General features: G+C 39.1%; 1 pseudogene; it reads left to right on the top strand.

The window, feature by feature from the left end:
* Positions 1–41,967: 41,967 nt before the first annotated feature.
* LOC132675321 (putative vomeronasal receptor-like protein 4) lies at positions 41,968–43,011 on the top strand (annotated as a pseudogene).
* The last annotated feature ends 29,078 nt before the right edge of the window (positions 43,012–72,089 follow it).

Genomic DNA, 72,089 nt, shown 5'->3' with positions numbered 1-72,089 from the left:
TATTTTATGACTCTTAATGCCATTCATTACAGAAATGAATATTTGTCTATATTAGTAAAAGCATATTTTACATCCTTAAAACTAATGTTGAAATATAGAGTTGAGGGGCGCCTGGGTGGCGCAGTCGGTTAAGCGTCCGACTTCAGCCAGGTCACGATCTCGCGGTCCGTGAGTTCGAGCCCCGCGTCAGGCTCTGGGCTGATGGCTCGGAGCCTGGAGCCTGTTTCCGATTCTGTGTCTCCCTCTCTCTGCCCCTCCCCCGTTCATGCTCTGTCTCTCTCTGTCCCAAAAAAAATAAATAAAAAACGTTGAAAAAAAAAAAAAAAGAAAGAAATATAGAGTTGAAATCTTGAATCTCATGTTTTTTCCCCTGCTTTTGTGATTGTATTATTTTCACTCTTTAAAAATATTTGTAGTGTTTGTTTATTTTTGAGAGAGAGAACATGAGGGAGAAGGGGAGGGGTAGGGAGAGGGACACAGAGGATCCAAAGCAGGCTCTGTGCTGACAGCAGAGAGCCTGATGCAGGGCGCAAACTCATGAACCAAGAGCTCATAACGTGAGCCAAATTCGGAGACTTAACTGACTGAGCCACCCAGGCGCCCCTCCCCTGTTTTCATTATTATTTTTTATTTATTCTTTATTTTTATTATTTTACACTTTAGTGTCCAGTTAGGTAATATATAGTGTGTACAGTGTAGTCTTGTCTTCGGGAGTAGATTCCCGTGATTCATCACTTCAGGATAACCCCAGGGCTCATTCCAACATGTGCCCTCCTCAATGCCCACCATCCCTTTTTTCCACCCCCTTAACTCCCCACCCCCATCAACCTTCAGCTTGTTCTCTGTCTTTTAAGAGCGTCATATGGTTTGCCTCCCTCTAGGTATTTGTAACTATTTTTTCTTTCCCTTCCCCTATGGTCTTGTGTGAAGTTTTCAAATTCCACATATGAGTGAAAACATACGATATCTTTCTCTTGACCGACTTATTTCACTTAGCATCATACCTTCCAGTTGCTTCCACAGTGTTTCAAAGGCAAGATTCCATTTTTTTCATGGCCGAGTCGTATTATTCCATTGTAGATAGACCACCACCTCTTCTTTAGCCATTCATCGGTTGATGGACATTTGGGCTCTTTCCATAATTTGGCGATTGTTGATAGAACTGCTATCAACTATGGGGTACATGTGCCCCTAGAAATCAGCACTCCTGTATCCTTTGGATAAATGCCTAATAGTGCTGTTGCTGGGTTGTAGGGTAATTCTATTTTTAATTTTTTGAGGAACCTCCACCCTGTTTTCCAGAGCGGCTGCACCAGTTTGCATTGCCACCAACAGTGCAAGAGCGTTCCCGTTTCGCCACACGCTCGCCAACATCTGTTATTTCCGGAGTTGTGAATGTCACCACCACACTCTGACCGATTGAGGTGGTATCCCAGTGGGGTTTGATTTGTATTTCCTGGATGATGCGTGATGTTGAGCATCTTTGCATGTGTCCGTTGGCCATCTGGATGTCTCCTTTGGAAAAGTGTCTATTCACGTCCTCTTCACTTACTTGGTTTTCGGGTGTTGAGTTTGGCAAGTTCTTTGTAGACTTTTTTATACTAACGCTTTATGTGATATGCCATTTGCAAATACATATCTTTTCCCATTCCGTCGGTTACCATTAAGGTCTGTTGATTGTTGCCTTTGCTGTGTGGCAGCTTTGTATCTTGATGAGGTCCCAAAAGTTCACTTTTGCTTTTATTTCCCTTGCCTTTGGAGACATATCAAGTAAGTAATTGCTGCAGCCGACGTCAGAGAGGTGGTTGCCTGTTTTCTCCTCTAGGATTTCGATGGTTTCCTGTCTCACAGTTAGCTTTTTCATGCATTGGAGTTTATGTTTGTGTAAGGTGTAAGAAAGTGGTCCAGGTTCACTCTTGTGCATGTTGCTGTCCAGTTCTCCCAGCACCATTAGCTAAAGAGATTGTCTTTTGCATTGGCTACTCTTTCCTGCTTTGTTGGAGCTTAGTTGGCCACACATCTGTGGGCCCATTTCTGGGTTCTCTATTCTATTCCATTGGCCTCTGTGCTTGTTTGGAGCTAATACCGTGCGTTTGAGGAGTCCAGCTTTGTAGTACAGGCTAAAGTACGGGATTGTGATGCCTCCCCCACTCTAGTTTTCTTTTTCAACCTTAATTTGGTTGTTCTGGGTCTTTTGTGGTTCTCTCCACAGTTTAGGATTGCTCGTTCTAGTTCTGTGAAGAATACTGCTGTTATTTTGATGGGGATTGTATTGAATGTACAGATTGCTTTGGGTAGTATTGACATTTTAACAATGATTGTTCTTGCAACCCATGAGCATGGAATATTTTCCAGGTTCTTTGTGTGTTCTTCAGTTTTCTTTCATAAGTTGTCTATAGTTCTCAGCATACAGATCTTTTACCTCTTTGGTTAGGTTTAATGCTATGTATTTTATGGTTTGGTGCAGTGGTAAATGGGATCGATTCCTTGATATCTCTTTCTAATGCTTCATGATTGGTGCATAGACATGCAACGGATTTGGGTGCATTGATTTTTTATCCTGCAGCTTTGCTGAATGAATGTATCAATTCTTGCAGGTTTTTGGTGGAGGCTTTCAGGATGTCCACATAGAGTATTGTGTCATCTGCAAACTGAAAGTTTGATGTCTTTGCCAACTTGGATGCCTTTTATTTCATTTTGTTGTGTGATGTCTGATGCTAGGACTTCCAACATCATGTTAAACAACAGTGGTAAGAGTAGAAATCCCTTCATGTTCCTGATCTCAGGGGAAAAGCTCTCAGTGTTTCTCCATGGAGGAGGCTATTAGCTGTGGGCCTGCCATTCATATGTGGCTTTTACGGTTTGAAGGTCTATTCCCCCTATCCGACTTTCTTGAGTGTCGTATTAAGAAAGGGTGCTGTATTTTGTCAAATGCTTTTTCTGCATCTATTGACAGGATCATATGGTTCTTATCCTTTCTTCTCTTCATGGGATGTGTCATGTTGATTGATTTGTATATATTGAGCCAGCCCTGCCACCCAGGAATGAATCACACTTGATCCTGGCGAATCATTCTCTTAATATACCGTTGCATTATGTTTGCTAGTATCTTGTTGAGAAGAAGAAGGATTTACTCTGCTTTAAATGTCTGGTAGGATTCCCCTGGGAAGCCATCCTTCCCAGGACTCTTATTTGTTGGGAGATTTTTAATAACTGATTGAATGTCTTCACGGGTTATGGGTCTTTTCACGTTTTTTATTTCTTCCCGTTTGGCTTTTGGTAGTGTGTGGGTGTCTAGGAATTTGTCCATGTCTTCCAGGTCGTCCAGGTTGTTGGCATATACTTTTTCATAGTATCCTCGGATTCTTGTTGTATTTCTGTGGTGTTGTTTTTGATCTCTCATCTTTCATTTGTGATTTTATCTGTTTGGGCCTCTCCTTCTTTTTGAGAAGTGTGGCTAGGGTGTTATCAATTTTGTTTATTATTTAAAAAAAAACATCTCTTAGATTCATTGATGTGTGAAACCTTGTTTTTGGATTCTATAGGAATTATTTTTGCTCTACTCTTTATTGTTTCTCTTCTTCTGCTGACGTTGGGCTTTCTTTGCTGCTGTGTTTCTAGTTCGTTTAGGAGTGAAGTTACTTTCTATATTTGGGACCATCCTTGCTTCTGGAGATAGACCTGGATTGCAATGTATTTTCCTCTAAGGACTGCTTTTGCTGCATCCCAAAGGGTTTGGATTGCATGTTTTCATTTTCGTTTGCTTCCTTATGGTTTTTAATTTCTTCCTTAATCGCCTGGTGACCCATTCTTTCTTGAGTAGGAAGTTCTGTAACCCCCATGCATTTGGAGGCTTTCCAATTTTTGTTCTTGTGGTTGATTCCATGTGTCTGAGCGTTGTGATATGAAAATATGCATGGTATGATCTCAGTCGTTTTATATTTGTGGAGGGCTGTTTTGTGACCCAGGATGTGATCTATATTGGAGAATGTTCTATGTGCACTTAAGAAGAATGTGCATTCTACTCCTGTTGGATGAAAAGATCTCAATATATCGATGTTGATACCTATGTATATAAATGTATATATTAAGGCCAATATATATCTATGAATATCTGAATACATCTTGTCCAATGACACATTGGATCTGTGTGTCCTTACTAATTTTCTGTCTTGATGACCTGCCTATTACCATGAGTGGAGTCTTAAAGTCGTCTACAATCATGGTATTTGTATGTATACATTTATTCATGTTTGTGATTAATCGATTCATATATGTGGGCCTTTTACTTTGGGAACATAAACATTTGCAATTGTTAGCTCCTTTTGATGGATAGACCCATTCATTATGATATAATGCCCTTCTGATTCTGTTACTACAGTCTTTGGTTTAAAATCTAGTCTGTCTGATGGAAGTATGGCGACTCTAGCTTTCTTTTGACTTCTAGTAGCATGATAGGTGGTTCCCTATACCTTCACTTTGAATCTGGAAGTGTCCTGGCATCTAAAATCAGTGTCTTGTTGACAGCATATAGATGGATCTTGTTCTTTGGTTTTGTTTTGTGTTTTATCCATTCTGATTCCCTGTGTCTTTTGATTGGGGCATTGAGTCCATTCACATACAGAGTGATTAGTTAAAGATATGGATTTAGTGTCATTGTGTTATCTGAAGGTTTCATACTTTTGGTGAGGCCTCTGGTCCTTTGTAGTGTCTGTTGCTTTCCACTCACAGAGTCACTCCTTAGGATCTCCTGCAGGGCTGGTTTAGTGGTCATGAACTCCATTAGGTTTTGTTTGTCTGGGAAAGCCTTTCTCTCTCTTTCTATTCTAAATGACAGCCTTGCTGGGGAAACGATTCTTCGCTGCATATGTTCCCGTTCAACACATTGACTGTTCCCTACACCTCCCTTCTGCCCTGCCAAGTTTCATTGGATAAGTCTGCTGCTACCCTTATGTGTCTTCCCTTGTCGATTAAGACCTGTTTGTCCCTAGCTGCTTTCATAATTGTCTCTTTATCTTTGTATTTTTCCGGTTTCACTTTGACATGTCGTGGTGTTCACTTGTTTTTTTGTTTTTTTGTTTTTTGTTTTTTTTTTGATTTGGAAGGACATTCTCTGTGTTGCCAGGACTTGGATGCCTGTTTCCTTCCCCAGATGAGGGAAGTTCTCAGCTATCTTTGTATCTTTTCCTATAACTGGAACCTCACAATAGATGCTTTTGTGTCTGCCCACACATTCTAAGATGGGACAGATTAATTTTTGTATTTTGTGTTTATTTGAAACAAAATTTTTCTCATTTGATATTGAAATCCCCAAAGGATTAAAAGTTGGTTGTGAAAAAATTAGACTACTTTGGTAAAATTGGTCATAACCTTGGGGTAGAGGCCCCTGTTCCTTCTGTGACACCACAGCCTGATGCCAGAAAAGACATGGTTGTTGCCCCTTTGGTGAAAACATAAAGCAGGAAATGCAGAAAGCTGGACAGTGACACCACAGAGGGGAAAAGCGTTACTCACAACCCAACTCCAGAGAAACGTTTCCCAGGTCCCTGTTCCCAAAATACTCCAAAGTCCATGTGTTCCTGGGATGAAGAGCAAACACATGCAAGTCCAAGGGGAGGCGACCTCCATGGGGAACAGTTCTGAGAGACGTTGGAGGTTCCTGGAAGGAATTCAGGCAAATTCAACCCTATGGGGTAGTGCTGATCACCCTCAGATGGTTGTTTATGGTCTGGGGAGCAGCAGGTCCGTTGACAACATAAGGAAACCAAGCCCCAGGTGATCCACACTGAGAAGTCCTGACCTGAAGGGGAGCAGCTGTCCAGTACCAGGAGAGTTCATGGATCCCAGGTCATCTGGTATCAAGAGAGACCACAGAGCCCTGGTGGTCCCATACTGGGAGAACCTACAGAGCCCAGGGTCCTCCATTTCCCAGCCACCATGCCTGGTCCCAGGCACATGGCTCAGCATTGCTCCCCTGACTTCAGAGGGGCCTCATGGCAGGAGGGTGGGGTGCTCCAGGAGTTGGGATCTGAGTTCCAGAATGCTCAGATACAGGCCTGATGTTAGGACAATCGAAAGTCAAGGGTACTGGGATGCTCACCTAGCTTGTTTTACTAGTGAACCCAGGCTGTGCTATTAGCCTTAGTTTCCACATCTGTGACTGGAGGAGATAACTTGGCCTTCTTGATGGGTTGTCTGTTGGACTCTCTGAGAGATGAGGTGAAATCATTGCCTGGTGCCTACAAGACATAAAGAGCCACCTGGCAGGTTGACACATGATCCTCTAGGGCAGAGAACTCCTAGAAGACCCTGTTCAGATCTCCTCCTGATTCCCACCTCCTGGGAACATTCATCATTGTCTGAGGAGATGGAGATGATCCCGGATGTCAGCAGTTGCTACACGAAGGAAGGTCAGCCATGGGAGGAGAGCAGGACACATCCTGTGCCACCTTTTAGGGCCCAGGCTGTTGTACCCTCTGACCTCAGCCCAAATAAATTACCCTGCTGTGTGGACTTGACCTCCATCATTCAATTCTTCCCTCCCTCTCTCATTCACTCCCTCATTCACTCACTTCTTCCTCATTCAGCAGGTGATCTCTGGCTCCTGTCATGTGCCCAGCACACTGACTCCATCCATGAGCATGACCCCAAGGGGTCACCACATGAGGCATCTTCCTTGCAAAGTCTGCACCTTCCTGCGCTCTGCCTCCTTTGACGAGGCTCAAGTCTGCTGTGTGACCGTGTCCCCCTGACCAGCTCTGTCCCCAGGGCTTGAGGTCCTCAGGATATCTGTGCTCCCAGGCTGCCAGGAGAGGATGTGCCTGTGACTGTGGTGAATGACCAAATCCTCTGGCAGAGTGCAGGGTCACATTTGCGACTCTTCTGCAGGGGCAGGTGGACTCTGGGGGCATGAGGTGTCATCAGCAGGACTGCAGTGGATTGCCAGCTTCAGTTTCCCAAATCCAGGACCAAGACCCTAACAGCACCTGCCACACACCCCTGTGCTGTCAAAGTGACAGTCCCCATCCTGTGTCCCTGCTTGCAGCCTGCTCTCTTTGTATTTGATCATGTTCTGTCCCGACTTGGGGAGGTGGGGTCCTTCTTCTGTGTGATAAGATTATAAACAAGGAACAGGGAGGATCCTGCCCTTGTGCAGACTTGGCTTCTCAATGTTTCTCTTGTCTAGAAATAGAGTGGATGCAGAACTGAATAAAAGAGTGGCTACTGTCAGGAAGCAGAAAAGAGCCCTGAGTAAGGGTCCTGGCTCTGTATTTTTAGCATCAGAAGGCTTACCAACATGATGTATGTATGTATAGAAAGAATAAAAGGGTGATTATTAACCTATGTGTGTGAGAGAAAGGAGCTTTTTATGTTATGTGGTGTTAGGGTGTGGGTCAATATTAAAAAAAAAAAAATCCTGGCATCCAGCAGATGGCTGTTTATGGCAGGCATGAGACACATTGTCTGTTTATCTTACTTTGCCTATGGATAAGACAGAGAATGCTACCTCAGAGTTAAGAAGGCAGGTTTCTGTTGTTAGTTAGCTCTGCTCCAGGTTATTTCACCCTGTTGAGGCTGTCTTTATCCCTTTTTACCTGTTATACCTATTCTGGAGCTTCCATCTTCTGAAAGCAGCTTTCTGCCTTTGTACTATGCTGGGGGTGCTTTCGCCCTGTTTACGTAATCTTGGATTACGTAATCTGTGTCTTCATATTCCTGTGTCTTTGTTCTATGCTGGGGGTGCTTTCGCCCTGCTTACCTCTTCTGGATACTTTCATCCTGCGACTTCCTATTCCTCTGTCTTTTTGCATGCTCAGGGCGCTTTTGCCCTGCTTACCTAAACTTGGATGCTTTCATCCTTAGCCTTGTTAAACCATTGGTACAAGCTCAGGGATTCCTATACCTAATTCTAACAGTCCAGCCTTTTTTTTTTCTTAGTTTTCTCTAGTTTTTTGTTCACAGACCGTCATGACAAGTTCCTGGTCCTTCTTTTGTTTTTCGGTGGCTTGGCGGGTGACTTTGCAAAGATATAAAAAGAGACACGGTATAAGTATTCTGCTTCCCAGAGTTATCCAGAATTTGACATGTGTGCTGGCTGTAAGTGAGAAAAGATTAAGTCATGCCACATTGCCCCCGAATCAGGCCATTCATTTCTAATTTGGTCGTCTGTATATTGTAGCTGTTGGCTCAATGTCACAACCAAATTTCCTATAATGTTAGAGGCATAGAAAGAAAAAAAAACACTGTAAAGGTGTGTCTGGAAAGCATCCCAGGCTTGGGAGTGACTATAAGGAACGGCAGTTATGCAAATATGCTGGTAGTTAGGGTCGCAAGGCAGTTTAGAGTGGAGGAACAAGGCCTTTTTCCAATAAATTCCACTGCAGCTTCAAAAGCTTCAAGGCAGGCCAAAGCTTGCCTATCAATAGAATTTTGGTTTATTAATTCTTTGGTAGTATTGACCACAAATGTAACGAGGACATGGGCTGTTTGATGCAGGCCGATTCCAGTGACAGTGGCAGAGGGGATAATGCTTACTGCTGCTAAGGTGCCCATGATTAAACGGCCAACAAATCATTTTTGCCTTACAGCCGAATACCAGTGTTGAACAAGCTTGGAAAGTGAGCCTCGTCCTGATGGATGCATATAGGGCTCAGAGCTATTAACAGGAACCCAGACTGAGACACACTAAGAACAAATAAAGAGGAGAAATTTAATTGGTAGATGTTATATTTATTTACTCAGGACATAAATCCACCCATGGTGGTAGAAATGTTATACTTATTTTCTATTGGTTGGGTTTGTAAAGTGGAGGTCATAAAGAGAATGTAGGGAGAAGGAATGCAAATAGTGGCTCATGCAAGTTGGTGATTGTGCCAGGAGGCTCATGTTTTGTTAATGTGTTTATTTATATAAATTTCATCATGGCTAACATTATGAGTGAAGAAGGGAAGACCTAGGTCTCAAAGATTAACAACCAATGTCCTTTATATTTTCCTTTGTGAGTAGAAATATAGGGCCAGAGCAACCACTGTCTTTCCAAAAAAATATTATTCTTACTATATTGTTCGAAAGATATGGTCTTATTCGAATATTTTGTTTTAAGGTGTCCTCTAGGACCTCTGTCATTTAAAATCCAAGTGACCCAGTGAATATTATGCTCAGTCGAAAGACCAGATTGTCAAAGGAATATTATTCCAGCAGAGATATGAGATATGATACTTGAGGCTACAGCAAACTAGAAAATTAGGAGTGTGAGATAAGTTTGTTTTTGAGGTATATCAAAGCTTGTGGCTGAGAAAAATTTTAAATTGTCTGGCCTTGGAGAGGTTTTGGGCTATACATGTAAATGTCAGTTGATACTTCATTTGAGACAAGCATATAAGTTGCTAAGTTTAGTAACACACCTAAGGAGGTTCTGAAGTAAGCCACCATTGTGGTCTGGGCATATAAATCCAATACCCTTGTTCAGCTTGGAAGGGTGGGTTAAGATTGGCTCCTCCCATGATCTCCATGTCATTACTGCTAATAGGTATATCCCTGTCTAGGAGTATTAAGCTTGTCACATATAGGTGTTTTATGTAGATGAGCATAATCTAAATACTGAGCTTGGCCTGGACAAATGAGGGCAAGGAGAAGAATCAGGGTTACCTGTATTGAATTTCTGTCAGTGATTGAGATGATGGTCATCAGATGCAATTCAGAAGTATATCCAATACCATTTTGTTTTAAGAGGATGCTGACTTGGTTAGACAGACACTTAAGGATTCCCAGTGTTATATCAGGGACAAAGACTTGCATTTGCAAAGTAGCTTCAGGGTGAAGAGTCAATGAAGAGGGTTCTTCCAAAAAGGGGGGCATGGTTGCCCATTGAGACTCATTCTCTGGAAGTCCTGGTCATTTGGAAGATATCATGTTGGTCTCCACCATGCCATGGTACAGATTTACCAACTGAGAGGGAACCCACAGAAGTCCAAGAAAAACATATTCCTAAAAGAACACAAGTATATCCTCAACCCAGGTGGAAGTTTAGTGGGCCCAGTCTGTGTGGGCCCCCCTCCAGGGGTTTTGTATAGCACCATAGGATGAGAAGCTTTCTCTGATTTTGAAGGAAGTGGCATAGCTGTGGTTAGTCCTTGAGGATTAAGATTTTAAAAGTTAAGAATAATCACACCACAAAAAGGAGCTGAGGTTGTTATGCAGACAGCCAAGGTATCCCCCCCTTTTTGACATATATTTGAGCTTATTGTGTTCATTTTACAATTGCTTCGCCTTATAGATTAAAAGGAATGCATAATTCTAACCAAGCCTTAAGTAAACAACTCGAAAGGGCATGCTATTCTGTTTTTAAACCCTATTTGTTAAGATTCTGCTTATTTATTTATTTATTTATATCTTTAACAAAAATATGTTTTTATTTTCATACTATTTTTACATATCTCTTACTCTTTTATACACAGAATGACTTTCTTTATTTACCTTAGTCTAATTACATTTAGCGGAATTTTAAAGCTTAGAGACCTTAGTCTCTAGTCAAAACTTGGTAGTAACATTTGTGAACTCTGCTATATCAGAAATTTTGAAGGTGGCAGACTTATGAAACACAAATTATGTTTTTAATAGATTTAAGTAAACTTAGTTTTTTGTTTTTTTTTTCGTGTTTTTTTTTTTTGCCATAGAAACCCATAGCACAAATCTATATTTACTAAGCAATGCTTCAGCATTCTATTTATTGTGGAAGAGACCTCAATGTCCAATGGATTTAACTTAATTTATCATTTAAATAAAAACTAAAGTGTAAGGATACCAAAGTCCCGGAAGGGCATCTAAACAATTACCCATGAAAAGTAGAGATGGACAAAGTTAACGATTGCTTTAAGTTATCCTTTTGCTAACAAATTGGAACACAGATAACATGAGCTAATTTGACCTTCAGTAAACCTTAGTACAATGAGTGAATATTTATTATTCAATTCTGATCATTTAAAAGAAATGAGCCCTGGGTGTTGTCTGCAAATCAATTTGTCAATCAATTATATTAAAATAAATAAAATGCATGTCTATCCTAATTTTATTTCATTTGTGTCCTCTTAAAATTTTACCATTGTCACTTTTTTCCTGTGGAACCAGTGAGGAAATCTGAAGTGAGTGGTGAAAGTCTAAGGGGGATATTTTTTGCTCTTTGACAATGTGTAGGTAGTAGGTAATGTTGCTTGAGACACTGAAGAGCCAGACATGCAGACCTCACCCCAGGTGGTGCAGAAATTATAGGAGGTGGAAGGGAAGGCAGAAAAAGGGAGGTGCCACCAAGTACCCTGGAGGCAGACAAAGGCACAGAGGGTAGAGAAAGAGTTCTCATGGTCCCAAAGCCTGTCAGCTCAGATAGATGAGCAGGTACAGATTTTTGTTTTGTTTTATTTGGTTTTGCACTAGTGGATTAGGCAGTCCATGTAAGGCCAGAGAAGACAGGGACATTCGCCAAAGCAAAAGGAGTTTCAGCGGCTGCTAGTGAATATTCCTTAAAGTCTCCATCCGGAGGTACACTAATCAGAGACAATTGGCTCTATTCATTATAGTCATTGCCCCAGGAAATGAATGAGAGAGAAGCTCACACATAAAGTTAGATATTGGGAGAAACGGGGAGAGACAGTTAGAGTCCCCTTCAATAGGGATGGCCTGTGTAGAATACGACACACTATTTTAGTGCATTGTTGTTTGACAATTATTCAAAGCTGGGCTAGCTGCCTTAGTTGGGAATAGTGTCCTGGGCCAGAAAATTGTTGAAAAGACACCAGGATAGCAGCATCAAAGTTATGCATGACATGAGTCACACAAGCATATAAAACTCTTGAGCATACACAGAATGGACGGCTGGGGTCAAAATCATTTTCATAAGAGAGCCCCCATCACAGGCAGACATGGAATAAGTGCCACAAATAGGTTTTAAACTGATGATTTTAGAAGGGCTGTGGAGACCATTCAACTGAACTGATTTCTGCAATTCTTTTACTATTTGGGAGAGCAGGACTTCATGGACATATTGCCCACTTTGCGTGACAGTGTGAAATGGCTGGAAGTCACCGGCCTTATGGGCATCCTTAATGTACTTTTGCATTGGGGTGAGGACTTTATCAGAGCTAGTCGGTGAGGTTTCTGGACGCTCAATATCTTCTAACCCTTTTGAGTCGGGGGAGGAGTATCTTTTGGCTGTAAAGGCACCAAAGGCACAGGCTGACTATAAAAGCTTAGTTTATTTCCCCTCTCTTTTGGGTAATTCTACATGTTCATATACATCGTCTGAACTCAAGGGGTGAAGGGCAGCATGGACAAGGGACTGAGTGAGGACTACCTCAGGGTTGGGGGCATTAGCCTCCTCAGAATGTTGAGCTTTTAATGTTTTCTGTACTCATTCCCAGATATCCAGATCATAAGTTCTTTGTTTGGGGAACCAAGTGCATTGTTGCTTGTTAATCATTTATAACTTAAGGAGTGCTTTCTGATTGAGTATATTGGTGAACCTATCCCAATGATTGTAAAATATGAATGTTATTATTTCTGCTCTGGGGATAGGAAGTCTCCCATAAAAATTCTCCTAAAAGTCCCATGACAGCAAATCCTAATGTAGTTTCACTTTTCTCTGACCTCATCAGGGAAAGATTGAGGTCTGATGCATTTTTTTGTAGAGATCTTTAGTCATTCTGCAGAGTTCTGCTGTTCTTGAGTTGTGTCAGCTTCTGGCTATGTTCACTTCTAATCACGTTGACTTCTAGTCACATCAGCGTCACCATCTGTCACAGACTTTGAGTCTGGAGTTCTCTCTTGTCCTAAATTTTCCCTCCTCATTTTTCTTTCTTTCTTTTTTTACTTTCTTTATATTATGAATATATATAGAGAGAGAATGAGTGGGGGTGGGGCAGAGAGAGAGGCAGATAGAGAACCCTACGTGGGCTCTGTGCTGACAGCAGAGAACCCAATGCGAGGCTCAAACCTATAAACCACGAGATCATGATCTGAGTTGAAGTCAAATGCCCAATGCAATGAGCGCCCCAGGCAACCCTAAATTTTCTCTCAGTAAATAATCAACATTACTTTAGGATACAATTACTTCTTTTTTTCCTCAAGAAAAAGTACATCTTCTTTTCTTTTACTGAAAGCAAAGGTTGGGCCCTGGTGATAAAATGACCATTCAACACTTCAGGACATTTTGTTGCTGTGGCCAAGACTGTTTACATTAATAACTCCTTTTTTCTGGAAAACTCAATGGAAGCCACAGGCACAAAATCAGTGATTTGCAGAGACAACAGTGGGGAAGGAAAGCAGGAACAAAAAATCAAGCTAATTCTGACTCAGCAACAAGCCGCCTGCTCCCTCTGCCCACTGTGCCTGCACCATAACCCCAGATAACGTGTTTGCTCTTCAAGGTGTCAGGAGAAAGGGACTGGGTTTTCATTTAGTAGTTAATTCTGGGGACCTCAGTCCAAGGACACCTTGTGCCTTGTGCCAGCAGTGCACGGTTGAGTGTGAGGAAGAGACAGGCTTAAAGCTAAGGTCCTAAATTTGTGATGCTCCTCCATGATCCTTCTCCTCATGCATGCTTGACCGTGGTGGGATTATGGTTCTGAAAACTCAGAAATGTTAGAGCCCTGAGGAAGCCATGGGTTCCCTGGAACCCTGGTCATGGCCAAATATCTTTCATCCTGAGGATGGAGTCTCCATGATGGTGGACAGGTCGAGAGCTGTCACCACACCCCATCTCCAAATCCTATTTCCTGAGATTTCCTTTGGCCCCTTCACTGACTGCACTGAGGGCAAGGAGTCCAGGTCCTGGTGCTGATGCTGACTGTGCTGTAAATTCCACAAGGACCGTTCTAGGTGTGTTAGGGGGTGCTGTAGGTGGAGGAGTGATGAGGGGCAAAGGACAAACCTGGTTCTAGGCGTGTGAGCCTCTTATTTTGGCTCAGTGCTGCCACAACCCCTTTCTTCTGGAAGAGGACACCAGGAGCCAGAGGCTACAGTGCAGATCTTAGTATGTGAGCAGGCTGCCCCACCCTAGAAACCCCTCACTTACAGCTGCCCAGTTGCCTGGTCTCAGCCCCACTTAGGCTGCAGAGCCATAAGGCATCCAAGACGTTTCTTAAATGATCACTTGGTTGAAGAGATATAGGAGCAGATATGGGGACAGGGAGGGAAAATTCAACTTGTATAAAAAAAGGCAGTGGAGTAGTTAAAATAGGTACCTGTTGATTTCAGAAGTTGAGAAGCCAGTTAACCTACCATTCCACCCACTTTTATCCCAATCTCATTTTATGCTCAGTGGCTTACGTTGGAGGAAGCTGAATGCCTGCGGCATGGGGACATGCCTGCTCCTGGGCTGTCTTGTCTGGAGACAGAGACTTCTCCAACCTCATGCTGTGTCTTCAGTATTCTCACAGCCATCCTGGCTGGAAGAACTTCCCTTACAGCTTCCAAATCCACCTGCAAAGCAAAGAGGTTGTGTCCTGTATGGTCACCATGTGCTCCTGCAGAATTTTGGGCAGATGTAATTCCTGCATCCCCCAAGGCCAGCCACACAGAGGTTCAGGGTGCCCTGGGGGTGACCTATCTGCCCCTGAACCAGTGGCCTAAGTGAGCCATTATGCAGAGCAGTCCATACAGAAGGCTGAAGTCGCTCAGGATGCAGAAGCTGATGGTTTGGCACAGACCCCAAAGTGGGACACGATGATACCAGTGACCACCACACCCCACCTGTTGCCCTAAGGAGCATGGGCTGGTAGGTGCCCATGGGCAGTGCCTACTTGATGTCTGTGTGAGGAACCCGGAGTCTGAAATGTGCCCCATATATGTGGTCCTGGGCCTTTCAGAGCTGTGGCTTTACTCCCCACCCCCTACCATGCTGTCCTGAGGCTCCATCTGCCCTGAGTCTTGTATCCATTTAGATTTAATGCATGGTTTACCCAACAACAAATCAATCCCACTCTGGGTTCAGGGTAGTTCTCTATCCTGTTCACAAGGACAATGCGTGAAGGCATTTAATAAAGATTGTGAGGTTAGTGGAGCCCTTGGATGAAGAGCTGCTGTTCAGATATTACTCCATATTGCATAGAACTAGATTCTATTAGACTGTATATTTCAATTATAGCTCAGGGGCTGGATGTAGAGTACTGAGTGATGGATTAGTTTGTGAAGGGAGACCTACCCTGAGCGTTTACTAGGGAATGTGAATGTCCCAAGCACATGGATGTGGTGAGGAGCACTCCAGGGGAAATAGATAGTGACAGAGTGGGTGACTGCAGGATTGGGGGACCCTGTTGGGTAGGGTCAAACAAGTAACATGTGTCTTGGAATCCACATGGCCACGGTTCAGGGCCAGGGTGGAATACATGGGATTTTCTCAGCTTTCACTCAGGCTACCACAGGGAGAACAGCTGCACAGGCAGAGAGAAAGCCAGGGACATGAGTGTGTGCAGGAAGGTTGTCTATGAAGACACATTGGTTGTGGGCATGAGCAGGCAGAATGGGGCCATTTGATGAATTGGAGTTGGGATGACCATCACCACGAATTTGTATAGCAACTCCCCACAGTGCTTTCTTCATTTTCACAGCAGAAAACAGGGGTCTACAAAGGCTTATACAAGTTGAGGTGCAGCCATGCTCTGCTTCAACTTAACTGTATTGTGATATTCTCACAACCCTGTTTCTGGTGAGTCTACCTGGAGCAGCCCTGCACCTGTGCCTGGATCAGCCCCTCCATCCCTCCACCCTGCAGTATAAACTTCCCACTGCTGCTACACTCAGGAGTACAGCATGAACAAGCTGAAGTACTCTTCAGTTTTCCCGTGTGGAATTGAAGTGTCTGACTTTGAAAAGTGTTTAAGGACCTCACTTCAACATTGGTGAGCATATGCCACGTCATAACAGCTTTTTGGTATCATTTGAATAAATCCCTAGTAGTGTAATTGATGGGTCATAGGGTAGTTCTGTTTTTAATTTTCTAAGGAAACTGTATACTGTTTACCAGAGTACTGCATCAGTTTCCCTTCCCACCAACAGTGCAAAACGATTACCCTTTCTCTCCCACCTTGACGACATCTGTTGTTTCCTGAGTTGTTAATTTAAGAATTTTGTTCAGGTGTGACATGATATCTCATTGTGGTTTCGATTTGTATTTCCTTGATGATGAATGATGTTGAGCTTCTTTTCATGTGAGCATTAGCTCTCTGGATGTCTTCTTTGGAAAAATGTTTATCTGTGTCTTCTACCCATTTGTTCAATGGATTGTTGTGTTTTTATTGGTTTTTTTGTTTGTTTTTAATTTAGGTGGGTGTCTGATAAGTTCTTTGTAGATTTTTGGATACAAACTCTTTATCAGATATGTTATTTGCAAAGATCTTGTCCCATTTCTTCAGTTTACTTTTAGTTGCTGATTGTTTCCTTTGTTGTGCAGAAGCTTTTAATCTTGATGAAGTCCCAATAGTTCATTTTTCCTTTTATTTTCTTTGCTTCACTGACATGTCTAGTAAGAAGTTGCTGTAGCAGAGGTCAAAGACATTGCTGCATGTGTTCTCCTCTAGGATTTTGGTGGTTTCCTGTCTCAAAATTTGTTTTTTCATCCATTTTGAATTTATTTTTGTGCATGGTGTAAGAAAGTGATCCAGTTTCATTTTTCTGCATTTCACTGTACAGTTTTCTCAAAAACATTTGTTGAAGAGATTTTTTTAATCTTTATTTATTTTTGAGAGAGAGAGACAGAGCACGAGTCGGGGAGGGACTCATAGACATAAAGACAGAATCTGAAGCAGGCTCAGGGCTCTGATCTGTCAGCACAGAGCCCGATATGGGGCTGGAACTCATGAAAGGTGAGTTCATGACCTGAGCCAGTGTCAGATTCATAAATGATTGAGTCACCAAGGCACCCAAGACTGTTTTTTTTTCTTCCATTAGATAATATTTCCTGCTTTCTTGAAGATGAGCTTACTATATAGTTGAGGGTCCATATCTGAGTATTGTATTCAGTTTCAGTAATCAGTCTGTGTGTATTTTTGTTCGAGTACCATACTGTTTTCATGACTTCAGCTTTGGAATATAGCTTGAAATCCAGAATTGTGATGCCTCCAGTGTTCTTTTTCTTTTTCAGGATTGCTTTGGGTATTCAGGGTCTTTTGTGGTTCCATACAAACTAGGATTGTGTGATCTAGCTCTGCATAGAATGCTGGTGGTATTTTGTTAAGGATAGCATGAATGTGTAGGTTGATTTGCATAGTCGTTTTCAGATTGATGTGGGTGGTAGTGTTCAGAATATATACCTCTTTAGTTAGGTGTATTCCTAAGAATAATATGTTTTCTGGTGTAATTGTAAATGGGATTGATTCCTAGATTTATTTTTCTGTTGTTTTGTTACATTGTATAGAATTGCAACAAATTTCTGCGCATTGATTTTATATCTTGCAACTTTGCTGAATTTATGGATTTGTTCTAGAATTTTTTTGGTGGAGATCTTTTGTGTTTTGAACATAGAGTAGCATGTCATTCACACATAATGGAATTTTGACTTCTTCCTTGCCAATTTATATGACCCTTATTTCTTCTTGTTGTCTGATTGCTGAGGTTAAGACTTCTACTACTTATTAATTAGTAATGGTGAGAGTGGGCATCCTTATCTTGTTCCTGAACATAGGGGAAAAGCTCTGGGTTTTTCCTCAATGAAAGTGAAATTAGCTGAAGGTCTAATTAGCTAGACTAGGGATTAGTCTAGCTTTTTGATGTTGAGGGATTTTTCATCTACCCCTACTTTGTTGTTGTTGTTGTTGTTGTTGTTGTTTTTAATCAGGAATGGATGCTGTACTTTGTCAAATGCTTTTCTGCATCTGTTGACAGGATAATATCATTTTATTCTTTCTTTTATTACTGTGGTTCTATCACTTTCATTGATTTGCAAATATTGAACCAGCCCTGCAGTCCAAGAATAAATCCCTGATCATGGTGAGTAATTCTTTTAATGTACTCTTGAATTCAATTTTCTAGTATCTTGTTGAGAATATTTCCATACATAATTATCAGGGATATTGGCCTTTAATTCTTCTTTTTAATGGGGCCTTTGTCTGCCTTTGTAATCAAGATCATATTGGATTTATAGAATGAGTTTCAAAGTTTTCTTTCTGTTTCTATTTTTTAAGAAAACCTCTTTTTTTAAATATGAAATTTATTGTTAAGTTGGTTTCCATACAACAGCCAGTGCTTATCCCAAAAGGTGCCCTCCTCAATACCCATCAATTACGATTCTATTTTATGGAATAGTTAGAGAAGGATAGGATTCTTTAAATATATGGCAGAGTTCCCCTGGGAATTGATCGGGCCCAGGACTCTTGTTTGTTGAGAAGTTTTTGATACTGATTCAATTTCCTTGCTCGTTGTGGGTTTATTTTAATTTTTGATTCCTTACTGTTTCAGTTTGGAAGTTGGTAAGTGTCTAGGAATGTGTTCCTCTTCCACATTGCCCAGTTTTTTTGCATATTCTTTTTCAGGGCATACCCTTATAATTATAACAACTTTGTTATAATTAACTTTAAACTTTATCCTTGTCATACTTGCATGTATGTTTCTGCATCATACACCATCTGTTACTTCAGTGGTGACTTTTTCCCTGTAAACAACCAAATATGCTGCATATGCATGACTTGTACTCTAAGACATTCTGTAAATATCAAAATTACAGAGAAAATTAAAAGATCAATGATTGCCCCATTTACAAGAAGAAACAGTGTTGAATATTTGGAATACAGGGGACTTTTAGGACAATGGGGACACTGTGTATGATTCCAAAATGGTGCATAAAAACAACTATCCATTTCTCCAAATCCACACAATGTGCAACACCAGAAGGGAACAATAAGGCAAACTCTGGAATTTGGGTGATTATGATGTGCCAAAGCATGTTCATCAATTGTAACAGATTGTACTACTCCAGTAGGGGATGGGTATATGGAGGAGGCCATGCATGTGTGGAAACAGAGTATATCTGTAGCTTTATCTCAAATTTTCTGCAAAAAAATAATTTGGAAATTTGAAATGTTTACAAAGCATAAAATTTACTACATAATCAAAGTGAAGAAAAGTCTACTTGCACCATTTGCCACTTGATCATAAACAATGCCACCAAAGACAGTCCCAGAATTTTCTGGTTGCAAAATTTAAAATAAAAAAATACACCATCTAGAAAGATAAACTAAGAAAAAAAATAGAACTATTAATGAATTCAAGAGCAGATTCTTTAAAAAGATTTTCAAAAATGATGACTCAATTGGAAAATAGATAAAACTCAGAAATTGTGCTAGACTTCCCAAAAAAAGAGAAGACAAATAAATGAAACCATAAATGAATGAGGAGAAATAAGAACCAACAACATATAACAAATGGGAGAATTATAAGACAATATTATTAAAAATTATATGCAAACAAATTGAACAATATGGAATAAACTGATAAATTATGAGAAACATACAATCTTCCAAACTGAATCAGGAAAAATAAAACATTTGAACAGACCAATGATTTGTAATAAAATTGAATCATTAAACAAAACAAAACAAAAAATCTCCCGAAAAGCAAACTCCAGGGATTTCATTAGCTATAACGTCCATCACGTTTGCAAGTCTTGTGATCCTAATAAATACAGAGCAAGGACCTTTACTCGGGTTCTTTTCTCCTCCTGGACATTAGATACTCTTGTATTCAATTGTGGGTCCGCTCTCTTGATTGACAAAAAACAATCTCCAGAATCCAAATCTGTGAAAGAGTAAGACCTCCCTATTCCTTGTTTACAATCCTGTCACACAGAAGGTGGCCCCCGACCCCTCAAGTCAGGACAGATGATAATCAAATGCGAACAGAGCAGGCTACAAGCAGCACAGTGACACATATGGGGACTGTCACTTTGAACGCACAACGGTGTGTGTCAGGTGCTGTTGGAATCTTTGTCTTGGATGTGCGAAACTGAAGCCAACAATGTGCTGCATTCTCGCTGATGACTCCTCATGGCCCCGAAGTCTAACTAACTAAGCAGAAGAATAGCATCTGTGACCCTGAGGTCGGCCAGATGGCTAAGTCCTTCCCCACAGTAGCAACCTCTCCTGGCAGCTTGGGAGCACGGACACCCAAGGACCTCGAGCCCTGGGAACACAGTTGGTCTGGGGCACATGGTCACCCTGCAGACCTGAGCCTTGTCAGAGGGGAAACAGCACAGGAATGTACAGACTCTGCAAAGGAAGATGCCACATGTGGGGACCCCGTTGGGTCACTGATGGAGTCACCTTGCAGGGCACATGACAAGGACCAGAGGTCACCAGCTGAATTAGGAGAGGGGGGAGTGAATGAGGGAGTGAATGGGAGAGGCAGTGAGGAAGTGAATGAGGGAGGGTCAGGTCCACACAGCAGGAGACTTTGTGTGGGGTGAGGTCAGAGTATGTAATCCCTGGGCCCTGGAAATTGGCACAGGATGTGTCCTGCTCTCCTCCCATGGCTGACCCTCCTTCACATGGGAATTGCTGACATCCTGGATCATCTCCATCTCCTCAGGCAATGATGAATGTTCCCAGAATCTGGGTACTAGGCAGAGGCCTGAACAGGGTTTTCAGGAGCCTGTTCCCTGTATAATCCAGTGACAGCCTGCCATGTGGCTCTTTTGTCCTCCAGGCACCAGGCAATGATATCAGCTCATCTCTCAGAGATTCCAACAAGCAACCCATCAAGAAGGCCAAGTTATGTCCTCTGGTCACAAATGGGAAAACTGAGGCTAATAGCACAGCCTGGGGTCTCTAGTAAGACAAGCTAGGTGAGGCTTCCCACTCACCTTTGGAATGTCCTAACTTCACTTTGGATTTGTCCTAAACTCAGGCCTGCACCTCATCATTCTGGAACTCAGGTCCCTCTTCCTTGGGCACCCCATCCTCCTGCCATAAGGTCCCTCTGAACACAGGGGTGTAGCGCTAACCCATCTGCCTGGGACCTGACATGGTGGTTGGGGAAGGGAGGACCCTGGGCTCTGTAGGCTATCCGTGTACTGGACCACCTGGGCTCTGTGGTCTCTCCCAGCAACAGACCAGCTGGGCTCCATGGACTCTCCTGGTACTGGACAGCTGCTCTCCTGAGGTTAGGACTTCTCATTGTGGATCTCCTGGGACTTGGTTTCCTTATTTTGTCACCTGGACTGCTGTCCCCAGACCATAAACCTGACCATCTGAGGGTGACCAGCACGGCCCCCTTAGGGTTTCACTTTCCTGAAGTCCTTCCAGGAACATCCCACATCTCTGACAACTGCTCCCCATGGAGTTCGCCTCTCCTTGGACTTCCGTGTATTTGCTCTTCATCCCAGGAACACCATGACTTTGGAGCATTTTGGGAACAGAGGCCTGCGAAACCTGTCTCTGGACTTGGGCTGTGAGGAATGATTTTCCCCTCTGTGGTGTCACTGCCCAGCTTTCTGCATTCCTCTTTTTCTGTTTTTCCCACAAGAGGAACAGCCATGTTCTGTCTGGCATCAGGCTCTGGTGTCACAGAAGGAACATGGGTCTGTACCCCAAGGTTATGACCATTTATAGCAAAGGAGTCTCATTTTTGCACATCCAATTTTTAATCCATTGTGGATTTCAATATCAAATGAGAAAAAATCTATTTCAAATATACACAAAATACAAAAATTAATCTGTTCCATCTTAGAATGTGTGGGCAGAGACAAAGACATCTATTGCAAGGTTCCAGGTATAGGAAACATCCAGAGTAGGTAAGGAAAAGAGAGAGAATGGAGATAAGTGGTTCCCAAAGGCTGTATGGGGGGGGGGGCAATGGGGAATGAGGGCTCTGGGTACACGGTGTCCCTTTGGGACTGAGATATTCTGCAACAATATTGTGTGCTGTGGTAGCAGAGGTTGTGAGTGTACTCAATGCCCAGGAATTCTACAATTTCAATCATGTAAACAACTTTTTAAATTAATAATAAAGACAATACAAAACACAAAATGATAAAATAATAGTTGAAATATAGCAGAAGGAAATCACAAATGGGGAGTGGAAGAAGCATTCTGCTGGGGTGTTGGGCAGGGGCAAGGCAAGAACAGGACCAAGGGCAGGGGCAGGGGTAATGACACAAACAGGGGCAGGAGCAAGGTCAGGGGCAGGGACTGTGGGAGGGCTGGGGACAGGAGCAGGAACAGGGACAGGGGCAGAACAATGGCAGGGGTAGGAACAAGATGAGGGGCAGAGGCAGTGGCAGGGACAGGAGCTGGAATAGGAGCAGGAACAGTGGAAGCAGCAGAGACAGGAGCAGGAAGAGTGTCAGGAGCAAAAACACTGTCAGGAGCAGAGGCAGGATCAGGAACAGTGTCAGGAGCAGGAGCTGGAATAGGAGCAGGAATGGGGTCAGGAGCAGAGGCAGGAGCAGAGGCAAAATATGGAGCAGGAGCTGGTTCATTCTGCACAGTTGCTGGCTGTCCCTGCACAGGTGCCATGTTATCTTCTGGCTCCTGGACTCCTGCATAAGCACCTCCAAAGAGTGCCTCTCCCGACAGAACTGCTGATGCCAGAGATGGCATTGCCTCAAGCTCTGGAGACACAGTGGCTTCTGCTCCTGCAGCTCAGAATAAAACAGAGTGACATTTGGAGAAAGTCTAAGTCCCCAGCTGAGAGATGAGAAAGATCACCCCCATGCCTGCCTCTCCAGGTCCCTTTGCAGGCACAGAACACACCCCTGAGCCTCCCAGAGAAGCTACAGCCAGGAACCTGCACCAGGACCTCTTTCCTCCTGCAATCCACAGCTGGGTACTCTGAGGTCAGTTTTTGCTCCTATCCCCCACCACTACCTGGGGGCTCTTCCCTGGGTGACCAATCTCTGACTGGCCCCATACACCACCATCACCCACCCTCAGCTTTCTCACCCTCTGGCTCTGCCTACGTGGGCTCTAGCTCCTGGACCAGCATCTGGTGGACCATTGTCCTCTGCAGTGGTCTAGACTGTGACCACTCCAGGCAATCTCCAGGCCCTGTTTCTGGAGACTTCCCATTGGTCACTTTCTCCCTGTGTCCAGGGTGGCCCTCCTGGGTGGACACATGGGCACCTCAACAGGGTAGACTGAGCATGGGTCTGCCAGCCACTTCCTCATCTCATCTGTAATCTTCTGTAAAGTCTTTGAAGAGCAACTGGCCCAGAGGTATCACAGACCTGCTTGAACATCTTCAGGGTCCTTCTGTCTTCTCCCACTGCTGCTCCCAGATTGAACACTGACCTCTGCACAGCCCTGCACCCGGAATGCAGTGACATACAACTTCATGGCTCAGGATAAACTTTGGGGACAAGAGAAGGCCCTAGAACACCATGTCCCTCTCAGCCAGCCTTGACCTGGGTTGTGAGCATGACGGCCCACTGGGCATCTGACCCCTCTTCAGACTGCACCTGCTCTGGTGGGCCCTTCACACTTGATCCTTCCTTCCACACATACACACACACATGGGGAGGGGAAGTGGGGCCACACAGATCAGTAAGAGAGGTAACAGGTTTGACTGGTCAGATCTGGGGCTCCCTATCTTACCTTTGGGTCTTTCCAAGCTAGAATCCAGAGGCGCCCAGTGTGAGACATGACACAGTGTCACCAGGATCGGGAAACAGTGTCACTGTTGGCTTTCCTGAGCCAATAGCCTCGTGTCCTGGGCACACAGCAGGAGAGCATGTTGCTTATGTGCAGGTTTCCAAACAAATAAGCCCAGCAGGACGCTGTCTCCGGAATGTGGGTGCCTAGTTACCGGGTTCTGAATTCTGTTGTGCTCTGCTCTCAAGGAAGTGAGGTCACTGCCTGGGGTCCCCTTGCTGGGCTTCCTCCTCATACAAGAGCCACTCCCTCAGGCTGAAAAAGGGCTCCACTCCACCCCATGGCCTGTCCATATAGGGAAACCAACACACCTCCCTCAAAGCCCCCAGGAGGCCTGGGTGCAGCCAGTAAGCCAGCTTTAAAGATACAGTGCTGGCTTGAGGCCAGGCTCCTTCCCCCAAGCAGAAGTGTGACCCTGCACAAATTCCGTCCTTCTCAGGGCCTCCCCAGTCTCGCCATCTCGACTGTGGGGTCATTCTGGCATCTACTTCTAGGGACACCACCAGGGGATCTGCCTATAGAGATGCCCCATGCCTGCTATCATGAGGCTCATGCACACACTTAGCCATGGAAAGGTGAGAAAGAGGTGAACACAGCATGGAACACACTCAAAAGGACCTGGGTCTGCTCTGGGGTCCAGATACAGCCATCCTTTCCTGCCTGGTTCCCAGGCCCGGTTGGAAAGTTGAAATGAACTCGTTCAGGTCTTGTCCCCACCTGACACACACTTACAGGGTCTCTCCCTCGATATTTGGGCTCAAGTCCCAGTGCCTCCTCTGGGCCAATGTTATGGGCAGTCCCTATAGTGTCTCCCAGCATTCCTGAATCCTGGTCACACATTCCTGTCATGCCCTCTCCTCCTGGGTGGGTGGCCCATGTGACTTTGTTCTAAGGGATAGAAGAGAATGGTGGGGTGTCATTTCCAAGTTGCTTTATGCGGGTCTGTGGTTTTTCCTGGTTTCCTCTCTCCTGGGTCCATGTTTTGTCTCTGCCTCAGACTGTCTCTGCCTCTCCACATGAACAGAGCTTGTGGGATTCAGGTTCCATGTGAGAATTCTCAGAATCCTCCCTGATGCCCTGTCTCCCACTCCTGTCCTGGTGTTTAGGTTACTTATGAGGTATACTGCTGCATTCAGCACTGCCTTGGAAACACTTCCTAAGGAGGAGCTGAGACTCCAGCAAGGAGGCTCATGATCTTGGTCCCCACACTGACATCCACTGCTCTGCCACAATCTGCAAACCAAGGTCCTCAGTCCTCCAAGTCCCGGGTTGTCCTCTGCTCATGACTTTTAGGGAGTAGAAAGCATTTTCATAGGATGGGATATATGCACTATATTCTCTAGATCCATCCTGTTATTGCAAATGGCAGTCTCCTTCTTTTTTAAACAATATAATGCTAAGAAAAATAACCCAGAAAAGGCAAATTCCATTTTATTTCACTCATATGCAGAATTTAAGAAACCAAATTAATAAAAGGAGGAAAGGAGAAACAGTCCAACAAACAGATTTCAACTCTCAGAAACAAACTGTTGGGACACCAGAGAAGAGGTGGGTGGGAGATTGGATAAAATGGGTTTTGGGGATTAAGACTATATATATTTTGAACACTTTGGAATCTGAAATATTTTGTAATTAGTGTTGAAAATGTAAAAATGAAATGTATGTTTCCTTCACTTCTAATTGCTTAGAGGAAAAAAATACTCTAGAAACAGCAAGTAAAGGATGATGGAAGTTTAATGTCAGAGAGCGGATATTTACAAACACGGCGACTGAAAGTGTATACTTATACTTATTTTCAAATGAGAATACCTTCTTATAATCTACCTAAGACTACTTCTTTTTCAGTGTAACTTAAATCCCAAAATCATTCACCATCATGTGACTTGAACCTGTGAGTTTGTGAGAAGCCCAATTGAAATGTTTTAAATTGTGTTCAGTGAAAATTTCCTTTTAGATAGTAACCTAATACCATTTAAACAAACAAACAAACAAACAAACAAACAATAAGATAAGATAAGATAAGATAATGACAAATGACACAAACATATGGGAATTTATAGGATCCTCATGAATGGAAGAATTAATATTGATAAAATATATATATGACCAGAGTAACCTAGAGATACAATGGACTCCGTATCAAAATGCTAATAGCGTTTTTTTCACAAAAGTAGAATAAAGAATACTAATATTTGAATGGAACTACAAACAAATCCAAATAAAAAGCAATTTCAAAAAAAAAAAAGAGCAAAGCTGACGGCATCACAATCTCAGATTTCAAGGTACACTACAGTGATAAAAAACACAAAACATCATGGTATTGGCACAGTTACATAGATCAATGAAACTGAATAGAGACCCACACTTGTATGATCAATATATTTACACCATTTGAAAATTGAACAGATACATGCAAAAGAAAGGACCTTCGTTATTTCTTAATTATATATAAAATAACATCAAAATGTACTTAAGACCTAAATGTGAGACCTGGAAACCATTTATATATATATATATATATATATATATATATATATATTTTTTTTTTTTTTTAATTTTTATTTAAATTCCATTTAGTTTACATGTAGTGAAATATAGTTTCATACATACCATATAGTGACTCAAAATTTCCATACATCACACAGTGATCATTACGAGTTCACTTCTTAATCCCCATCACCTATTTACTCCATTCCCCACTGACCTCCCTCTTGGTAACCATCAGTTTGTTGTCAATACTTAAGTGTCTGTGTTTGGATTTGCCTCTCTTTTTCGTCATTTTCCTAATTGGTTTTCTTTCTTGAATTCCACGTATGAGTGAAATCACACGGTGTTTGTCTTTTTTTCTCACTGGCTTCTTTTGCTTAGCCTCATACCCTCTAGCTCAGTCATATGACCTTTCTAATAGCAAGAATCCATTGTTGTTGTTGTTGTTGTTGTTGTTGTTTGTTTTCTTTTTATGGAGTAGTAATATTCCATTGTATATGATACCTATATATGCATTTCTTTGTCCTTGCAGTGGTCAATAGACATTTAAGCTGTTTGCAAATTTGGCTATTATAGGTAATGCAGCTATAAACATCTGGGTGCCCATATTCCTCTGAAATACTATTTTTGTGTTCCTTGGGTAAATACCTAGTAATGCAATCGCTGAGTCACAGGGTACTTATATTTTTAAAGTTTTTGAAGAAACTCCATACTGTTTCCCAGAGTGGAGGCACCAGTTTGCATTCCCACCAACAGTGTAAGAGGGTTCTTCCTTCTCTACATCCACACTAACACATGTCATTTCCTGTGTTGTTGATTTTAGCCTTTCTGACAGGGGTGAGGTGATATCTCATTGTAGTTTGAATTTGCATTTCCCTGATGATCATCATATTGAGAATTATCTAAAGGGTCTCTTGGCCATCCGTATGTCTTCTTTGAAAAAATATCTTTCCACAACTTCTGCCCATTTTTAATTATATTAATCAATTTTTGAGTATTGAGTTTTATAAGTTCTTTATATATTTTGGATATTAGCACTTACCAGATATGTCATTTGAAACTATCTTCTCCCATTCTGTAAGTCGCCTTTTAGTTTATTTGATCATTTCCTTCACAGTGCAGAAGCTTTTCCTTTTGATGAAGTCCCCAAAATTTATTTTTTACTTTTGATTCCCTTGCTTCAAGACACATATCAACAAAGAAGTTGCTGCAGCTAAACTCAAAGACGTTATTGCCTGTGTTATTTTCTAGGATTTTTATGGTTTCAGGTCTCACATTTACATTTTTAATCAATTTGATTTTAATTTTGTGTATGGTGTAATAAAGTGGTAGAGTTTCATTCTATCAGAGGTCGCTAGCCACTTTCCCAGCAGTATTTTTGTGAAGAGACTGTCTTCTGCAAAGGATATTCTTTCCTTTGTTGTCAAGGATTATTTGACTTATGTGCGGGTTCATTTCTGGGTTTTCTATTCTGTTCTACTGGTCTGTGTGTCAATTTTCATGCCAGTAGTGTACTGTTTGATTATTCCAGCTTTATTTATTATTTATTTATTTATTTATTTTAAATTTACTTTTTTCATTCAAGTTAGTTAACATACAGTGGAGTATTGACATCAGGAGTAGAACTCAGTGATTCATCATTTGCATATAACACCCAGAGATCAACCTATCAAGTGTCCTTCTTAATGCCTACAACTATTTAGCCCATCCCACTATCCCACTATCCACCTCCTGTTGGTTCTCTGTATTTAATAGTCTTTTATGGTTTCCTTGTTCTCTGTTTTTATCGTATTTTTCCTTCCCTTCCACATTTCATCTGTTGTGCTTCTTAAATTCCACATATGAGTGAAATCATATGATACCTGTTTGTCTCTGGCTGACGTATTTGGCTTAGCTTAATACATTCTATTTCCATACACATTCTTCATATAGCAAGATTTCATTCCTTTTCCTTGCCAAGGAATATATGCCACATTTTCTTTATCCATTCATCAGTTGATGGGCATGTAGGCTCTTTCTCTAATTTGTCTGTGTCTAATACTACTACTATAAATATTATGGGCGCATGTGGCCCTCAAATCAGCATGTTTGCATCCTTTGTATAAATACCTAGTAGTGCAATTGCTAGCTCATAGCATAGTTCTATTTTTAATTACTTCCAAAACCTCTGTACTGTTTTCCAGAGTGGCTGCACCAAGAAGAACTAACAATTGTAAATATTTATAATCCCAGCATAGGAGCGCCCAAATATATATCAATTAATCACAACCACAAAGAAATTTACTGAAAACAATGTTGTAATAGTAGGTGACTTTAATACCCCACTTACAACATTGGGTCACTCCACCTATGTAATAGAACTTGAAGACTGGTATTGTGATAATTCCAGCTTTGCTTTGCTTTTTCAAGGTTGCTTTGGCTATTCAGTGTCTTTGGTGTTTTCGTATTAATTTTAGGATTGTTTAATCTCTCTGTGTCAAAAATGGTGTTTGTATTTTGAGAGGGATTGCATTAAATGTGTAGACTGTTTTGGATAGTATAGCCTTTTTAACAATATATGCTCTTTCATCCACAAACATGGGATATTTTCCCATTTCTCTGTGTCATCTTCCATTACTTTAATCAGAGTTTTATAGTTTTCAGAGTACAGGTCTTTCACCTCTGTCCTTTTTAAATTTTGGTTTATTTTAAAATATCTGGTGCAATTGCAAATGGAATTGATTGCTTATTTTCTCTTCCGGCTGCTTCATTACCATTGTATAGAAATGTAATGGATTTCTGTACATTGCTTTTGTGTTCTGCAAGGTTAATGAATTTGTGTGTCTGTTCTAGCAGTGTTTTGGAGAGTCTTTTAGGTTTAGTACAGATATTATCCTGTTATTTGCAAAAAGAGTACCTGGTATTTTTCCATGCAATTTGGATTTTTTAAATTTTTATTTAATTTTAGTTTTTATTTTTTCTGATTGCTGTGGGTATATCTTCCCGTACTACGTTAGGTAACAGTTGTGAGAACTCACATCCCTACTTCTTCGTGAACATAGAGGAAAAGCTCTCAGTTTTTTTCCCATTGAGGATAATATTAGCTGTGGGTTTCTCATAGATGACTTTTATTATGTTGAGGTATGATCCCTCTACAGATGCTTTAATGAGGGCTTTTAAAATAAATGGATGCTTGTCAACTATTTTTTGTGTGTCTATTGAATTGATTAGATTGTTTTTATCATTTTTCTTATTGATATGATGTATCATGTTGATTGATTTGTAATTTTGAACCACCCTTGCAGCCCAGGAGTAAATCTCACTTGATCATCGTGAATCAGTTTTTAAATGTATTGTTGGATTGCTACTATTTCCTTGAGAATTTTGCATCTCTGCTTATCAAGGATATTGGTCTGTAGTTCTCTTTCTTAGTGGAGTATTGATCTGGTTTTGATATCTGTGTAATGCTGGACTCATAGAGTGAATTTGCAAATGTTCCTTCCTTTTCTATATTTTAGGAAAATTTTAGAAGCATGGGTATTAATTCTTGCCAAAATGTGTGATAGAATGTTTCTGTGAAGACATCTGGCCCTAGATTTGTGTTTTCGGGAGATTTTTCATTACTTACTCACTTTCTCTGCTGGGCATCGGTCTGTTAACGTTTTCTACTACCTCTTTCAGTTTTTGTAGTTTATATGTTTCTAGGAATTTATCCATTTCTCCAGTTGTCCAATTTGTTGGCATATCATTTTTCTTTATATTATCATAAAATTGGTGGCAGTTTTGTGGTTTTGGCTGTTATTCATTCTCTCTCATTGGTGGTTTTATTTATTTTGGTCATTTCTGTTTTCTTTTGATGTTATGACTAGAAGTTTATCAGTATTATTATTTTTTCCACAAAACTAGCTCCAGGTTTCATCGATCTGTTCTCTTTTTTGTTTGATTGTTTTTTCGTTTCTATATTGTTTATTTCTGCTCACCTCTATATAATGTCCTTCCTTTGGCTGGTTTCATTTGCTGTTTGCTTTCTAGCTCTTTTAGGTGTAAAGTGGGGTTGTTTATTTGAGCTGTTTCTAGCTTCTTGAGGTAGATCTGTATTGCTATATGCTTCTCTCTTATGCCCACTCTTCTTGGATACCAAAGGTTTGTACCATTGTATTTTCCTTTTAATTTGCTTCCATGCATTTCTAAAATCCCTACTTTGATTTCCTGGTTCACTCATTATTGTTTAGTGGCATGTTTTTTGACCTCCATGTACTTGTGCACTTTAGAATTATTTTCTAGTGATTGACTTCTAGTTACTTAGTGTAGTTGTCAGAAAATATGCGTAGTACGATTTCCATCTTTTGTATATGTTGAGGCATGTTTTGTTACTAGTATGTAATGTATTCTGAAGAATGTTCCCTGTGTGCACTTTATAAGAATGTGTAGCACGCTTACATGAGCATGCTCATTTAAGATGAAATGTTTTGAATGTATCTGTTATCCAGTGTATCATTCAAATCCATTGTTTCCTTGTTTATTTTCTGTTCAGATGATCTTTCCATTGAAGTAAGTGGGGTTTTAAAATTCCTAAACTTATTTTAGTACAATGCATTAGTTACTTTATGTTTGCTATTAATAATTTTATATATTTGTGTGTTACCATGTTGGCTGCATAACCATTTACAATTACTATGTCTTCTTCTTGCATTGACACTTGTATTATTTTGTACTGCCATTCTTCATGACTTGTTTTAATGTCTTTGTTTTAATGTCTAGTTTCTCTATGTAAACTTTTATACTCTAGCTTTCTTTTGACATTCATTTACATGATTCACCCTTCTCTATCCCCTCACTTTCAATATGCAGGTGACTTTAGGTCGAAAATGCATGTCTTCTAGGCCTCTTTCAGGTGGATCTGGTATCCTTATCCATTCTGAAACACTTTACCTTTTGACTGGAGCATTAAACCCATTTCATTCAAGTAAATTATTGATAGTTATTTGTTGATAGTTTATATTTGTTGATAGATATTTATTGATAGTTATTGTTTCTGGAGTTTTTCTCTGATACTTTCTTGTCATTGTCACTTCGATCTCTTTTGTTGTCTCAAACAGTCCCTTCTATTATGTCTTTCAGGACTGGTGTAGTGGTCAGAAACTCATTCAGTTTTCATTTGTCTGGGAAACTCTTTATCTCTCCTTCTACTCTGAATGATACCCATTCTGTATAGTGTATACTTGGCAGCCGATTTTTCCCAATGAGCACTTTGAATATATCATACCACTCAGTTCTGACTTGTCAAGATTTTGTTGAGAAATCTACAGCTAGCCTATAGGCTTTACCTTTTAAGTCAATGACTTCTTTTGTTTTCCTGCTTTTAAGATGTTGTTTTTCTCAGTGTAATTTGTAAATCTATTGACCACATATCTTGACTTGGGACTGCTGTTGTTGATTAAGTTTGGGGCTATCTGTGCCTCCTGCGTCTGGTATCTGTTTACCTTTCCAAATTAGAAATTTTTTCAGCTATCATTTCTTAAGGTAAATTTTCCACTTCTTTCCACTTCTCTTCAGTCACTCCCATAATACATGTTACTATGTTGGATGGAGTCAATGAGGTCCCAAGTCTATTTCCATTTTGCATAATTCTTTTCCCTTTTTGTTCAGTTGATTACCTTCCAGTACTGTCTTCTATGTCATTAATTCATTCGTATGTTTCTTCCATCCTACTTTTACGCCTTTAAGCATGTTTCTCATTAAGTTAAGTTTCAAAACTTAAATTTTAGGGATTCTCTCAGAAGGGACTTCTGCTGCATCTTGGGGGAGTGTCTGGCCATGCTTTTGCTGGCCTTTGCAAAACAAACAAATGAATGAACAAAGCAAACAAAACAATTGCATGACTAAACCCCTGTTCAGTTTCACGCATAACAGAGCAGAAAGCAGGCACCCCTGCTTGTAGCCCTCAGCTGGAGCAAGTCCCCTCTCTTATGCCTTGAAGTAGCACAGCACTTTGGCATGATCTATGTTTCTTGTGACCCAAGGTATCCTCAGACCACACTGTCACTCCTGGGATTCCATCGTGCTTCACCACTTGAGCCCCTTAACCATGCACTTCCCCCACTGTGACAAACTGCTGAAAGATTAAGATTTTGCACTATGTTACTTACACTACTTTGCTGTAGCTTCTGTAAGCAGGCTCCCTCCTGGTGGCTGAACTCAGAGGAATATGTCCCCAGGGGAACTCTCTGCAACTCTTACCTTCCAAATGGTGGTCCCTTTTCTACATGAAGTCTTGAGTATTTGTTCATTTCAGACTCTGATTGATTTCTTTGTCATTCAAAATTATTTGATAACTATCTAGCTGTGTTCAAAGCATGAGACAAGCTTAGGGTCTCCCTACTTCTAAACCATTGTAACTCCTGCCCCCATCGCCATACATAGTTATATTTTCTGTGTGTGTGATGAGAATTGTTAAAGGGTAACTCTAGCAACGTTCAAGTATGCAATACAATATTATTAATTGTATCATATATCCTTATGACATTATTTTATAACTGGGCATTAGTACCTTTTTCCCCCATTACCCCTTTTGATCATTTTCATACCCCCACCTCTGGCAACCACCAGTATATTCTCTGTATTTATGAGGTCTATTTTTTTTAAGATTCCATATATAAATATTTCATGAGGTATTTGTATTTCTCTGTCTGATTTATTTCACATAGAATATTGCGCATAAGACCCATCTATCCATGCTGTTCTAAAGGGCAAGATTGCTTTTTGACTGAATAGTAGTCCCTTCATATTTGCACTACATTTTCTTTGTTCATGTATCTACTTGATGGACACAAGTTGTTTTCATATTTTGGCTACAGTAAATAATGCTGCAATGCACATGAAAATGTGTGTATATTTATTAGTGTTTATACTCTTTCTCAGTATATACTCAGAAGTGAAATTGCTGGATATGTCTTAGTTCTATTTTTAATTTTTTTAAAGAAGCCTTTATACTGTTTCCCATAGTGGCTGCATGAATTTACTTTCCCACCAATAGTACTCAAGTGTTCCCTTTTCTTTTTTCTATAAACACACCAACTCTTTTTTATTTCTTGGTTTTTGATAATAGCCATTCTAATTGGTGTAAGGTAATTGCTCCTCATTTTCATTTTCATTTCTTGGATAATTCCTGGTCAAAGCTGCAGTCCTTTGGAAGTAAGGGGCTGGAGAAAACAGTCGCATCTGAGACAAAACTTGGGGGAAAGGTACTGCCTGGGGCCTGCTCACAGAGAGTGAAAACATGGGGAGTGGAGGAAAGCTGAAGACAGAGGACAGGTGCATGTTTGCTGATCCAGGAGAACAGGCTGGATAGCTGGATGGAGCCATTTTCACTGCTCCCGCACATGCATATAAGCACCCATGAGCTCTGCAAAAATCCACCCCAGTAGGCTAGCAGCACCATCTAGTGGAGAATGGAGCCCTTACACTAATCCCCACCCAACTGGGCCAACTTCATTCCCAAGAACTCAAGTCTTACTACCAGCTTAGTGTATGGACTCTACAGCGCTACATAGACTGACTTCTAGGGGAGGACCAAGTAATTTCAATCATACTTCAACCTGTTAGCAGGTCCATCAATTCAATTTTCTTTTTTTCTTTTTTTTCTCTCTTTTACACTTCTTTTCTTTTTCTTGAATACTGAAAGAGAAAAAATCATTTTTATTTTCCATTTTTATTAAAAATAGTTTTCTTTAATTTTTATTACTATATATTTATTTTTACTTTTGAGTAAATTTTTTCAAATTATTTTTTACTTCCACCATTTTATTTTAGTCTACTTCAGTGTATTCACCTTTTCAAATTTTCAAACAATTTCCTTTTTATTTCTTTCTTTTTCTATTTTTTAATTTTTCGTTTGTTATCTTTTTCTTGAATTCAGAGAGAGAAAAATTTCATTTTTACTTTCAATTTGTATTAAAATTTTTTCTTTAATTTTTTACTATATTTTTTGCCTTTATGTATTTTTTTTTCAAATTCTTTTGACTTCCATCATTTTATTTTGGTCTACTACAGTGTATCCACGTTTTATAATTTTCAAACTATTTCCTTTTTCCTTGTTTCTTCTTTCAATCTTTTTAAAATCGTTTTTCTCTTTTTCTTTTCTTTTCTTTTCCTTGAATACAGGAAAGGAAAAGATTCAAATTTATGTTTCATTTTTATTAATTTTCTTTATTTTTTTTTCTTTACATTTGTGTAGATTTTTTTCAAATTCTATTTTACTACCATCATCTCATTTTAGTCTACTTCAGTGTATTCATTTTTTCCAATTCTCAAATGATTTCCCTTTTTTTGTCTCCCCCTCTCTTTTTCCTGTAATCTGTCAAACCGCTTTCAACACCCACACCAAACACACAGAATTTAGCATCATTTATTCAATTTTTGTGTGTGTATGTGTGTTTAATTTTTAAATTTTAATATTTTTAAATTTTATTTTTTTTAATCTTAACTTTCTACCTCATTCATTCCTTTTCTTCTTTCAAAATGACAAAACGAAGGAATTCACCCCAAAAGGAAGAGCATGAAGAAACGACAGCCAGGGATTTACCCAACACAGATACAAGCAAGATTTCTGAACCAGAACTTAGAGTCACGACAATAAGAATACTATCTGGAGTCGAAAATAGATGAGAATTCCTTTCTGCAGAGATAAAAGAAGTAAAAAATAGAATGAAATTAAAAATGCTATAAATGAGCTGACCTCATGAAGGATGCAGAGGCGGCAAGGATTGATGAGGCAGAACAGAGAATCAGTGATATATAGGAGAAACTTATAGAGAATAACAAAGCGGAAAAAAAAAAGAGAGAGATTAAGGCAAAAGAGCAGGATATAAGAATTACAGAAATCAGTGACTCATTAAAAAGGAACAATGTCAGAATCATAGGGGTCCCAAAAGAGCGAGAGAGATGTAGGTGTAGAAGGGTTAGTGAGCAAATCCTAGCAGAAAACTTTCCTAATCTGTGGAAAGACACAGGCATAAAAATTCAGGAAGCACAGAGGACCTCCATTAAGTTCAACAAAAACCGACCATCAACAAGGCATATCACAGTCAAATTCGCAAAATACTCAGGCAAGGAGAGAATCGTGAAAGCAGCAAGAGGAAAAAAAAGTCCCTAACCTACAAAGGAAGAAATATCAGGTTTTCAACAGACCTATCAACAGAAACTTGGCAGGCCAGAAAAGAGTGGCAAGATATATTCAGTGTGCTGAATCAGAAAAAAAAATGCAGCCAAGAATTCTTTATCCAGCTAGGCTGTCATCCAAAATAGAAGGACAGATAAAAAGTTTCCCAGACACACAAAAATGGAAGGAGTTTGTGACCACTAAACCAGCCCTGCAAGAAATTTTAAGGAGGTCTCTCTGAGGGCAGAAAAGATGAAAAATATATGGTATTTTTGGTATATATACCAAAAACACCAAAGATTAGAAAGTACCAGAGAACACCAGCAGAAACTCCAACTCTACAAGCATCATAATGGCAATGAATTCATATCTTTCAGTACTCACTCTAAAGGTCAATGGACTCCATGCTCCAATCAAAAGACATAGGGTAGGGGCACCTGGGTGGCTCAGTTGGTTGAGTGTCCAACTTCAGCTCAGGTCATGATCTCACGGTCTGCGAGTTTGAGCCCCATGTTGGGCTCTGTGCTGACAGCTTGGACCCTGCTTCGGATTCTGTGTCTCCCTCCCTCCTTACCCCTTGCCCATTCATGCTTTGTCTCTCTAAGTCTCAAAGATAAAAAAAAAAAAACATTAAAACAATAAAAAAAGACATAGGGTAACAGAATGGCTAAGAAATCAAGATCCATATATATGCTGTTTACAAGATACCCACTTTAGACCTAAAGACATCTTCAGATTGAAAGTAATGGATGGGGAATCATCTATCATGCTAATGGTCAACAAAAGAAAGCTGGAGTAGCCATACTTATGTCAGACAATCTAGAATTTGAGATAAAGACTGTATCATGAGATGTGGAAGGGCATTGTATCATAACCAAGGGGTCATCCACCAAGAAGACCTAACAATTGTAAACATTTATGTGCCAAATGTGACAGCACCCAAGTATATAAGTCAATTAATCACTAACATAAAGAAACTCACCAATAGTAATACCATAATAGTAGAAGATGTCAACACCCTACTCATAACAATGGACAGGTCACCTAATCCGAAAATCAACAAGGAAACAATGGCTTTGAGTGACATGCTGAGCCAGATGGACTTAACAGATATATTCAGAACATTTCCTCCTAAATCAGCAGAATATACATTCTTCTCCAGTGCACATGGAATTGTCTCCAGGATAGACCATATACTGGACAACAAATCAGCCCTAAGTGAGAATAAAAATTGAGATCATACCATGCATGTTTTCAGACCACTACGTTAGGAAACTCGAAACCAACCACAAGAAAAAAAATTTGGAAAAGTAACAAATACTTGGAGACTGAAGAACATCCTACTAAAGAATGAATGGGATAACCAAGCAGTTAAAGAGGAAATTAAAAAGTATATGGAAATCAATAAAAATGATAACACCACAACCCCAAACCTCTGGGACGCAGCAAAGGCGGTCATAAATGGAAAGTATATAGCAATCCAGGCCTTCCTACAAAAGGAGGAAAGTTTGAGATACACAACCTAACCTTACACCTTAAGGCGCTGGAAAAAGAACAGCAAATAGAACCCAAAACCAGCAGAAGATAGGAAATAACAAAGACTAGTGCAGAAATTAATGCTATTGAAACCAAAAACAAAACAAAAACAAAAACAAAAACAAAACAGTAGAATAGATCAATGTGACCAGATGCTGGTTCTTTGAAAGAATTAACAAAATTGATAAACCACTAGCCAGTTTGACCAAAAAGAAAAAGAAAAGGACACAATAAAAAAATAAAGAATGAAAGAGGACAGATCACAACCAACACAGTAGAAATAAAAACAATAATAAGAGAATATTATGAGCAATTACATGCCAATAAAATGGACAATCTGTAAGAAATGGACAACTTCCTAGAAACATATACACTCCCAAACCTGAAACAGGAAGGAATAGAAAATTTGAACAGACCCATAACTAGTAAGGAAATAGAATTAGTAATCAAAAATCTGCCAAAAACCAAGAGTCCACGTTCAGATGGCTTCCCAGGGTAAGTCTACCAATAATTTAAGGAAGAATTACATCTATTCTCTCGAACATGTTCCAGAAAATAGAAATGGAAGGAAAACTTCCAAACTCTTACTATTAAGTAAGCATTACCTTGATTCCAAAACTGGACAGAGACCCAACTAAAAAGGAGAACTATAGACCAATTTCCATGATGAACATGGATGCAAAAATCCTCAACAGGATATCAGCCAACTGGATCCAACAATACATTTAAAAAATATTCACCATGACCAAGTGGGATTTATACCTGGGATGCAGGGTTGGTTCAATATCCCCAAAACAATTAATGTGATTCATCACATCGGAAAAAGAAAAGACAAGAACCATATGATCCTCTCAATAGATGCAGAGAATGCATTTGACAAAATACAGCATCCTTTCTTGATAAAAACCCTCAAGAAAGTAGGGATAGAAGGATCATACCTCCAGATCATAAAAGCCATATATGAACGACCCAACACTAATATCATGGTCAATGGGGAAAAACTGAGAGCTTTCCCCCTAAGGTCAGTAATGAGACAGAGATGTTCACTCTCACCACTGTTATTCAACATAGTATTAGAAGTCTTAGCCTCTGCAATCAGAAAACACAAAGAAATAAAAGGCATCCAAATCAGCCAGGAGGTCAAACTTTCACTCTTTGCAGATGACATGCTACTCTATATGGAAAACCCAAAATATTCTACCAAAAAATTGCTAGACTTGATTCATAAATTCAGCAAAGTTGCAGGATATAAAATCAACACACATAAATCAGTTGCATTTCTATACACCAACAATGAAGCGACAGAAATAGAATTCAGTGAATCAATCCCATTTGCAGTTGCACCAAAAACCATAAAATACCTAGGAATAAATCCAACCAAAGGGGTGGAAAACCTATACAATGAAACTATAGAAATCTTATGGAAGAAATTGAAGAAGACACAAAAAAATAGAAAAAGATTCCATACTCCTGGGTAGGAATAACAAATATTGTAAAAATGTCAATACTACCCAAAACAATCTACATGTTCAATGCAATCCCTATCAAAGTAACATCAGCATTTTTCACAGATCTAGAATAAATAATCCTAAAATTTATGTGGGACCAGAAAAGACCCCATATAGCCAAAGCGTTCTTGAAAAAGAAAATGAAAGCAGCGGGCATCACAATTACTTACTTCAAGCTATACTGCAAAGCTGTAATCATCAAAACAATATGGTACTGGCACAAGAACAGACACTCAGATCAATGGAACAGAATAGAGAACCCAGAAAAGGACCCACAAGTGTATGGCCAACTAATCTTTGACAAAGCAGGAAAGTATATCCAATGGAATAAAAGTCTCTTCAGCAAGTGGTGTTAGGAAAACTGGACAGCGACATGCAGAAGAATGAAACTGGACCACTTTCTTACATCATACACAAAAATTAACTCAGAATGGATGAAAGACCTCATACATTGAGGTATGTATGTATGTACATACAATGTATGACAGGAAGCCATCAAAATCCTCGAGGAGAAAGCAGGCAGAAACCTCTTTGATCTTGCCTGCAGCAACTTCTTACTGAACATGTCTCTGGAGGCAAGGGATACAAAAGCAAAAATGAACTACTGGGACCTCACCAAAATAAAAAGCTTCTGCCCAGGGAAGGAAACAATCAGCAAAACTAAAAGGCAACCGACAGAATGGAAGAAGATATTTGCAAATGACATATCAGATAAAGAGTTAGTATCCAAAATCTCTAAAGAACTTATCAAACTCAACACCAAAAAAAAAAAAAAAAAAAGACAGAAACAAAAACCAAAACCAATAATCCAGTGAAGAAATGGTCGAAAGTCATGAATAGACACTTCTCCAAAGAAGACATCCAGATAAATTCTCCACATCACTCATCATCAGGAAAATATAAATCAAAACCACAATGAGATCCCACCTGACACCTGTCAGAATGGCTAACATTAACAACTTAGGCACCAACATATGTTGGCAAGGATGCGGAGGAAAAAGATCTCTTTTGGATTGTTGGTGGGAATGCAAGCTGGTGCAGCCACTCTGGGAAACAGTATGGAGGTTCCTCAAGAAACTAAAAATAGATCTACCCTACAACCCAGCAATTACATTACTAGGTATTTATCCAAGGGATACAGGTGTGGTGTGCTGCTTCGAAGGGACACATGCACCCCCACGTTTATAGCAGCCCTATCAACAATAGCCAATGTATGGAAAGAGCCCAAAAGTCCATCGATGGATAAATGGATAAAGAAGTGTTTTATATATACTATACAATGGAGTATTACTCAGTGATCAAAAAGAATGAAATCTTGTCATTTGCAACTATGTGGATGGAACTGGAGGGTATTACGCTAAGTGGAATTAGTCAGAGAAAGACAAAAATTATATGACTTCACTCATATGAGGACTTTAAGAGACATAACATATGAACATAAGGGAAGGGAAACAAAAATAATATAAAAACAGGGAAGGGGACAAAGCAGAAGAGACTCACAAATATGGAGAACAAATTGAGTGTTACTTGAGTGGTTGTGGGAGGGGGAATGGGTCAAATGGGTAAGGGGCACTAAGGAATGTACTCATGAAATCATTGTTGCACTATATGCTAACCAATTAGGATGTAAATTTTAAAAAATAAAAAAAAATAAATTAAAAATTAAAATAAAATAAAATAAAAAATATTTCATTCATATACTTATTAAGTAATTATACATGTATATTAGTGGCCATCACCCAAATGTGGCTTTACTGACACTGCAATATAATGCCTACAATTTGGATATCATTGTGCCTTTAAGGCAGTATAGCCTAATAGATAAGTTCTAGTCTCTAGGGCCTAATAGGACAGCATAACCCAAGTGCTCTGTGGTACAGATATATATTTGTGGCAACAGTTAGTTTTTTGTTTCTGACTTTTTGATAAATTTCTCACATAATAATTATTTGGTAACATAGTTACAGCCATTTAATCAAATGTATAATTACTGCATTATAAAATCCCATATACCAGGTGATTATAGAGCAATTTTTTACCCCAGCAATTTTATAGAGCAAGTGATATTCTGAATTTCAGCCAAGAATATTCACTCTCAAAATTTCTTCACTGAAAACAAAGGTGAGTACTCTCTCATTTCAATAGAAGAATAAATGAAATATGTATACAGCTAAATATTCTTATCACGTTAATTGAGTAAAATAATTATGCCTACATATAGGGCAAATACCATGATAAGATAATTGCAAAAGCGTTCAATGACATTTTACAAAGTATTCTGATATTGGAAATATCCTGAAGAGACATGAGGATGAGCATATATATATGATAATATATATCTCCAATATATTAATATATCCTATATATATATCCTATATATATATATATATATATATATATATATGTACACACACATACACACACACACACACATGAGGATGAGCATATATTCATATGTGTGTGTGTATATCCAATATGTCCAATTATACAAATCAATTTTACAAATGATTATTTATTTATTTTGAGAGAGTGAGTATGTGAGAGGTGGCAAGGGGAGAGAGAGGGGAGAGAGAATCCCAAGTAGGCTCTGAGCTGTCAGTGCAGAGGCTTACATCAGTCACTACCCTGAGATCATGACCACACCCAAAATCAGGAGTCAGACCCAAACTGACTGAGCCACTCAGGTGCCCCTATTGGAGATTGTTTAATGGCACAAGAGGGTATCCTTTTATTAAATGAATTTCCCTGCAAAGGTGTCCATAAAAATATTTTAAAACAATTTTGTGGACATCATAAAGTGGATATTAGTTGTTTGTCCTCTTGTCCTCTTGAAAATTGAGAGTTGAACTTCAGCAATTCCCTACTGATATAAAAAGAGATTATAAAATGAATCACCATGATGAAAATAGAGGGGAGTGTGCCAGGTTCAATGCCAATAAAATTTGTTCATAGGATTTGTAATACAATTGTTATTTCCATCCTCTCATATGTTTGTATGCAAATCTTCATATCCCTGATATGAATCATTAGGTTGTATGACAATGAGAATTAAGGTTTATGTTGAAAGATTATTAATAATTATCTAATTTTAAGGGGAGATTGTGCTGAATTAACAGGATAGACCAAACGCGATCATGATGGTCTCTAAGTTTGGAAGCAGGAAGAAGAAAAAATGTCACAGTATGTGATGGAAGACTTGCCTGGGCATAATTTTCCCCCCAATTGTTTCTTTCGTAATTTTTTTTCCCATTAGGGTAAAATGTGCAACAGTTGAACTATACAAACATCTATGCAAACTTTAATGGCTATTAGGATTCTTGATGCTGAATATGAGACAGGAAAATGCAGAACAGGAAAGCAAACTTTTAAACAAAGATATGAATATACTGTATGGGGAGTATGGGGAATGGGAACATCATCCTGGCATTAATATGGATATGACATCTCTCTTTCTCTGTGTCTTTCTCCTTCCTCTCTTTCCTTCTCTCCTTCCCAGTTTAGATGACACATATAGACAGACAGATAGATAGGTAGATATAGAAAGATAACATATAGATACGTATGTAAATAATATACACACAGTCAAATGGTGCACAAATAATATTGAGACTCTATTTCTAAGACTTTATACAACATAGACTTAATGATTAATTGAGTAAAACAAAAAATGATCTGTGGTGATGATTTTGACAAAGGAATAAATGACATTGATAACGTGAGGTCTAATTTTTCAGATAGACAAAATATGTTTTTTCTTTGTCACTGTGATGATGATATCGTTCATTATATTTGTATGAAGATAGGCCAGTTCTTACAAGTTCGTATTGGAATTTTTGCCAACACCTTCCTGCTTCTCTTCCACATCTTCATGCTACTTCTGGATCACAGACCTAAGCCAACTGTCCTGATCATCTATCACTTGGCCTTTGTCCACATAATGAAACTGTTCACTGCACTGTTTTTTAATGTCTACAGGCCTGTTTGAAGTACTGAACATTCTAAATGATTTCAAATGCATGGCTTTATTCTGCATGATAAGGGTGACATGGGGTCTCTCCTTGAGCACCACCTGCCTCCTCAGCATGTTCAAGGCCATCATGATCATTCCTAGGACCTCCTGGTTGGCCAGCTTTAAACATACGTGCAAAAAGGACATCTTCCATTCTTTTATCATCTTATGGTTTCTCAGTTTGTCTCTCATTAGTGCCTGCATCTTGTATACTGCTGCTCCTTCTAATGTGACCCAGAGCAATCTACTGTGTGTCAGTAAACACTGCTCACTTTCCCGCCTAAACTCCATCATGAGGGGACTGTTTTTCACGTTTTCAATATCCAGGGATGTTTTCTTTGTTGGAGGCACGCTGCTCTCAAGTGTGTACATTGTGATTCTCTTGTCCAGGCTTCAAAGGCAGTGCCAGCACTTTCCCAGCATCAACCTCTCCTCAAGAGTCTCCCCAGAGAGAAGGGCCACCCAAACCATCCTGCTGTTGGCAAGTTTTGTTTTTTTTTTTTTTTTGTGGTCATGTACTAGGTGGGCGTCATTATCTCCTTCTCCTCCACTCTCTTATGGGCATATGATACAGTCATTCTGGATTTCCAGAAGCTTGTGCCCAATGTCTATGCCACTGTCAGTGCGTTGGTGCTAATAAGTTCTGATAAAAGGATAGAAAATGTGTTTCGACTGTGTGGGAAAATTACAATCAAGTTATAGGCACATATTGTGGAAGTCATTATCTAGAACTGATCATTTTGATTTCATTCAAATTATAGAGTGTTTATTTATATATAACATTTAAATGTAATTTTAATTTGTATGTCATTGAAAGGTTTACTGTGTATAAATAATAAATATTTTTGAAACCTCTGGTAACAATTACCCACAAGCTTTTTTTGAGTTTAGTATCAAGTAAGATTCAATATTGCCATGTGTTGAACATTCCTTTATCTTTCATTTTATTTCTCAAACACTCTTGAGTAAAATTTTCTCTATAGAAGTAAAATACACTCTAAAGCATGACTATTGTAATCTATTACAATGCAGTGAAATACACTCTAAAAAATGACTATTGTACTTTATTACAATGCATTACCTATTGATAATACAACATTTGAAAATTCTGTTTACTCTTTTTACTTCAAGATATTTAGCTGTGCCTCTAATTTTAACTGAGCAACACTTTTCTCAGCACTATTTATATTTATTTCTATGAGTTCCGGCTTCTATTAGGGCTGCAGAGAGTGTACTCTCACCTCTGTATGTTTTCTAATTTATCATTCTCTTCTTTTAAAGGTTGTAAACTTTGTTTCATGTTACAACATATATATTTTTAAATTCTTTTATTTACACAGTTTGAGTAATATTTCTGGTGAGTATTTTATTTATCTGCTTTTGTTACAATTAATTTCTTATTTGTAAATTCATGCCTAGTTTTGAAATTAGAAATTTATAATCATCATTTTTTTAGTTTTGTTTTTTAATTTGTATACAGTAGTGAAACATTTAAATGATTCTTATTTCTTCCCATTCTGATCTTCATATAATATAGTGACAATTCTATTCTCTATAAATGTTCTCTCTTGAATGGATTTGGCTTCAACATTTTTGTTCATTATTCTAGTTTATTATTTCTTTCATCAACTCAGACTAATACAATATTTAACTAAATTATTGTGTACTAAATTGAGTTATTTAATTTTCAAGATTTAATTGTATTAGGCCTCTTCTTCACAATATCTCTTACAAGTGTATAGTTTATTTGTCTTTCGACATTATTTTTATTTCCTATTTTTCCTGTCTTTACTTAAATATTTTATATGTTGTAGATGAAATTTATTGTCAAATTGGTTTCCATACAACACCCCGTGCTCATCCCAACTGGTGCCCTCCTCAATAACTATCAAATAATTTAAACATATTGCTGATATATTTATTTTGTGACATGTAATTTCTTCTACCCTATACCCAAAACTAATTTAATTGTGTTTCACCATTAATAATTTCATTGTGAACTTTGGGACATATCACAGTGCAGGTATCTCTAGTCTCTTTGTACCAATCACCCTGAGGACGAATTGGAGTACCACACAGGTTTGAGCTCCTTGTAGTCAGTCAAGATCTGGATGGCGAGACGGTCTCTGATTTTGATTGCTTCTTTAGATCCTTAACTTGAATTACTTAGCTTTCTGGGATGTTCTTATATTTTATTATTATCCTTGCTGTACATTATAAGGATTCTTTTACTTTTGTATTTTATATATTTTTTCTATTTAAATTAAAGTTAGTTAACTTGTAGTGTAGTATTGTTGTAAAGAGTACAACCCAGTGATGCATCCCTTTCAATAATGACCAGGGCTTATCTGAACAAGTGCCTTCTTAATCCCCGTCACACAATTACCCCATCCCTACAACAAACACCACTCCAGCGACCCTCAGTTTATTCTCTGTATTTAAGAGTCTCTTATGGTTTTCCTCTCTCCATTTTTATCTCATTTTTCCCTCCCTTCCCATATATTCATCTATTGTGTTTCTTAAATTCCGCATATGAGTGAAATCATATATTGGTTTTACTCTGACTGACTCATTTCCCTTAGCATAATACTCTAGTTCCATCCACATGTTTGCAAATGGCAAGATTTCATTCTTTTTGATTGTTGAATAATATTCCACTATGTAATATATTTATCCATTCGTCAGTCAATGGACCTTTTGACTCATTACATACTCTGGCTACTGTTAATAGTGCTGCTATAATCATTGTGGTGCATGTGTCCCTTTGAATTAGCAATTTTGTATCCTTTGGGTATATACCTATTGGTGCAATTGCTGGGTCATACAGTAGGTCTATTTTTAATTTTTTGAGGAACCTCCATGCTGTTTTCAGAGTGACTGCATCAGTTTGTATCTCCACCAAAAGTGTAAAAGCGTTCTCCTAATTCCACATCCTCACCAAAATCTGTTGTTTCCTATCTTGTTTTTTTAGCCATTCTAACAGGTGTGAGGTGGTATCTCATTGTGATTTTGATTTGTATTTCTCTGATAATGAGTGAGGTTGAGCATCTTTTCTGTGTCCGTTGGTCCTCTGGGTGTGTTCTTTGGAAATTGTGCATTAATGCCTTCTGCTCATTTCTTCACTGGATTATTTGTATTTTGGTTGTTGTGTTTAATAAGTACCTATTTTGGATACTGACCCTTTATCTGATATCTAATCTACAAATCTCTTCTACCATTCCATGGCTGTCCTTTAGTTATGTTGTTTGTTTCCTTTGATTTGCAGATTTTTTATCTTGATAGGGTCCTAATAGTCCATTTTTCCTTTAGTTTCCCTTTCTCCCGGAGGTATGTCTAGTAAGAATTTGCTGTTGCAGAGTTCAAAGAGGCTACTGTCTGTTTCCTATTCTGGGGGTTTTGACGGATTCCTGCCTCATATTTAGGGATTTCATATATTTTGAATTTAGTTTTGTTTATAGTATAAGAAAGTGATCCAGCTTCATTTTTCTGCATTTCACTATCCAGATTTCTCAGCGCCATTTGCGAAAGAGACTGTCTTTTCTTCCACTAGATATTCTTTCTTGTCTTGTCAAGGATTAGTTGGTCACACATTGTGGGTCCATTTCTGGATTCTGTGTTCTGTTCCACTGAACTATGTGTCTGTTTTTGTGCCAATACCATACTGTCTTGATGATTAGAGTTTTTAATACAGCTTGATGTCCACAATGTGATGCCTCCATAGTTTCTCCTTTTCAACATTACTTTGGCTACTTAGGGATGTTTCTCTTTCCATAAAAATTTCAGAATTGTTTCTTCAAGCTCTGTGATGAATGCGGGTGTTATTTTAATAAGGATTCCATTGAATGTATAGATTGTTTTCGGTAGTATAAGCATTTTAACAATATTTGTTCCTCCAATCTACTAGCATGGAATGTTTATGCTTTTTTATGTCTTCTTTTTTTAAGTTTTTAAGTGTTTATTAATTTTTGAGAGACAGAGAGAGACAAAGTGTGAATTGGGGGGGGGGGAGGACACAAAATCTGAAGCTGGCTCCAGGTCCCGAGCTGTCAGCATAGAGCTCAACACAGGGCTCTAAATCACACTCTCAGAGATGATCACCTGAGCCAAAGTCAAATGCTTAACTGACTCAGCCACCCAGGCGCCCCACTTTGGGTGTTCAATTTCTTTCATAAGCTTTCTATATTTTTCACCATATAGGCCTTTGACCTCTTTGGTTAGGTTTATTTTTTGGTATTTTACATCATTTGGTGTAATTGTAAATGGGATTGATTCCTTGGTTCCTATTCCTGCTGTTTCACTATTGGTGTAAAGAAATGCAACCAGTTTCAGTATGTTGATTTTATACCTTGCAGCTTTCTGAATACATGAATCAGTTCTAGCAGTTTTTGGTGTCTTTGGGGTTTTAGCATAGAACATCATGTCATCCGTGAAGAGTGAAAATTTGACTTTTCCCTTGCCAATTTGTATGTCTTTTATTTCTTTCTGTTGTGTGATTGCTGAGGCTAGGATTTCCAGTAATATACTGAACAGCAGCTGTGAGAATGGACATCTGTGTCGTGTTCCTGACATTAGGGGGGAAACTCTCAGCTTTTGCCATTGAGGATGATATTCGGTGTGGGTCTTTCCTATATGGCCTTTATAATGTTGGGGATTGTTCCTTCTATCCTTATTTTCTTGAGGGTTTTTTATCAAGAAAGAGTGCTGTATTTTGTCAAATGCATATTCTGTATCTATTTAGGGTATCATGATTCTTATCTTTACTTTTATTAATGTGGTATATCACGTTGACTTATTTGCAAATATTTATATCATCCCTGCAGCCCAGGTATAAATCCCACTGGATCTCTTTGCATAGTACTTTTAATGTAATGTTGAATTCTATTTGCTAGTACTTGTTGAGATTTTTGCATCCAGATTAATCGGGGATATTGGCCGATAAGTCTCCTTTGTTTGTTTGTTTGTTTGTTTGTTTGGTGTGTGTGTGTGTGTGTGTGTGTGTGTGTTTGAGTGTGTATCTGTGTGTGGCATCTTTGTCTGGTTTTGGATCCAAGGTAATGATGGTGTCCTGGAATCAGTTTGCCAGCCTTCCTTCCATTTATATTTTCGGGGAAAACTTTGAGAAAAGTAGGTATTAACTCTTTAAATGTCTGGTAGAAATTTCCTGGGAAGCCAACTTGTCCAGGATCTTATAATTGTTTATATTTCTTTGACATACATTGTGGTCTTCCCTCTTTTATTTGTGATTTTTTCGATTTCAGTATTCTTTATTTTCTTCTTGATAAGTCTGACTAGGGATGTTATCAGTTTTTTTTTTTCTTTGAAAGAACCTACATTTACTTTTAGTTATCTATTGTACTGTTTTGTTTGTTGGTTTCAAATATTGTTTATATCTGCTCTAATGTTTATCATTCCCCTTCTTCTGCTGGCTTTTGGCTTTATTTGCTGCACATTTTCTAGTTTCTTTAGGTGTAACGTGAGATGTGTATTTTGGGACCTATCGTGCTTCTTGAGATAGACTTTTATGTATATGCCTGTTAAGATGATCGTTGCTGAATCACATAGAGTTTGAACAGTCGTGTTTTCAAGTTCATTTGCTTTCATGTATATGTTTTTAAATTATTTGCTGATTTCCTGGTTAACCTATGCATTCTTTTTTTATATATTAAATACAACTTACTGTCAGATTGGTTTCCATGCAACACCTAGTTTTCATACCAACAGGTGCCCTCCTCACTGCCCATCACCCACTTTCCCATCTCCCCCACCTCCCATCAACCCTCATTTTTTTCTCAGCATTTAAGTCTCTGACGGTTTGCCTCCCTCCCTCTGTTATTTCGCCCTTTCCCCTCCCCCATGTTTTTCTGTTAAGTTTCTGAAGATCCACATATGCGTGAAAACATTATTAACTGCCTTTATCTGACTTATTTCACTTAGCATGATACCCTCCAGTTCATTCATGCATTCACGTTGCTACAAATGGCTGGATTCATTCTGTCCCATTGCCAAGTATATACGTCATATATATATATATATATATATATATATATATATATATATATATTTCACTCAGTTTAACACTCTCCAGCTCCATCCACGTTGCTACAAAAGGCCATATTTAATTCTTTCTCATTGCCAAGTAGTATTCCATTGTATATATAAACCCCAATTTCTTTACGCATTCATCAGTTGATGGACATTTAGGCTCTTTCCATAATTTAGCTATTGTTGAGAGTGGTGCTATAAACATTGGGGTACAGTTGCCCCTATGCATCAGTACTCCTGTATCCCTTGGTTAAATTCCTAGCAGTGCTACTGCTGGGTCATAGGGTAGGTCTAGTTTTAATTTTTTGAGGAACCTCCACACCGTTTTCCTGAGCGGCCGCACCAACTTGCGTTCCTGCCAACAGTGCTAGAGGTTTCCCACTTCTCCACATCCTCTCCAGCATCTATAGTCTCCTGATTTGTTCATTTTGGCCACTCTGACTGGCGAGAGGTGATATCTGAGTGTGGTTTTGATTTGTATTTCCCTGCCGAGGAGCGACGTTGAGCACCTTTTCATGTGCCTGTTGGCCATCTGGATGTCTTCTTTAGAGAAGTGTCTATTGATGTTTTCTTCCCATTTCTTCACTGGATTATTTGTTTTTCGGGTGTGGAGTTTGATGAGCTCTTTATAGATTTTGGATACTAGCCGTTTGTCTGATATGTCATTTGCAAATATCTTTTCCCATTCCATTGGCTGCCTTTTAGTTCTGTTTATTGTTTCCTTTGCCGTGCAGAAGCTTTTATCTTCATGAGGTCCCAATAGTTCATTTTTGCTTTTAATTCCCTTGACTTTGGGGATGTAGCAAGTAAGAAATTTCTGCAGCTGAGGTTAGAGTGGTTTTTCCCTGCTTTCTTCTCTAGGGCTTTGATGGTTTCCTGTCTCACATTCAGGTTCTTTATCCATTTTGAGTTTGTTTTGGTGAATGGTGTAAAAAAGTGGTCTAGTTTCATTCTTCTGCATGTTGCTGTCCAGTTCTCCCAGCACCATTTATTAAAGAGACTGTCTTTTTTCTATTGGATACTCTTTCCTGCTTTGTCAAAGATGAGTTGGCCATATTTTTGTGGGTCCAATTCTGGAGTCGCTATTCTACTCCATTGGTCTATGTGTCTGTTTTTGTACCAATACCAGGCTGCCTTGATGATTACAGCTTTGTAGTAGAGGCTAAAGTCTGGGATTGTGTTGCTTCCTGCTTTGGTCTTCTTCTTCAATGTTACTTTGACTCTTTGGGATCTTTTGTGGTTCCATACAAATTTTAGCATTGCTTGTTCTAGCTTCCAGAAGAATGCTGGTACAATTTTGATTAAATTTGCATTGAATGTGTAGATTGCTTTGGGTATTATTGACATTTTAACAATATTTATTCTTCCAACCCTTGAGCATGGAATATTTTTCAATTTCTTTATATCTTCTTCAATTTCCTTCATAAGTTTTCTATAGTTTTCAGCATACAGATCTTGTACATTTATTCCTAGGTATTTTATGCTTCTTGGTGCAATTGTGAATGGAATCAGTTTCTTTTATTTGTCTTTCTTTTGCTTCATTATTAGTGTATAAGAATGCAACTGATTTCTCTACGTTGATTTTGTATCCTGCGACTTTGCTGAATTCATGCGTCCGTTCTAGTAGACTTTTGGTGGAGTCTATTGGGTTTTCCATGTATAATATCATGTCATGTGTAAAAAGTGAAAGCTTGACTTTATCTTTGCCAATTTTGACACATTTGATTTCCTTTTGTTGTCTGATCGCTGATGCCAGAACTTCCAACCCTATGTGAAACAATGGTGGTTAGAGTGGACATCCCTGTCGTGTTCTGATCTCAGGGAGAAAGCTCTCAGTTCTTCCCCATTGAGGATGATATTAGCTGTGGGCTTATCATAAATGGCTTTTATGATGTTTCAGTACATTCCTTCTATCCCGACATTCTCGAGGGTTTTTATTAAGAAAGGATGTGCTGAATTTTGTCAAATGCTTTTTCTGCATCGATTGACAGGATTATATGGTTCGTATCTTTTCTTTTATTAATGTGATGTATCACGTTTATTGATTTGTGAATGTTGAACCAGCCCTGCATCCCAGGAATGAATCCCATTTGATCATGGTGAATAATTCTATTTATATGCTGTTTAATTCAATTTGCTAGTTTCTTATTGACAATTCTTGCATCCATATTCATCAGGGATATTGGCCTGTAGTTCTCTTTTTTTACTGGGTCTTTGTCTTATTTAGGAATCAAAGTAATGCTGGCTTCATAGAATGAGTCTGGAAATTTTTCTTCCCCTTCTACTTTTTGGAATAGTTTGAGAAGGATAGGTATTCTCTCTGTTTTAAATGTCTGGTAGAATTCCCCTGGGAAGCCATCTGGTCCTGGACTCTTATTTGTTGGGAGATATTTGATGACTGATTGAATTTCTTTACCGGTTATGGGTGTTTTTGAGTTTTCTATTTCTCCTGGTTTGAGTTTTGAAGTGGGTGGGTGATTAGGAACTTCTCCATTTTTTCCAGGTTGTCCAGTTTGTTGGCATATAATTTTTCATAGTATTCCCTGATAATTGCTTGTATTTATTTCTGAGGGATTGGTTGTAATAATTCCATTTTCATTCATGATTTTATCTATTTGGGTCATCTCCCTTTTCTTTTTGAGAAGCCTGGCTAGAGGTTTATCAATTTTGTTAATTTTTTCCAAATACCAACTCTTGGTTTCGTTGATCTGCTTTACAGTATTTTTAGATTCTATATTGTTTATTTCTGCTCTGATCTTTCTTATTTCTCTTCTTCTGCCGGGCTTGGGGTGTCTTTGCTGTTCTGCTTCTGTTTCCTTAAGGTGTGCTGTTAGATTTTGTATTTGGGATTTTTCTTGTTACTTGAGGTAGGCCTGGATTGTAATGTATTTTCCTCTCAAGATTTCCTTCGCTGCATCCCAAAGCGTTTGGATTGTTGTATCTTCATTTTCATTCATTTCCACATCTTTTTAAATTTCTTCTGTAATTGCCTGGTTGACCCATTCATTCTTTAGTAGGGTGTTCTTTAACCTCCATGCTTTTGGAGGTTTTCCAGACTTTTTCCTGTGGTTGATTTCAAGCTTCATAGTATTGTGGTCTGAAAGTATGCATGGTATGATTCAATTCTTGTATACTTATGAAGGGCTGTTTTCTGACCCAGTATGTGATCTATCTTGGAGAATGTTCCATGTGCACTCGAGAAGAAAGTATCTTCTGTTACTTTGGGATGCAGAGATTCTAAATATAACTGTCAAGGCCACCTGATCCAATGTATCATTCAGGGCCATTGTTTCTTTATTGATCCTGTGTGTAGATGATCTATCCATTGCTATAGGTGGATTATTAAAGTCCCCTGCAGTTACCACATTTTTATCAATAAGGTTGCTTATGTTTGTTATTAATTGTTTTATATATTTGGGGGCTCCCATATTCGGCGCATAGATATTTATAATTGTTAGCTCTTCCTGATGGATAGGCCCTGTAATTATTATATAATGCCCTTCTTCATCTCTTGTTACAGCCTTTAATTGAAATTCTAGTTTGTCTCATACAAGTATGGTTACTCCAGCTTTCTTTCGACTTCCAGTAGCATGATAGATAGTTCTCCATTCACTCACCTTCAATCTGAAGGTGACTTCAGGTCTAAAATTAGTCTCTTGTAGACCGCAAATAGATGGGTATTATTTTTCTATCCATTATGATACCCTATGTCTTTTGGTTATAACATTTAGTCCATTTACATTCAGTGTTATTATAGAAAGATATGGATTAAAGTCATTGTGATGTCTGTAGGTTTCCTGCTTGTAGCAATGTCTCTGGTACTTTGTCTCACAGGATCCCCCTTAGGATCTCTTGTAGGGTTGGTTTATTGGTGACGAATTCCTTCAGTTTTTGTTTGTTTGGGAAGACCTTTATCTCTCCTTCTATTCTAAATGACAGACTTGCTGGATAAAGGATTCTCGGCTGCATATTTTTTTTTCTGTTCATCACATTGAAGATCTCCTGCCATTCCTTTCTGGCCTGCCAGGTTCCAGTAGATAGATCTGTCACTACTCTTATTGGTCTCCCTTTATATGTTAGAGCACGTTTATCCCTAGCTGTTTTCAGAATTTTCTCTTTATCCTTGTATTTTGCCAGTTTCACTATGATATGTCATGCAGAAGATCGACTCGTTATATCTGAAGGGAGCTCTCTGTCTCTCTTGGATTTCAATGCCTGTTTCCTTCCCCAGATCAGAGAAGTTCTCAGCTATGATTTCTTCAAGTACACCTTCAGCACCTTTCTCTCTTTCTCCCTCTGCTGGAATCCCTATTATACGTATATGATTGCGTTTCATGGTATCACTTAGTTCTCTAATTCTCCCCTCATAATCCTGTATTTTGTTATCTCTCTTTTTCTCAGCTTCCTCTTTTTCCATAATTTTATCTTCTAATTCATCTATTCTCTCGTCTGCCTCTTCAAACCGAGCTGTGGTCGCCTCCATTTTATTTTGCACCTTGTTTATAGCATTTTTTAGCTCCTCCTGACTGTTTCTTAGTCCCGTGATCTCTGTAGCAATAGATTCTCTGCTGTCCTTTATACTTTTTTCAAGCTCGGCGATTAATTTTATGACTATTATTTTAAATTCATTTTCTGTTATATTGCTTAAATCGTTTTTGGTCAGTTCATTAGCTGTCGCTACTTCCTGGGGTTTCTTTTGAGGAGAATTCTCCCGTTTCGTCATTTTGGATAGTCCCTGGAGTGGCGCGGAACTGCAGGGCTCTTCCTCTGTGGTGTCTGGAGTAACTTGTGTTGGTGGGCAGGGCTGCAGTCAGACATGATGTCTGCCCCAGCCCACAACTGGGGCCACAATCAGACTGGTGTGTACCTTATCTTCCCCTCTCCCAGGGGCAGGACTCACTGTGGAGTGGTATGGCCCCTGTCTTGGCTACTTGCACACTGCCAGGCTTGTCTTGCTGCTTCTATGGGATCTGGCGTATTAGCCGGGGTGGATCCACAAGGTGCACAGGGGCTGGAGGGGCAGGCTCAGCTTGCTTTCCCTTTGGTTGTCCACTGTGGGCGGGGCCCAGTGGCACCGAGAGGGAGGCTGACCCATTGGAGGGATGGATCCACAGAAGCACAGCATTGGATGTTTGCGCAGTGCAACCAAGTTCCGTGATGGGAACTGGTTCCCTTTGGGATTTTGGCTGGGGGATGGGCAAGGGAGATGGCTCTGGCCAGTTCCTTTGTTCCCCGCTGAGCTGAGCTCTGTCCTCTGGGGCACAACACCTCTCCCTCCCATTGTCCTCTAGCCCTCCCACTCTCAGAGCAGAGCTGTTGACTTATAACATTCCAGATGTTAAGTCCCACTGGCTGGCAGAACACACTCTGTCCCTCCTCTCTGCTTTTGCAAGTCAGACTCGGGGGCTCTGCCTTGCAGGGCGGGCTGCCCCTCAACCGCCCTGGCTCCCTCCTGCCAGTCCGTGTAGCATGCCCTGCCTCTCTGTCCTTCCTACCCTCTTCCATGGGCCTCTTGTCTATGCTTTGCTCCAGAGAGTCTGTTCTGCTAGTCTTCTGGCGGTTTTGTGGGTTATTTAGACCGATGTGGGTGGAATCTAAGTGATCAGCAGGACGCGGTGAGCCCAGCATCCTCCTACGCCACCATCTTCTTCCAGGGCCCCCTTACTTCCTTCTTTGAGTTTTTTTTTTTATCAATAATGGATTCTGTATTTTTTCGAATGCTTTTTCTTCATATATTGAGATAATCATATGATTCTTATCTCTGATTAATGTGGTTTGTCACGTTGATTGATTTGCGAACATTGAATCGGCCCTTCATCCCAGGAATAAATTTCACTTGATCATGGTGAATAATTCTTTTAATGACTGTTGGATTTGATTTGTTACTCTCTTGTTGAGAATTTGTGTATCCATGTTCATGAGGGATATTAGTCTGTATTTCTACTTTCTTTTTTTTTTTTTTTTTACTTTTTTTTTTCTTTTTTTTTTTTCTTTTTTAATATATGAAATTTACTGTCAAATTGGTTTCCATACAACACCCAGTGCTCATCCCAAAAGGTGCCCTCCTCAATACCCATCACCCACCCTGCCCTCCCTCCCACCCCCCATCAACCCTCAGTTTGTTCTCAGTTTTTAACAGTCTCTAATGCTTTGGCTCTCTCCCACTCTAACCTCTTTTTTTTTTTTTTTTCCTTCCCCTCCCCCATGGGTTTCTGTTATGTTTCTCAGGATCCACATAAGAGTGAAACCATATGGTATCTGTCTTTCTCTGTATGGCTTATTTCACTTAGCATCACACTCTCCAGTTCCATCCATGTTGCTACAAAAGGCCATATTTCATTTTTTCTCATTGCCACGTAGTATTCCATTGTGTATATAAACCACAATTTCTTTATCCATTCATCAGTTGATGGACATTTAGGCTCTTTCCATAATTTGGCTATTGTTGAGAGTGCCGCTATAAACATTGGGGTACAGGTGCCCCTATGCATCAGTACTCCTGTATCCCTTGGATAAATTCCTAGCAGTGCTATTGCTGGGTCATAGGGTAGGTCTATTTTTAATTTTCTGAGGAACCTCCACACTGCTTTCCAGAGCGGCTGCACCAATTTGCATTCCCACCAACAGTGCAAGAGGGTTCCTGTTTCTCCACATCCTCTCCAGCATCTATAGCCTCCTGATTTCTTCATTTTGGCCACTCCGACTGGCGTGAGGTGGTATCTGAGTGTGGTTTTGATTTGTATTTCCCTGATAAGGAGCGACGTTGAACATCTTTTCATGTGCCTGTTGGCCATCCGGATGTCTTCTTTAGAGAAGTGTCTATTCATGTTTTCTGCCCATTTCTTCACTGGGTTCTTTGTTTTTCAGGTGTGGAGTTTGATGAGCTCTTTATAGATTTTGGATACTAGCCCTTTGTCCGATGTGTCATTTGCAAATATCTTTTCCCATTCCGTTGGTTGCCTTTTAGTTTTGTTGGTTGTTTCCTTTGCTGTGCAGAAGCTTTTTATCTTCATAAGGTCCCAGTAATTCACTTTTGCTTTTAATTCCCTTGCCTTTGGGGATGTGCCGAGTAAGAGATTGCTACGGCTGAGGCCAGAGAGGTCTTTTCCTGCTTTCTCCTCTAAGGTTTTGATGGTTTCCTGTCTCACATTCAGGTCCTTTATCCATTTTGAGTTTATTTTTGTGAATGGTGTGAGAAAGTGGTCTAGTTTCAACCTTCTGCATGTTGCTGTCCAGTTCTCCCAGCACCATTTGTTAAAGAGACTGTCTTTTTTCCATTGGATGTTCTTTCCTGCTTTGTCAAAGATGAGTTGGCCATACGTTTGTGGGTCTAGTTCTGGGGTTTCTATTCTATTCCGTTGGTCTATGTGTCTGTTTTTATGCCAATACCATGCTGTCTTGATGATGACAGCTTTGTAGTAGAGGCTAAAGTCTGGGATTGTGATGCCTCTTGCTTTGGTCTTCTTCCTCAAAATTACTTTGGCTATTCGGGGCCTTTTGTGGTTCCATATGAATTTTAGGATTGCTTGTTCTAGTTTCGAGAAGAATGCTGGTGCAATTTTGATTGGGATTGCATTAAATGTGTAGATAGCTTTGGGTAGTATTGACATTTTGACAATATTTATTCTTCCAATCCATGAGCAGGGAATGTCTTTCCATTTCTTTATATCTTCTTCAATTGCCTGCATAAGCTTTCTATAGTTTTCAGCATACAGATCTTTTACATCTTTGGTTAGATTTATTCCTAGGTATTTTATGCTTCTTGGTGCAATTGTGAATGGGATCAGTTTCTTCATTTGTCTTTCTGTTGCTTCATTGTTAGTGTATAAGAATGCAACTGATTTCTGCACATTGATTTTGTATCCTGCAACTTTGCTGAATTCATGTATCAGTTCTAGCAGACTTTTGGTGGAGTCTATCGGATTTTCCATGTATAATATCATGTCATCTGCAAAAAGCGAAAGCTTGACTTCATCTTTGCCAATTTTGATGCCTTTGATTTCCTTTTGTTGTCTGATTGCTGATGCTAGAACTTCCAGCACTATATTAAACAACAGCGGTGAGAGTGGGCATCCCTGTCGTGTTCCTGATCTCAGGGAAAAAGCTCTCAGTTTTTCCCCGTTGAGGATGATGTTAGCTGTGGGCTTTTCATAAATGGCCTTTATGATCTTTAAGTATGTTCCTTCTATCCCGACTTTCTCAAGGGTTTTTATTAAGAAAGGGTGCTGGATTTTGTCAAAGGCCTTTTCTGCATCGATTGACAGGATCATATGGTTCTTCTCTTTTTTTTTGTTAATGTGATGTATCGCGTTGATCGATTTGCGAATGTTGAACCAGCCCTGCATCCCAGGAATGAATCCCACTTGATCATGGTGAATAATTCTTTTTATATGCTGTTGAATTCGATTTGCTAGTATCTTATTAAGAATTTTTGCATCCATATTCATCAGGGATATTGGCCTGTAGTTCTCTTTTTTTACTGGGTCTCTGTCTGGTTTAGGAATCAAAGTAATACTGGCTTCATAGAATGAGTCTGGAAGTTTTCCTTCCCTTTCTATTTCTTGGAATAGCTTGAGAAGGATAGGTATTATCTCTGCTTTAAATGTCTGGTAGAACTCCCCTGGGAAGCCATCTGGTCCTGGACTCTTATTGTTGGGAGATTTTTGATAACCGATTCAATTTCTTCGCTGGTTATGGGTCTGTTCAAGCTTTCTATTTCCTCCTGATTGAGTTTTGGAAGAGTGTGGGTGTTTAGAAATTTGTCCATTTCTTCCAGGTTGTCCAATTTGCTGGCATATAATTTTTCATAGTATTCCCTGATAATTGTTTGTATCTCTGAGGGATTGGTTGTAATAATTCCATTTTCATTCATGATTTTATCTATTTGGGTCATCTCCCTTTTCTTTTTGAGAAGCCTGGCTAGAGGTTTGTCAATTTTGTTTATTTTTTCAAAAAACCAACTCTTGGTTTCGTTGATCTGCTCTACAGTTTTTTTAGATTCTATATTGTTTATTTCTGCTCTGATCTTTATTATTTCTCTTCTTCTGCTGGGTTTAGGCTGCCTTTGCTGTTCTGCTTCTATTTCCTTTAGGTGTGCTGTTAGATTTTGTATTTGGGATTTTTCTTGTTTCTTGAGATAGGCCTGGATTGCAATGTATTTTCCTCTCAGGACTGCCTTCGCTGCGTCCCAAAGCGTTTGGATTGTTGTATTTTCATTTTCGTTTGTTTCCATATATTTTTTAATTTCTTCTCTACTTGCCTGGTTGACCCACTCATTCGTTAGTAGGGTGTTCTTTAATCTCCATGCTTTTGGAGGTTTTCCAGACTTTTTCCTGTGGTTGATTTCAAGCTTCATAGCATTGTGGTCTGAAAGTATGCATGGTATAATTTCAATTCTTGTAAACTTATGAAGGGCTGTTTTGTGACCCAGTATATGATCTATCTTGGAGAATGTTCCATGTGCACTCGAGAAGAAAGTATATTCTGTTGCTTTGGGATGCAGAGTTCTAAATATATCTGTCAAGTCCATCGGATCCAATGTATCATTCAGGGCCCTTGTTTCTTTATTGACTGTGTGTCTGATCATCTATCCATTTCTGTAAGTGGGGTGTTAAAGTCCCCTGCAATGACCACATTCTTATCAATAAGGTTGCTTATGTTTATGAGTAATTGTTTTATATATCTGGGGGCTCGGGTATTTGGCGCATAGACATTTATAATAGTTGGCTCTTCCTGGTGGATAGACCCTGTGATTATTATATAATGCCCTTCTTCATCTCTTGTTACAGCCTTTAATTTAAAGTCTAGTTTGTCTGATATAAGTATGGCTACTCCAGCTTTCTTTTGGCTTCCAGGAGCATGATAAATAGTTCTCCATCCCCTCACTCTCAATCTAAAGGTGTCCTCAGATCTAAAATGAGTCTCTTGTAGACAGCAAATAGATGGGTCTTGTTTTTTTATCCATTCTGATACCCTATGTCTTTTAGTTGGCGCATTTAATCCATTTACATTCAGTGTTATTATAGAAAGATATGGGTTTAGAGTCATTGTGATGTCTGTATGTTTTATGCTTGTAGTGATGTCTCTGGTACTTTGTCTCACAGGATCCCCCTTAGGATCTCTTGTAGGGCTGGTTTCGTGGTGACAAATTCCTTCAGTTTTTGTTTGTTTGGGAAGACCTTTATCTCTCCTTCTATTCTAAATGACAGACTTGCTGGATACAGGATTCTCGGCTGCATATTTTTTCTGTTTAGCACACTGTAGATATCGTGCCAAGCCTTTCTGGCCTGCCAAGTTTCAAAGGAGAGATCAGTCACGAGTCTTATAGGTCTCCCTTTATATGTGAGGGCACGTTTATCCCTTGCTGCTTTCAGAATTTTCTCTTTATCCTTGTATTTTGCCAGTTTCACTATGATATGTCGTGCAGAAGATCGATTCAAGTTACGTCTGAAGGGAGTTCTCTGTGCCTCTTGGATTTCAATGCCTTTTTCCTTCCCCAGTTCAGGGAAGTTCTCAGCTATAATTTGTTCAAGTACCCCTTCAGCACCCTCTCCTCTCTCTTCCTCCTCTGGGATACGAATTATGCGTATATTATTTTTTTTTAGTGTATCACTTAGTTCTCTAATTTTCCCCTCATACTCCTGGATTTTTTTATCTCTCTTTCTTTCAGCTTCCTCTTTCTCCATAACTTTATCTTCTAGTTCACCTATTCTCTCCTCTGCCTCTTCAAGCCGAGCCATCGTGGATTCCATTTTGTTTTGCAATTCGTTTAAAGCGTTTTTCAACTCCTCGTGACTGTTCCTTAGTCCCTCGATCTTTGTGGCAAGAGATTCTCTGCTGTCCTGTATACTGTTTTCAAGCCCAGCGATTAATTTTATGACTATTATTCTAAATTCACTTTCTGTTATATTATTTAAATCCTTTTTGATCAGTTCATTAGCTGTTGTTATTTCCTGGAGATTCTTCTGAGGGGAATTCTTCCGTTTGGTCCTTTTGGAGAGTCCCTGGCGTGGTGAGGACCTGCAGGGCACTTCCCCTGTGCTGTGGTGTATAACTGGAGTTAGTGGGCGGGGCCGCAGTCCAACCCGATGTCTGCCCCCAGCCCACTGCTGGGGCCACAGTCAGACTGGTGTGTGCCTTCTCTTCCCCTCTCCTAGGGGCGGGATTCACTGTGGGGTGGCGTGTCCCGTCTGGGCTACTTGCACACTGCCAGGCTTGTGTTGCTGGGGATCTGGCGTATTAGCTGGGGTGGGTAGGCAAGGTGCACGGGGGGGGGGGGGGTGGTGGAGGGGCAGGCTTAGCTAGCTTCTCCTTAGGTGATCCACTTCAGGAGGAGCCCTGTGGCAGCGGGAGGGAGTCAGATCCGCTGCCGGAGGTTTGGCTCCGCAGAAGCACAGAGTTGGGTGTTTGCGCGGAGCGAGCAAGTTCCCTGGCAGGAACTGGTTCCCTTTGGGGTTTTGGCTGGGGGATGGGCGGGGGAGATGGCGCTGGCGCCTTTGTTCCCCGCCAAGCTGAGCTCTGCCGTCCGGGGGCTCAGCAGCTCTCCCTCCCTTTGTCCTCCAGCCTTCCCGCTTTCCGAGCAGAGCTGTTCACTTATGACCTCCCAGACGCTAAGTCGCGCTTGCTGTCGGAACACAGTCTGTCCGGCCCCTCCGCTTTTGCCAGCCAGACTCGGGGGCTCTGCTTGGCCGGCGAGCCGCCCCTCCGCCCCGGCTCCCTCCCGCCAGTCCATGGAGCGCGCACCGCCTCGCCGCCCTTCCTACCCTCTTCCGTGGGCCTCTAGTCTTCGCTTGACTCCGGAGACTCCCTTCTGCTAATCCTCTGGAGGTTTTCTGGGTTCTTTAGGCAGGTGTAGGTGGAATCTAAGTGATCGGCAGGACGCGCTGTGAGCCCCGCGTCCTCCTAAGCTGCCATCTTCCGGAACCCCCTATCTATTTCTACTTTCTTGTAGGATCTTTGTGAAGTTTTGGATTTCAGGTAATTCTAGCATATCACAGAAGGAGATTGGAAGTTTTCCTTCCATGTCTATTTTTAGAAAATTTTGAGAAGAATATGTGTTAAATCTTCTATAAATGTTTGGTAGAACTCACGTGGGAAGTCACCTGGACCAAGAGTTTTGTTTATTGGAAAATTTTTGAATATTGATTCCATCTCTTTGCTAGTTATATGTTTTCTCAAATATTTATTTCTTAATGTTTCAGTTTGGGTACTTTGTGAGTTTCTAGGAATTTGACCATTTCTTCCAGATTGCCAGACTATTGCCATATAATTTTTTATAGTATTATCTTATGATTATTTGTATATCTGTGGTGTTGGCTTTGATCTCCTCTTTCATTAAATATTTCATGTATTTATTTTCTTTCTTTTTTGTTTTGGTAAGTCTGTCTCAGAGTTTATCAATCTTATTAATTTTTTCAAGAAACAACTCTAGTTGCAGTCATCTGTTCCACTGGTATTTTTAAAAATGTTTATTTATTTATTTTGAGAGAGAGGCAAAGCATGCAGGGGAGGGGCAGACTGTGAAAGAGAGAATCCCAAGCAGGCTCTGCACTGACAGCAGAGCCCCTATGCAGTGCTAGATCTCACAACCATGAGACCATAAGCTGATCCTAAATCAAGAGTTGGACGCTTGAACAGTTGAGCCACCCAGGTGCCCTGTTGTGCTATTATTTTTGTTTGTTTGTTTGCATACCATTTATTTTTTCTTAGTCTTTATTATGTCCCTTATTCTGGCTTTAGGCTTTGTGTGCTCTTCCTTTCCTAGTTCCTTTAGGTATGAGGCTAGTGTGATTAGTTGAGATCTTTCTTGCTGCTTGAGGTAGGCCTGATTTGCAATACACTTCCCTCTTAGGACTGCTTTTTTTGAATCCAAAAGATTTGGACTGTTGTATTTTTATTTTCATTTGTTCCATGTATTTTTTTTTTAATTTACTGGTTAACACATTCATTCTTTAGTAGGATGTTCTTTAACCTCCGTATATCTGTAGTTTTTCCAAATTCTTCCTTCAGGTCAACTTAAAGTTTCATAGCGATGTGGTCTGAAAATATTCATGCTATGATCTCGATCTTTTTGCATTTGTTGAGGGAGGTTTTGTGACCCACTATGCGATCTATTCTGGATAACTTCCCATGTGCACTTGAGAATAATATGTATTCTGCTGATTTGGGATGAAATATTCTGAATATATCTGTTAAATCCATGTGGTCTAGTGTGTCATTCAAAGTCATTGTTTCCTTTTGATTTTCTGCTTCGATACTTTGTCCACTCCCTAAGTGGGTTATCACTGTCTCCTAGATTACTGTAGTATGTATTGTATTGTATTGCAGTATGGTATCTACCCATGTTGGGGACACAATTATTTACAAATGTTAAATCTTATTGATGGATAGATCCCTTAGTTTATTATATCATGCCAGTTTTCACCTCTTGTTACATTCTGTTTTTAAAGTATAGTATGTGTGATATAAGTATGGCTATTGAAGATTTCTTTTGAAATATTTTCATATGACAGATGGTTCTCCATTACCTTACTTTATGTTTTTTTTTAAAGTTTATGTATTTATTTTGAGAGAGAGCATGCAAGTGTGGAAGGGCAGAGACAGCCCAAAGCAGGCTCTGTGCCACCAGTGCCGAGACAGATGTGGGCCTTCAAATCATAAACTGTGTGATCATGACCTGAGCTGAAGTCAGATGCTTAACTAACTGAACCACCCAGGTGCCCCATCTATCCCTAACTTTCAATCTGCTGTTGTCTTTAGGTCTAAAATGGGTCTCTTTAGGCAGCATGTACCTAGGTCTAATTTTTTTCCATTCTGGTACCTTATGTCTTGATCTGAACATTTAATGCATTTATATTCAGAGTTATTATTGAAAGACATGCATTTAATATCGTTATGTTACCTGTAAAGCTTGTGTTTCTGTGATGTTCTCTGCTCCCTTCCAGTCTTTATTGTTTGGGCTTTTTTTCTCCACACAGAGTGTACCCATTAATATTTTTTAGCAAGGCTTGTTTAGTGGTCACAAACTTATTCAGTTTTTATTTGTCTGGGAAACTACTTCTTCCATCCTGAATGACAGCCTCGCTGGATAAAGTAGTCTGTCTGCATACTTTCAGCATGTTGAATATATACTGACTTTCCACTGTGGCCTGCTAAGTTTCTTTGGAGAAATCTGTTGCAGACTTGATCTCTTTTCCTTTGTAGGTTAAGGACTTGTTTTCACTTGTTGGCTTCAGGATTATTTCCTTGACTGTGTATTTTGTGAATTTCATTATTATATGTCTTGGGATGGCTGCTTTTGTTGAATTTAACAGGAGATCTCTGGGCTTCTTGAATGTTGATGTCTGTGTCTTTCCTCCAGACTCAGGAAGCTTTAAGGTATAATTTGCTCATGTAAACCTTCGGCCCTTTTGGTTTTCTCTTCATCTGCTGGGACTCCTTCATATGAATGTGATTGCATTTGTAGAATTTGCTGAGTTCGCTCAGTCTACTTTCATGATCCAATACTTTAATTCCCTCCTTGTTTTCAGCTTCATTATTTTGCATACTTTTATCTTCTACATCACTGATTCATACGTCTGATTTATGCACCCTCTTTTTATGGCTTTCCGTATGGTTTGCATTTCAGCTCTAGAATTTCCAATTTCGGCCTAGATTTTAACTCTTTTATCTCTGCTGTAAAGGATTCTCTATAGTCTTTTCTTTTTTGAAGCCAAGCTAGCATACTTATAATTGTCACTTTAAATTTTATGTCTGTATTTTACCTATACCTCTGTTGATTAAATCCATGTCCATTACTTCTACTTCTTGTTCTTACCTGTTGCAGTGAATTACTCTGTTTTTTCATTTTCTCCAGGAAAAAGAAAAAAGGAAGAAAGAGAGAAAAAGAGAGAGAAAGCATGCAAGCAAGCAAGCTTGATCTTAGGAGTGTTTTGTTATGTTTCTTAAAGAAGCAAGATCTAGGGCACCTGGCTAGGTTAGTTGGTGTGCTTGCCACTCTTGAACTTGGGTAAGTTCAAGCTCCATTTTGGGAATGGAGAGTAATTAAAAATAAAATCTTTTAAAAAATAAGGTAGATCCAAATAATGAAAGAATATATATATTCTTTCTGCAAACTGCAAACTGAAGGTTTGCAGCAGTCTATGATCAGTAGATTTGGTGCATGTGAGTGGTTTGTGCTAGTCTTCTGTGGGAAGGGCCTGTTGCACTGTGTCTTATGCTCACTTGCCTGTTTAGAGATGCACCTGCAGGGCATAAAGCGACTGGGTTTGGTGTATTTTGCTCCAGTCCCCAGTTGGTGGCAATGTTTAGCTCACTGAGTTTTTTTAGTCTTAATGGGTGACGCCAAAATAACTTCACCCTCTCTCTCTTTTTAATAATTTCTCTTACATTAGTTTAGATTATTTCTTTTAGTTTTTAAATGTTTATTTAAATCCAAGTTAGTTCACACATACTCTAATAATGATTTGAGGAATAGAATTTATCAATTCATTACTTAAATATAACACGCAGTGCTCATCCCAACATGTGCCCTCGTTAATGCCCATCAGCCAGTTAGCCAGACCCCCACCCAATACCCCTCCAACAATGCTCAGTTTGTTCTCTGTATTTAAGAGTCTCATAATTATGGTTTGCTTCCATCTCTGTTTTTATCTTATTTTGCCTTCCTTCCCCCTATGATCTTCTATTTTCTTTCTTAAATTTCACATATGAGTGAAATCATATGATGTATTTCTTTTACTGACTTATTTAACTTAGCATAATACAATCTATTTCTATCCACATTGTTGCAAATGGCAAGATTTCATTCTTTTGGTTGCCAAGTCATATTCCATTGTATATATGTATACCACATCTTCTTTATCCAGTCATCAGTGATGGACACTTGGGTTCTTTCCATAATTTGGCTATTGTTGATAGTGCTGCTATACACAATGGGATGCATGTTCCCTTTCAAATCAGCATTTTTGAATCCTTTGAATAAATACCTAGTATTGCAATTGTTGTGTTGTGGGGTAGTTCTACTTTTAATTTTTGGGGGAACCTCCCTACTGTTTTTCAGAGTGGCTGTACCTGTTTGAATTTCCACAAGCCGTGCAAAGAGATTATTCCTCTTTCTCTACATCCATGAGCATGGACTGTTTTTCCATTACTTCGTGTCTTCTTCAATTTCTTTCATGAGCTTTCTATAATTTTCAGCATGGAGATATTTTACCTCTTTGGTTACTTTTATTCCTATGTATTTTAAAGTTTTTGGTTTAATTGTAAAAGGTGTCGATTCTTGATTTCTCTTTCTGTTGCTTCATTATTGGTGTATAGAAATGCCACTGATTTCTTTATGTTGATTTTGTTTCCTGTCACCTTGCTGAATTCATGTATCAGTTCTAGCTGTTTTTTTTTTTTTTTTGGTGGAGTCTTTTGGGATTTCCAGGTAGAGTACCATGACATCTGCAAAGAGTGAAAGTATTTTTTTCTTCCTCCCTCACCCTCTCTCTTGTCCCAGAGGTGGAGAGCTTGTGCCTGCCACTCATCAGTATGTCCTCAAAGAATATAAATAATCACCCTTCTTATGTACCCAGCTTCCACCAGATCCTTACTTTCACCCTGTGTGTGTAAGAGTTGTTTTATCACAGGCACCAGGCTGGGTTTCTAAACTCCAAATTTTAGAGACTTGTGTGCGGTGGTCCAGTGTTGATTCTGGGGGAGGACCTCAATACATTTCTGCTATTTCCTGTCCATTCCCAGGAAAACATTAGCTCAATCGCCCAGTGGTTCATAAGTTATGGCAAAGTGGAGCAGAAATTTGGTACCAAGACTCACAACCCCCAGCTGCTGCTCCTATGTCTGGGATGGTGCAGCAGGTGGGCACCACCCTTCCTTCTGTCCCCATAGAGGCCTCGCTGCCACTCTCAAATGCACTCCAAGTGGAGGAGCCTTTCCCCTGTGTGACCCAGGAGATCCTCAGACCACACTGTCCAATCCAGTGTCTCTGCCCTTCTTCCCCACAAGAGCATCACTGAGCTTGTCATAACCCTGAAGGTGGTGAACTTCTAAATCTTCAGAGTTTTTACTCTGCTGCTTATAATGTCTTGTGGTAGACACGGTAAGCAGTGTTCCTTCCCATCTGCAAAACCTTCAACACCCTTAGTCCTTATCTACACGAAATCAATTCTCCGCATCTCCTACCTTAAATGATTCTTATAGAATTTCAATTTTGTTCTCTAACTCCTCAAATTGATTTTCTGGGTGTCCAGAATGATTTAACATTTATCTAGCTGTGTTTGAAGGAGAAGGCAAACTTCGAGTCCTCCTACTCTTAAATAATAAGTAATTTTGTCCTTAAACATCTAATGTCTTTCTAATTTTTTTGATTTTTAAAGTTTATATAGCTAAGAATATTTTATTTTCAACAACTTTAGTTCTTTAAAGCTTTATTTATCTTTGAGAGAGAAACCATGAATGGGGTGGGACACAGAGAAAGGAGGACAGAGGATCCAAAGAGGGCTCTGGGCTGACAGCAGAGAGCCCAATGTGGGGCTCAAACTCACAAACCCTGAGATCATAACCTGAGCTGAGGACAGACCCTCAGCTAGCTGAGCCACTCAGGTGCCCCTACTTGTAAAAAGTTTAAATTTATATCTCCTTATTTTCAATACCTTAACTTCATTTCTTCAAGTTATTTCTAAATGTTTTTTGTTTAATACAATTATGGGTGTATTTTTCATTTCCTTTTCAATTTTTTCATTGCTAATATATAAATATATATTTTAGGTTTGTATTTAATATTGGTTTTGTATCTTGCATCTTGTTCAACTTGTTTATTTCTTGTGAAATTTTTGTAACTCCCTACAAATTTGATATACAGAATCATATCATGTGTAACAAAATGCAGTTTTAGTTCCTTTTTTTTTTTCCATTCTGGAAAACATTGATTTTTGGAAGTTTAGCCTACGTTTTATGTGTGAAATAATCTCAAAATTCATGGAGTATAATTGGTATGTATTTTGCTGAATTTCATTTGCTGTCTTTTTGAGAACGTGAGTCTATATTCAAGAGATAATAATCTGTCATGTTCTTTTGTTATCATGCCTCAGTCTGCTTTTGGAATCAGAGTAATACTAATCACCTAATATTACCTGGGAAGTATTCCCACTTCTAGTATTTTTTGGAAGTGTTTGTGCAGACTTTGAATCAATTAGTCACTAAATATTTGGCAAAATTACCAATTAAGTCATTTAGGTTTTCGTTTTTATCTGTGAAGTTATTTTTAATTAATCCATTTTCTTGCTATAAATCTATTTATGTATTTCTTTCTCTAAATGTCTATTCAGATATTTTATTTCTTGATTTATCTTTGTACCTTGTGCATATCGAGGTGTTTATTGCTAAAGTTTAGTATTCTTTGTTTCATGATTTTCTAGTCAGTTGGCATAAACTAATCAGGAAGAATAAAACATGAGAATAATGATTTGGAGAAATCAATTAATGATCCAATGATTATACTGTTGTAGGATACAGGTTATGAATATAAACACTCATGTTTATTGTGTGACCAAAATAGATGCGAAATACAAACTGAATTTATGAATAATGTCTTTTGAATTTAGATTTTATCAAAACAAAAGAAGGATCCGGTTCTTTTTTCAAAATAAATATTGAGTTTAGACCTAATACTAAATTTTCCATAAGAACAAATGAAAAATGACATAGTAAATTAAGAAAGTTATAAAAATAAACATTTCATGAATCACAATGGGTAAAACAAACTTAGAAAATACAGTCTGTTAGACACTAGTCTTTTATACATTTAGGTGACACTTGAATTAAAAATGTTCAACTTAAATTTATGGAAGATGCCAACTTGGTACATCTTTATCATATTAAATGACATTTAAGCCATCATAGATAAGAAATTGTTTTGTATACTACAATAAATATAAAGGATTTCAAGTGACTTTGTTAAGCAGTTTCTTTAATTAGAGATAAATACAAAATATTAACATTTTAAACCAGAGAATATAGGATACACATTATTTTCAAATAAAAAGCATAAATTTTAATGATAATGGCTGTAGACCTATTAATCATAATTAACTTCATGAAAACATAAATATCACAGGATGTTAATAGAATTTTAAGTATATTGTAGAATAAATAAAAATTAAACCTGAGATTTTTCAAAATGACCTTGGAAGTGAAAGGGGGAGCATGAGCTAAAAGAGCCTTGAAGTCAAAGACATAAATTCAGGTAAATAACTATATTAATGGTGGCATAATGCTAAGAAAATAACTAATTCTGACCATATACAGGTAATATTAAATACAGTGGAGTATATCATACCAGGAAATTGTGTAAAACATAAAATAAAATTTCAAAACTTAACAAAAATTATTTATATTCTACAAATTAGTATTACCATAAATATATTTATAATTACAGAAATATACAAAGTTGAGAGTCATGAGATGTTGTTGTCTGCCAAAAATATCTTTGTGAAATAGTTTACTAGTTTAGTCACTGGATATATGTGCTTTTAAGTAAAATACTAGTTATTTCCTAATCTTTTAATGTAGGTAACAAAAAACCCCCAAGAAGTTACAAGAACCCTAAAACCTGCTGAATAGAATTGGAAGGAAAATATAAGAACTCCTCTAGAGCAGAAATACATCAAGGGAATATCTAGATGAGTTGACTAAGAAGCAAGTGTTCCCTCCAGATAATGGTTTATCACAGGGACTTAAAATTCATGTGTGTTGAAAGTTTTTTTCCCAGGGCAAATGGAATAAACAAATGCACTGAATTTCAAATGTGATATTTCCCAAAAATAAGAATCAAATTAAAAATTTTGAAGCCCAGGGCGCACTTATTTAAGTGGCCAACTTCAACTCAGGTCATGATCTCACAGTCTGTGGGTAGGAGCCCCACATTGGTCTCTGTGCTGACAGCTCAGAGCCTAGAGTCTGCTTCAGATTCTCTCTCTCTCTGTCTCTCTCTCTCTCTCTCTTTCTCTCTGCCTCTTCCCCACTCCTGGTGTGTCTCTTTATCTCTCAAAAATAAATAAAAAGTAAACATAAACCCCATAAAAAATACAAAATCAGAATGGTGTGTCACAAATTAGATGTCACATAAACGTCAGATATTGGCATTATGTTTAAAATGTTTAAAAAATATGGGGCGCCTGGGTGGCTCAGTCGGTTAAGCATCCGACTTCAGCTCAGGTCACGATCTCGCGGTCCGTGAGTTTGAGCCCCGCGTCGGGCTCTGTGCTGATGGCTCAGAGCTTGGAGCCTGCTTCCGATTCTGTGTTTCCCTCTCTCTCTGCCCCTCTCCCGTTCATGCTGTGTCTCTGTCTCAAAAATAAATAAAACGTTAAAAAAAATTAAAAAAATAAAATGTTTAAAAAATATGTAGGAAAAACAGAAAATCAAAATACTGTGGAATAACAAGACACCATAAGCTTGGCAATGGTCATATAAAAAGTAAAAATTCTAAACATAATACACTTAATACATATATAAGAGTTAAAGATTAAAGTAGACTGAGGGGCGCCTGGGTGGCGCAGTCGGTTAAGCGTCCGACTTCAGCCAGGTCCCGATCTCGCGGTCCGTGAGTTCGAGCCCCGCGTCAGGCTCTGGGCTGATGGCTCGGAGCCTGGAGCCTGTTTCCGATTCTGTGTCTCCCTCTCTCTCTGCCCCTCCCCCGTTCATGCTCTGTCTCTCTCTGTCCCAAAAATAAATACAAAACGTTGAAAAAAAAAAAAAAAAAAAAAAAAAAAAAGATTAAAGTAGACTGAGATGATGAGAGGAAGAGTAAACTGGAGTATCAAACTCAATGACTAAAGAATTTAGTCCAAAACAATAAAGTATGTACATACTAGTTGTAGAAACATGAATACTAGCATGAGAAGGAATAAGAAAATAGACACATCCAACTGTTTCACTAAATATGTAAAATAAAAAATGAATAATCAAATAAATAGTGAATTATAAATTCTTTAGTTCAAACACCTGACATGAAATGAAGACTTGAATTTAGAAGAGGGGTGTGCCAAATAGAGATAAATAAAATAATTAAAATATATGTTAGTAAAACAGAGAGACTCCACAAGTTGAAAAAAGGATTAAAAACAGTGAGAGAGAGAGAGGGTGAGAGACAAAGAGATAGAAAACCTACAAATATGAGAGCAAAATCTCCACAGCTATTGTATTGCCAGAAAAGAAAGAAAAAAAAATATTGATGCCCATACAAATTATTATTCAAGCCAAAACTGGATAATTAAATACCTTTAATAAATAAGAATACTATTTTCAAAAGTACAAGCACCGAGGACTTTAAGGGACAAAACAGATGAACATAAGGGAAGGGAAACAAAAATAATATAAAAACAGGGAGGGGGACAAAACAGAAGAGACTCATAAATATGGAGAACAAACTGAAGGTTACTGGAGGGGTTGTGGGAGGGGGGATGGGCTAAATGGGTAAGGGGCATTAAGGAATCTACTCCTGAAATAATTGCTTCGCTATATGCTAACTAATTTAGATGTAAATTAAAAAAAATAAAAAAATAAAATAAACAAATAAATAAATAAATTACTTGCTCCCTTAAAAAAAAAAAGTAAAAGCCTGAGAAATTTGACTACATTAAGGACTTGATTTTTATTTTTTTTTTTAATTTTTTTTTTCAACGTTTTTTATTTATTTTTGGGACAGAGAGAGACATAGCATGAACGGGGGAGGGGCAGAGAGAGAGGGAGACACAGAATCAGAAACAGGCTCCAGGCTCTGAGCCATCAGCCCAGAGCCTGACGCGGGGCTCGAACTCATGGACCGTGAGATCGTGACCTGGCTGAAGTCGGACGCTTAACCGACTGCGCCACCCAGGCGCCCCAAGGACTTGATTTTTAAATTTCAGCTTTATTGAGGTATAACTGACAAAATTGTATGACATGAAATGTGTACACTTTGGTGATCTGATATGCATATACATTGTGAAAGCAATCCCATCATCTAGTTAATTAACCCATCCATCATCTCACATGGTTATTTCTGATACAAAATTTAAGTTCTACTCTCAGCAAATTTCAATTATACAATACAGTGTTATCAACGATAGTCACCAAGTTTCACATTAGTCTCAGACCTTATAGTGAAAGTTTGCACCTTTTTACCAGCCGCTCCCTATTTCCCCACACACACTATCCCAGCAACCACTTTTTTACTCCTTCTTTCCCCCCATGTTACATATATATATATATATATATATATATATATATTTTTTTTAATTTAAATACAAGTTAGTTAACGTATAGTGCAGTATTGGTTTCAGGAGTAGAATTTAGTGATTCGTCACTTACATATGATGCCCGGTGTTCATCCCAAGTGCCCTCCTTAATGCCTATCACTCATTTAGCCATTTCCCACCCACCTCTTTTCCAGAAACCCTTTATGTTCTCTGTATTAAAGTGTCTCTTATGAGCCAAAGCATAAGAGACTCTTAAAAACTGAGAACAAACTGAGGGCTGATGGGGGGTGGGAGGAAGGGGAGGGTGGGTGATGGGTATTGAGAAGGACACCTTTTGGGATGAGCATTGGGTGTTGTATGGAAACCAATTTGACAATAAATTTCAAAAATAAAAATTAAAAAAAATTAAAAAAGTCTCTTATGGTTTGCCACCCTCTCTGTTTTTACATTATTTTCCCTTTCCTAACTTATACCCATCTGTTTTGTTTCTTAAATTACACATATGAGTGAAATTATATATTTGTCCTTCTCAGACTGACTTATTTTTCTTAGCAGAACACACTTTAGTTCCATCCACGTTTTCACAAATGGCAAGATTTCATTTGTTTCATGTGGTATTCCGGGGTATAGACAGCATATCTTCTTTATCCATTCATCAGTGATAGATATTTGGGCTCTTTTCATAACTTGGCTATTGTTGATTTCACTGCTATAAACATTGGAGTGCATGTGCCCATTGGAATCAGCATTTTAATATCCTTTAGAGAAATATGAGCTTCCTAATAGTATACTTCAAGAGGAAAGAAAAGGTATCTTGTAGAAAGGTCTAAGAATCAAAATGAATGGGTAAGTTCCACTGTATGGTAATAGAACGTAATGGTGGACATGGGACTAAAAGAACTATATCATCATTGGCAATATTTGTTTTAAGAGTATTCAAATATAATTAAAAGTGTTATTTTTTTATTTCACACTTTTGTTTAATGGGTAAAAAAAAGGATCCAGTTTTCTTTTTTTTTTTTTGCAGCGTTAACTTTTTAAAAATGGATGACATTTTCATTGCATAAATTGGAGAATATTAGTTATTCTTGTATCAGAGATGATTAGCACCGAAGGGCTGACAGTGGCATAGACATTGACCACAAGCTTCTGGATACCCAAGATGACTGAGTTATTCACCCAAAACAGTATTGCCAATGATGACATGATAAGGTTCATCCAGTACATGACCCCGAAGAAACTCACCAGCAGCATCATTGTGTGTGTGGCTCTTTTCTCTGGGGAGACTCTTGGGGAAAAGTTGGTGATATGAAGGTGCTGGGACCATCTATGAGGCTTGAACAAGAGAATTACCATGTATGCGCTTGAACGAAGCACGATCCCTATAAAGGTGATATCACAAGATGTTTTCAGGGTGGAAAACAGTTCATGAATAATAGATTTCGTGGGGGAGAGTGAGCAAAGTTTGCTGAGAGACAGCAGTTGTGTCTGGTTCAC

Source organism: Panthera onca, chromosome F1 (genome assembly GCF_046562875.1).
Source record: "Panthera onca isolate mPanOnc1 chromosome F1, mPanOnc1 haplotype 2, whole genome shotgun sequence".
NCBI classification, from domain to species: domain Eukaryota; kingdom Metazoa; phylum Chordata; class Mammalia; order Carnivora; family Felidae; genus Panthera; species Panthera onca.
The sequence above is the reverse complement of the archived record's forward strand: the minus strand, read 5'-3'. Positions and strand labels throughout refer to the sequence as shown.